The 72,089-nt window shown below is 38.0% G+C and overlaps 2 protein-coding genes across 2 annotated transcripts; both read right to left on the minus strand.

Moving 5' to 3' along the window:
- Positions 1-10,528: 10,528 nt before the first annotated feature.
- LOC143580119 (serine carboxypeptidase-like 13) lies at positions 10,529-49,739 on the minus strand. The gene is made up of 14 exons (XM_077063237.1): positions 49,597-49,739; positions 49,196-49,341; positions 49,016-49,092; positions 47,566-47,688; positions 47,395-47,497; positions 47,282-47,319; positions 47,114-47,212; positions 46,945-47,037; positions 46,740-46,862; positions 46,553-46,624; positions 45,731-45,849; positions 45,372-45,485; positions 45,266-45,295; positions 10,529-10,691 (listed from the first exon to the last, which is right to left on the minus strand). The coding sequence occupies exons 1-14, from the start codon at positions 49,737-49,739 to the stop codon at positions 10,544-10,546; spliced, it is 1,428 nt and encodes a 475-aa protein (XP_076919352.1). The 3' UTR covers positions 10,529-10,543.
- On the minus strand, positions 10,706-16,468 carry LOC143580120 (serine carboxypeptidase-like 11). The gene is made up of 13 exons (XM_077063239.1): positions 16,196-16,468; positions 15,958-16,103; positions 15,799-15,875; positions 13,652-13,774; positions 13,481-13,583; positions 12,911-12,948; positions 12,694-12,792; positions 12,518-12,610; positions 12,309-12,434; positions 12,155-12,229; positions 11,103-11,221; positions 10,890-11,003; positions 10,706-10,812 (listed from the first exon to the last, which is right to left on the minus strand). Exons 1-13 carry the CDS (start codon positions 16,318-16,320, stop codon positions 10,716-10,718), a joined length of 1,335 nt encoding a protein of 444 aa, XP_076919354.1. The 5' UTR covers positions 16,321-16,468; the 3' UTR covers positions 10,706-10,715.
- Positions 49,740-72,089: the final 22,350 nt, after the last annotated feature.

Here is a 72,089-nt window from a genome sequence, read left to right on the forward strand (position 1 = left end):
CAGGCCTTGTGGTTCCATTTCGACCAGTTCGGAACCACCGGATGACTGTTCGGAAGGTTTAGAAGGGTCCGGAGAAGAAGAAGAAGAAGAAGCGGCAGACATGATTAAAGAGAATAAGAAACGAAGGTTAGAAGAATACCTGATTCATCGGAAAGGTGTATATAATCAAAGATATAGGGCGGCATATATAGATGGTTATAATTAACCTTAAAGGGCTAAATGGTAAATTTTCTGGCAAAACCGTCCCATCGTGCAGTTTTCACAATGATTTTGAATTTCAAAATGACAGCTGTGTTCCACTGTCACCCGCCATTTTGGGGGCAATTGTTAGGCCACGATTTTTATACTGAGGATCCTCTATCCATAACTGTCTTATGGATAGTTTATCCTTGAAATACATGTTAGGATATAAAGGATCGACGATCCTCGGTATTGTTTGTTTTCTAATGATTGCATTTAGTATGGTGATGTGTTAGACAGGTGTATCAACTTGGAGACGCATTTGCATCAATTATCCACATGGAACACCCTATAGCTGGAACATGGATATAGGATCCTAATTCAACACAGCTGGTTATGGACGAACTCTCTAGAAGATCGAAGTTTAAATATCACCAACGGCTGTGTGACTCGTTCTTCCGCTTATCTCTCTACCGAACGACTATACGCACATGGTCAAAGTCATGGAGCGGCTAGTGGAGGACTTCCGTGTAATTAGGAGATATTGTTATTATTGTTATATTATTTAAACGGGTAATGATCGACTAGGAAGAACACTTGTATTCTCACACACACTAGAGCAGATTCAATAATTCTCTTCATACACTAGCTTACATTGTAATTTCGATCATATACTCCACAAACATTTGTAACCACTTTTCGTTGATTAATAAACTTGACGGTGATAGTTTTCACCGTCCGGGGGTTTTTTGTGCCGGAGACCGAGATAACCATATACTCGTCGACCAAAGGTTATCTTGTTGATTATTGACTAAGATACTTCGACCAAAGATTATCCTAATAATCCTTGACCGGAGCAATTTTACCAACGATTACCTCGATAAGTTTTGAACAAAGTAAGACTATCTTGGTTAAGGGCTTTTTCACTCGTGATCAAATCACCGTGTTCATCAATATCACGCTCATACATTAGTCATTATTGTGTTAGCACCTTACCTCACATTTATAAATTTGGATAGTTGATCCTTAGCAGATTTTTGTCCAAAATAAGTATCTTTAGGGGTGGGCTAATGTACAAATTTAAAAAATCATACAAACCATTCGGATCAACGGATACGTAATTTTGGGACTGCGGCTTTCATGTATATAACATAACTTTATATAAGGGTAAATACCTCAAATATGTCCTACCAAAAATGCAAATTCCTTTATTATCCTCTTACTAACCCGTCGTCGCCGCTACATTAAGAATTTAAGATAATGTGTTTCTAAACTCGTCACCTCCCTGCTATATTAGCTTTAAATTCGTCGCCTCCCCGCCATGTTAGCTTAAAACTCGTCACCTTCCCGCCATGTTAGTTCAAAAGCCGTCGCCTCCCCGCTATGTTAGCTAAAATAAATTCTACCTTATCTTTGCTATAGATAGGGATCCTAAATTAATTTAAAGAATATTTGAATATTTTTAATTTTATTATTTTTAGATTCTTGTATATAAGAATTTGAATAATAATATGATTAAGAAAAATCATGCATACTGATACCATCATGATCATTTTATGTTTATTTTGTTTAGATATGATATTTTAAATAACAAGATTTGTTAGATTTAATTTTTAAGCTAACATAGCGGGGGTGGGGACGGGTTTTTAGCTAGCATGGCGAGGAGACGACGAGTTTTGAACTAACATGGCAGGAAGTCGACGAATTTTAAGCTAAGATGGTAAGGAGATGACAAGTTTTAAGCAAACATAGTAGAGAGGCGACAAGTTTAGAAATATGTCGTCTCGAACTCTTAACGTAGCGGCGACGGGCTAGTATATGAAAAAATAGGGAATTTGAAAATTGAAAGAAATATCTGGAATCTCTTTCTAAAGAGTAGTCATTTTAAGAATTTCCCCTTTATAAAACTAGAGAAGTTATCGTAATTACTTTAGTAATAAAGTTAATGATAATTAATCTAGTCATAAAAATATTACGCCATATCTAATAATAATTGCTCTAGTTATGTTGTTTTATATGTAGAATAATTATATCGTGTAAATAGAGTAATTAGCGTAATATATAATTACTATATTAGAGTTATTAATTACTATATTAGAGTTATTATCCTGTCTTTTTCAAATCACATTAAATTTCTATCAATTTTGTTGTTTAATTAAGTGTAGTTATCATATATATAAATAGAGTAATTATTTACATCTATATAATTATATACTTTAAATGTTGGAATCAAACAAGGAGGAAAAGTGAAAGCAATCAGTGATCATAAACCTATTAGACCACGTGTAGTGGATTGAGTTTCTTTATGGGTGTTGTGCGACATGTGACGTCACGTCAGCAAATAAGCTTTTTGGATTAAAGAGGTGTAGTGGATAGAGCATCTTCCAATCATTACCTCATCATTATTTTTTTACCTTTTTATTTAATATAATCTAAATAACATTTTATTAAATAAAATAAATAAGTTTACATTAGAATTGAAAAACAACTAGAAATTACTCGTCTTTTTTATTCTTCATTGTCTTTGTCTTCTTCGTTGTCTTCATATTCTTCGCCGTCTTCGTCTCCGTCGAGCTCGTCTTCACGTTCCTCGTCTCCATCGTCATCCCCGATTGATACGTTTTCGCCTTCGCCTTGAATTGGCCGAACTGACCAACATGTTGAACCAAATCACCCGTAAGCGCATTATGTATTTCACGTGAACACATTCGATAAGTATTTTGCACCCCTCTCCCCATAGTTTCTTGAGGTGGTTGTTGTTGGACATTCTCCAATATATAATGTTGACATATTACTCACATGTCGTCTTCTAAAACCACGTTATGCAATATGATACACATATACATAGCATTTCTCATTTTTTACCAATGTCCATGCACGACACGGATTTTTCACGTAATGCCGGTGCTGGCGAAGAACCTCGAACCACCTCTCGATGTCCTTTCGCGATGACTCTCGTACTTTCTAAAAATAGTTTCTCTTTTCATTCCTCAGGCTTCTAACGTTTTGATAATAATAGAATATTTCAGATATATCCCATCTCTCAAATAGCATCCGTGTGGGTAGAAGTTATCGTTAGCCCAAAACGATGCGACTGGTGCGGTAGCGAATATGTAATCTTCTACCGTCTCCAAAACGTTTATGTCGTTGTTGGACCCGGGGCTGCCAAAGTAGGCCGACCAAACCCAAAGGTCGTATGAAGCGACTCACCGTTGGTACTTTCTGGTCACACGTGTATATTGGACTCGTCATGCAATTGGACAGTTACCTCACTTCCAATGCATGCAATCTAAACACCCGATCATGCCGGGTAAACCATGTTCCCTTTCATGCACCGAGTAAATCCGTTGTAGATCATGCCAAGTGGGTCTTCTAAGATAACGTTCACCATATAGTTGTATTATGCCTATATTAGAATTATTAATTAAAAATATAAAAAACGCAATATATTGTTTTTAAAAGTATAATAAACGAAATATAAAGTTTACTAAGACCAAGCGTACTGGCACGTTGTGTGCCGCGTTGTGAGCTATAACGCGGGGGGGGGGGGGGTACACCCCCCGCCCCGCGTTTGTAATTTTTTTTTGCTACGTTATAAGTAAAACGTGATTAATGGCACACAAATAAAACAAAAGAACCGTTGGGGCCATGTTTACGTTAAGAGCCGTTGGGTTTTTTTTTTAAAAATATTATATTAAGTAAATTTATACTATATAAACAAACCAAACTCATTTTTTAACACATTCATTCCACTTCTATACTAATTATATCTTTTACAGAAATATTTATACCATCATGTTTTCGAATAACAACCAAAATATTCTCGGTTTCGGCCAATATGCCCGTCAAGGCAACCAAAATCCACAACCGAACCAATATACCGCCCCGATGCCAACCGTACCCGTCCCGCATATGTATGACCCGCAAATGGCCACGTACTTTGCATTTCTAAAAAACTCTATGCCAAATGCGGTGCCCGGTTTCCAAAACCCAACGACAAACATTTTTGCCGGTTCGGGTTCTCAACCCGTCCTGGAGACCCAACCCGAGGTTGAGTTCGCGCTTGGCGGGGACTCACGTCGAGAAAAAGATTCGTTACTGTCGAAATGGGGCGACATAAACACCAAATGCTTGGCTTTCCATACAGTTTTTTCTCGGATGAATCGAAATAGGAGTAGCAGTGTCTCGGACGCGGAAGTCATGGAAAACACGTTGACAGAGTATCAACATAAGGTTGGGTGGGGGGGGGGGGGGCTTCAACTACTTTGGCATTTGGAAAGACCTATTGAGGTTTCACCCAAAATGGGGCATGGTGTTGGATGTCGAAGCCGAAGGTGGTCCGCGTAAAAAAAAGTCTAAAACATCGTCTTCGGTTGATCCAGACACGCCCCGTTCCAACGCTCGAAACTTCAACCTAAGCGATAATGACGCCGTGAATACTACCGAGATGCCTCGGCCGGGGGGTAGAAGAAGCAAGGCCAAGGGAAGGGGGAAAGGGGTCGCTTCGTTGTCGGCAACGGGTTCGAATCCCGAATTGGAAAGTCAATTCAAAGAAATGAACTCTCGACTCCAAGCTTTACACGACCTTGGAACCCAACGACTTCAAGTAAATTTGGACGCCGTCAACCTACTTAGAAGGAATGAAATAGACAAAGGCATCGAGGTTTTATCAAATGAGCTATCCGAAGACGACCCGATAGTCCAATCTCTAAAAGCCGCTCGACGAGCGAAAATTTTAGAAAAATATAAATAAGTTTTAGTTTTATTAGTATTATTTATGTATTTTTTTTTAATTTAGTTTTTATTTGGAAGTTTAATGTATTTTTTAATTTTATGTTAATTTATTTAAATGATTTAGTATTTAAAAAAACAAATAAAATTAATAATGACTGGGCGCCACATGGCGCATAATGCCTGGGGGGGAGTTATGACTACAGCCTGTTTTTGTAAAAAACCATAACTCTGACTGGGCGCCACGTGACGCATAATGCCTCGTAATGGAGCTTTATGACTACACATGGTCTAAGTGGGTGTTTGGGAGAGCTTTTCATTTTTGCTTTTTGCTTTTCGGATGGGCAAAATGTCCAAAATGCCCCTCCAAAAGCAACTAAAAGCACCAAATTGAAGTTTTTAGGTGCTTTTGGAGGGGCATTTTGGACATTTTGCCCATCCGAAAAGCAAAAAGCAAAAAAGAAAAGCTCACCCAAACATGCCCTAAATACCTTGGACAAAATACTCCAAGGTGTCTCGTGTCGTTTTTTTCGCCATTTTTAAGTACTCGTCGTTGTTGTCGGTCGTACTTCTATAGGCGAGTACGCGTAACGCTAACGTACACTTCTGGATATTGGTGAATCCTAACAGCCCTCATGCGTCGCATTTTTGCTTAAAGTAATCATACTCGCTCTCCAAATCATTGGCAATGCGCAAAAATAAACGTTTAGACATCTGGAAGCGACGTCTAAAAGTCTTCGGGTTCTTGTATGTCGGTGAGTCAATAAAATAGTCGTCTATCAAACGCTTGTTGGCTCAACACATTCTCTTCTCAAAACCGATTGAGGAGCAGAATAAATATATTTAGTATACTTTGCCGCAAGTGTAACTGCACTTGTAACCGCCGCCTTGTCTTCGGCCGTGTGCTCGTTATTTGCAAATATCGATTGATGATGTCGGACTAGAGGTGCACAAAAAAACCGGTTCCTGAACCGGTTTGGCGGTTTAAACCGGAAACCGGTTTTTAAAAAAACCGGTTTTTAAAAAACCGGTTTGACCGGTTTACAAACCGCCGGGTTGTATATCGGTTTTAAGTTTTAGAGCCAAAACCGGTTTTGAAACCGGTTATAAAAAAAACCGGTTTTTTTAATAACCGGTTTTTTTATAACCGGTTAACCGGTTTTTTTTATAAACCGGTTTTTTTATAACCGGTTAACCGGTTTTTTTATAACCGGTTAACCGGTTAAACCGGTTTTGACCGTTGTATAACGGGCATATAGCCGTTTTTTTTTGGTTTTTTGACCGTTTTTTATGGTTATTTAAAAAAAAAAAACCGGTTAACCGGTTTTTAAAAAACCGGTTAATAAAAAAACCGGTTTATTAACCGGTTCTAACCGGTTTCTAAACCGGTCCTAACCGGTTAGACCGGTTAGGGTTTTGAGATGAAAAAACCGGTTATTAACCGGTCCGGTTATTAACCGGTTCGGTTTTTTTCCGGTCCAAAAAAAACCGGTCCGGTTAATAACCGAACCGGTTTTTTTAAAAAAACCGATTTGTGCACCTCTATGTCGGACGAGGAGAGAGAATCCATTTTGTTGGTGTTTTGAATAGAAATTTTGTAGAGGGAGTCTAAAAATGTGAGGAATTTGTAGATATTGTTTTAGAAAGTTTAAATGTTTGGTTATATATATAGAAAAATAATTATTTTTTTTATATATAAATTGAGCCGTTGAACAACGGGTATATTTGACCAAATGTGGAATTCAAGGCAAATATCAAAGGTTCACCGGCGCTATGTGAGGAGCGCCTCACCCCCCCCCCCCTCCCAAGCACCCAAAGCGCCCCGGGGGCGTTGTTTCCAGGCGCTTTGGGGCACTCTGAGAGTGGGAATCACACCACTACGGAGGGTCTTAGAAAGTTATTTTATCTGTTCAATCATTGATTGTAATTAGAATCAATTCGCAAAAATGCACGACGCAAATTCTATAACTCAGGTTGATGACTTGTCGATTCACAAGGGCTCTTTAACCAAGAATTGATTGTTAAATTTTTGCAAGGTTCAATTCATCAATTATATCTGATTGGCAAGCTTCAATTCATCAATTAAATACGGATTTTACCTAACTCTATATACGGATTGCCCACCGAGCAAATTTCTATTTTTTCTGCTTTACACGATTAGCAGGTTAAATTCTATTGTATTTGATCCAAACGTTACATAATTATCCATTGTTTATTGTTCTCGAACTTGTTTAAAGTATATGAATTCGATGATAAATGTTAGCTCCTCGTCTAATCATTATATATGTGGTTACTTTTATTGACGCACATATGACCTTTTTTTCTCGTTATGAATTTAAATGTTAAATGTAGATTTGCATATTTATTTTATAGTAAAAGGTTTACATTACTAGTTACCAATGGAATTACATTACTTCACCAAATCCTATACCAAATCCTATTTAAGAAGTAATAACAAGCTTTTTAATAAAACTTATATAAAATAGAAGTATATTAGTATTAATAATTAATAATATTCAACCAGTTAGTAATTTTTTCTTAATTTTAATAAGTAGAAATGTAAAATTTGATACGTAGACCGGGTGAATAGGACAGCTCATGTGTTTGGAGAAACAATTGGCAAAAAGTAGTGAAAAAACCAAAAAAAAGGTGTAAAAGGGAGAGGCGGTTGACAGTAGAGTAATGATGTTATGTTCGGGATTATGTTTGGTTGAAATATGTTGACACGTGTTATATTATTAGTTGGGTGTTCGCGTGATGCGATGTTCTATGCTTGTAACACGTCTTGACTCTAAGACTGTCCGGTGTGGATCTCGATTTGCCGCCCAACTGCTGACATGGCAAGCGGTGTCGGCGGCAAACACCACCCCGGTGTAGTTGGTGCCGCTCAACGGCAAAGTTATTGTTGATATTTCACCGCACGTTTCTCCTTCGGCAAAGTTATTGTTGTTGTTGAGCTTTTTTCCTTCCTTTTTATTTTATTTTAGTAAACTAGAGCTTGAGTTGAGAGCTTGATGAACGGTGAGCTGCAAGAGTTGTTTTATCTTTTGAAAAGAAGGAAGAAGAAGATGAGAAAGAATGGTTGCAGATAGAGAGAGGATGAGAAGTTAGGGATGAGGAGTTTGGTGGTGTTATGTTATTTATTTTTTTATATTTTTAGTTGAATTTTATCTATTCATATTAATATAATATGTAATCTATTTAATATTTTAAATGTATATATTTTTAATATAATTTATTAAATATGATGTTTTTTAGTTTAACTTATTAAATACAATGTTTTAAATATATCAAAATATTTTGTGTTTTTATTGTATTTATAGTATAACTTTAAAAGTAAAATTAAATTATATTAAATTTGTCTTAGACTTAGTTTTATTATATATATATATATATATATATATATTATTTGAAAAGTTAAGGAAGTGGTAATTTGGTAACCATTTCAATGATATCATGGAAGATAGTGGAATGAAGTGAATTATGATGTGGCGCTGACATGGCACTGTGAAGTGGGAGGCAAAATGGCATGTATACCTTATAGCCTAACCGGTTCTGACCTATTATTCGAATATGTCCGACCTGTTTTCAGTCCTAACAAACTATCATTTAACATGTTATTTTTTCTTTAAATAAAAAAACTATAATAATAAATATTATACAAAATAAAATGCTAGTTTTTTATAGTGTAAGTGTTTTAAAAAATATTAACGGATGAAAATGTTATGACCGTTCAAAAATCATGGGTTAGGAATTGGTTTAAAATTGACATTAAAAATAATATATCGGTAAAGATGGATTTATATGTAACTATTTAATAAGTTAACAAAACTTGATTAAAGTTGGAGAACATGTTTTCGAAACTAAATAGTTAACCGTAGATCATATGATCCAAAAACCAAATTACCCTTATTTTTTCAAATTATTATGCATTGTTGATTATACTTTTAAGTATTAGATACTTTACCTCTTACAATTTAAAAATCATAATTATATATGGGGAAAATTAACGTATAAATCAAATTAATGTGCTAGATTTGAGAATCAAGTATTGTAATTATGTAATTACATCGTAGTGCTATGATGTAATTACATTACACTATAATTAAACTACGTTGTATATATAATACACTACTTTATTTTCACTAGTTAACACGTTAATTTAATTTGTATTTAATTCAAACCATATTATATATAGTATATAGATATGGTGGGGGTGGTTTTAATATAAAATAATAAAAATAATTCCACTATAAGAGAGTACGAAAAACATGTTTGACAACATGTCCTTTAAATTTATATGAGTTGGTTCTTTATATTGTATAGAGTGGTTGTAAGTGAAATTTGAAGAATCATTGTTTACACCATATAATTTTTTAATATTTGTTGAAAATGGTTGTGAGTGAAAGAGATAAAAAAATATAATAATAAATGTATAAAAAAGAGATTATTAAATTAAAAAAATGAGAGATAAAGTAATGATTTCTAATGTAATTATAGAGGTGAAGATAGAGAACTTGCAAACATACTATAATATATTTATTTTGTTGATAAATACACATTGAAAAGAATTGCTTGAAGAAAAAAAATGTATTTGAAATGATAATTCGAAAATGACTTTTAATTCCTCGAGAAGATTTCTCAAATCTAGATCTTCTCATCCGCGCTATTTTATGAAGGAGACAATCCGAGCCAAATATTGCATAGGATTTTAATTTGAATTGTAGTAGTTTTTTTTCTCTAATATTGATTTGTAAGTTTGAATTTTATTTTTAATTTATGTAGTTTAATATAAATTTTTGTGTTGTTTAATTGGAAAAATAGAAATAAAAAAATAATTTAAGGTTAATGCTTGTTATCGTTAGTCAACTTATAACACGCTAGTTAACGATTGAGTTAATTAAAATCTCCTTACCTATGTGCAATTGATATGACTCTTTAGCTAGCAATGACTAGTTAAACTAGAACACATACATAGTCCAACAATAAAACCATTTGTTGTGAAATAACACGTCGTGCCAACTAGGCATGTTAAAGCCTCAAACACCGCTCCAAATAAAAGTTCGCCAAAGAGGATGGCGACACCCCTTTTCCTTTTATGTTAATGTGTCAATGCATATGAATGCCAAATCAAGTGGGGTCCACCCAAATGGATCAATTCGTTTGTTCTCATTGAAACCATTATTATTAAATTACTATTTGACCACGACAAAGATTAACATAAATACTGCATATATTGACTATGGAATCATTTCGACATGTGTAAGAAAACAATAGCCTTCCAACATTGGTTTATTGGATTGGGAGTTCGTTGAAGATTAAACACTCACACAACGACACAAATAGATTTGAGATAGAATTGAATGAACAATGAGAAACTTGATACACACACAAATTAACGGACCAACGTAATTGCAATGATCGATGCGTTATAATGAATGAAACGCCGGGCATTTAAATAAACTAAAGTTAGGATCGAAATAAACAAACTGTTTTAAATAAACAGTTGGAACGATGGCGTTTCATTCCCATGGGCATACAAACCCGACATCGAAATAAACTAAAGTTAGGATCCAAGAGTATGTGGCCTCTGACCCATATTACTTACTGTTTAAACAAACCCAAATAAACGTCAGTAGATACATGTTTTATGACCGAACAGACTATTAAACCAACAAAGATTAGTGATTAATTGGTTACAATGGTTGCTTAGATATCCACCTCTTGAACATGGCAACACTTTCTTCAGGCTTGTACTCCGGGGCTGTGTGCCCACCACCCTGCAACATAAACAACAAACTGTTTCAGTTAACTCTCTTTGCACCTTTTGATATAAGAACATTCAGATATCTTGCCTTTACGGAGGCATATGTCATCATATTCGAATAACTCTCTGTGTACCTATCAATATAAACCAATATAAATTTTATATTTGATATATAGTTCTATACTTGAAACTTCAGAAATTTGGATATTACCCAACAACTTGACCATTAAGCTTCCATGATCGCCATCGGTCGATGACAGAGTAGTTTAAGTCTTTTATCCATGCTTGAGTTGACTGGTGAGGAACATGCATGTCGTGATCACCACTGTGTTAAATTATTAAAGTTTATTAATTAGTGACTTTGATGATATAATATTATTTCACAAACGGACAATCTCAATTCAAGTTGTAAAACGAACATAACCTGTAGATGAGAGAACGATAACCTTTCTTGCTGAGGTTTAGATGGTATGGCCTAACATCATAAACTGTCCGTGTGAAGTTCATATCTAAGCTGCATCTTATCCACGTTGGTCTGCCTCCCTGTGTTCTTGGTGTGATCAATGATATAAATGCAAATTGGGTTTTATGCTTTAAAAATCCAAAATATAACCCCTCGGTGTTTTGGCGTAATTCTGAGTATTGGTCCATAAGTTGGTGACTTAATGTGTTATTTTTAATTGATCCTTGTTGACCAATTCGGGTTCAACTACAACTACATAATAAAATTTAGTTCTGTATGAGAGTTTACTGTAATTGATGTTTTGAGTTATTTTCCTAGATTAGAAAAAAGTGGGAGTTATCCAAATAATGTGTGTTATTAGATACCTGGACTTGAGGACCATTAATGATCCATCCGTGCAACATGATCAATAACAATGTTAACTTTCATTTTAGATGCAAATACAGTCTCACTCTAACGGATGAGTAACTTCGTTTGCCCAAATGTCATCAATTGATTTATCATAATAAAAATGTTATAAGTTGTTTTGTAACCCCAAACGAGCATATAAAGTTACTTTTATGCCGGGGTGAGAATTTTTTATGACAATAGAAGTGAAAGTTAATTTAGTTAAGTAATGACATATATATATATATAAACTTCTATGAGTTGTTCTATAAGTTGTGAGAATTCGAAGGAACTCCATTTAACAATTTTTATTTATTTATTTATTTGTTTTTGCATATCTATTATGTTTAAGTTACATTTACTAAAAGGTTTTTTTTACACAAGTCGACTATTGAAACATGTGTTACCAGCATTTACATTACGCATTTGCAGGAAACTATAACCGCTAGTTACACATGTTTTAATAGTCGAGTCATGAAAATTTTTATTTTCTAGCAAATGTAACTTACGTACATATAAAACATATGAAAAAGATTTGTTAAATGGAGCTCCTTCAAGTTCTCACAACTCGTAGGAGTTCTCAGAAGAACCTAAACCATTACACACACACACACACACAACAATACCTTCCGGATATGCAATGCTTCTCTAACATTGGCTTCATTTAGCCAATAGTAAACCAAGCAAATTCTTATATCACTCTGCATGATTCAGGAACAGTTTGCTATAATTATCTTACAAGTTGATTCAATTTTACTTCATAGAATACGCTAGACTTACAGAACACTTAGATGATGGAGGAGGACGATGCTCGTTAAGCAGCTTTTGAGTGGGTAGTTTAATTAGCGGATTACCAGTAGCACAACAAGGTTGCAAAATATGGAGTTTTTCAATCCCACGTATGCACTAGAAAAAGTTCATTCAAGTCAGTTATTTTAATCTTTTGCATCAAAATGGAGAAAAGAGGCCATGTAAAGTAAGTAAAGCACCTCTTGGTACCACTCTAGATTTTGATGACATTCTGTGTTGCTCGTGCTTATATACTCTGATCGATACTCTCCATGACACTTGTGGAACAATGACTATAGTGTATAGACGTTGAATATGAACAAAATTAATTGTTAAAACATGTAGAAAATATATAAGATCATAGGAGAGAACAAACCTTGTAGAGTTCATCTGATATGAGTCCCATACCATTAGCAAACTGAATTTGGTAATTAGTTTCCTCTGGGAAAGTCATTGGATTGCCAAGAACATATCCCTAATGCCAAAATGAATCCTTTCAGCAAACCCGTTTTGTAATCTCACCGAAAATTTTTATTTTCAAAAAAAAATAAAAAATTAGTGCATAATTTATATCCATGGGATAAAATTAAAACCTTTAGATTAATGTAAGGCTCATTGCCAGCTTCATTTCCTGCACATTTGCAGTAGATAAGTTTGAGATTTAGATGTACTAAAAGTGTTGTGTTAGTAGGATGGTGGATCAAATCCGATACAAACCTGAAAACAACATGTGAATCCAAACACGACACGAGGATCCGCGGGCTAACAAGATCACAACTCGTTTAACCCGATTTTTTTTAAATACGCGTATTAACTATAAATTTACTGAGACACTAAAGATATATATAACGATTATGTAAAATTCTCTTATAAACTTGATGTGAATCTCTCTTTAAAGTTTTAAATTTTGTCATAGAATAGCCACCCATTTAATTCGTGACATAATAAACAATTTTAATGGAATAGAAAATAAATAAACGGGTCAAGGTGAACCCAGTCTGTTTAGCAAAATTAGTTTACGGGTAGGAACAGAAACTGATCCGAACCCTCTTAGATTAAACCCAGCTTGCCATTTCATGTTAGGTTCGTTTTGTGTCGTAAAATTACACACGTGTTACGGATTTATGATGAAGTCAGCAATGATATGTTTATCATGAGGTTACCATCTGATATGTATTGTGTGATTATTGGGACTGTGATTCCAGAGTAGGAATCTCCACCCACATAGAACGGATTAGAAGCGAACTCCCGGTGACTTTCAAACCACTGCACAAACAATTCCAAATCGTAATCAATAAGCATCATAAAATTGTAACACAAATCATTTCATGTACCTTTCTCATAAACTCATTGGCTTGGTCACCAAGTTGGATGTCGGTTGAACGCGAGGCCAGTGTGGTTCTCGCATAGGAAAAGCCAGTACCAACAGGAACATCTAGGAAAATTATGCTCGCCGTCTGCATATCGACAACATTCCCAGACCATTAAGATGTTGGCATCCATTAATGTTTGCAAGTGACACACACACAAGAGCGAGCCAGAAGGGCCGCTCTAGTGTATAATACACAGTGGTTGGCCCTGTTTGGCAAGTTTAGCGTTTTGGTCGGCGCATTCAAAGACTAATTTGAGTGAATAAAGAACACCAGATTAACACATACATTTAGAGGTGTAATGTGAATGGGTTGGGTTGGATTTGGGTGATGGGTTAAAATGGGTTTCGGTTAAGATGGGCATGAGTTAAGATGGGTAAAGTTAACCCATCTTGACCCAAGGGAAGGTTAAAATACAAAGGGTTTCAAAAACCCCTCAAAAAAAATATCAAAAAAAAAATAATAACTCAAAATATAAATAAAAAACGCAAAATGTAAATAACTAAAATGTTTTTCCCGTCGTCCACGTTCATTAAAAAAAAACCCGGGTTTGTGTCAGTTCAGGTTCGATTTTTTCCGGTTTGGTTTTGCTTTTTATTCATTTCGGTACCTTTTCGGGTTCAATGATTTCGGTTTCCATTTCTCGGTTTCTATTCGGTTTCGTGAGTTTTGTTTAAAATAAAATTGAATGGAGCTTGTTTTAGTCCATTCTAACCCATAAACAAACCCAGTCTAACCATAACCAAAAGTCACTAGCATCTCCCCAACCCATCTTGGCATCCTAGGAAAATTCTTTTGATCCATCCCGACACATTCCAAATTTAAAAATTATCCATATTGACACAAAACAACCCATTTGGGTTGGTTTTGCCACCCCTATATACATTAAATTGATTACACTAATTTCATATGCCAAAATTACAAATTGTTTAAATAACGGTGACTTAATGGTAACTACGATAATTACCTACCTAACACAATTAACCGATGTGACATATTACTTATTAAACCCCCAAGTATTTACAATGTAATCTTTGACTCATAAACATAGTTTATACTAACGACACACCAGTACACTCCGGCGTATACAAACCATTACCAACATATAATAAGCTGGTGGTTGTATTAAATGCCAGCATCTGCGCTAGACATCAACTTGTTTAAATGCCGAAAACCTTGTTAGACACGTGAACTAGAACTTAATCTAGATAACCACGGGTTAACATGAACACAACCCATATAATCATATTTTTTAATTTTTGCATACTAATATTTCAAAATTGTAAAATGATGACAAACTAGAAATGAACATAAAACAATTAAATTAGCTTGTGGTTCTTGCAAACATATAAAACGGTTCGGATGCGCTAGAACCGAGGAACCGGAACCGAACCGATGCCTCAGAACCGCTAATGTGTGTACCGGTTCGGTTCTCGGTTCTCAGAATTTGCATTAAACGGTTCCCGGTTCGAATCCGGGTAAAACCGGCGGTTCTAGACTTGGAACCGAAGAACCGGAATATACAAAACATTTTAAATAAATTTACCAATCCCCATTTTTTATAAAGTAACTTGTTAACCGACATCCATTCAATCATTTTTTAATTCAAATCTTCTTTCTTTACGTTCAAGACCTAGCAACCATGATCAATTTTGATCTAAGCTATCAAGGTAATTTAATATAAAATGATACGATCTTTCATTAATTTATCGTTGCCAATGATTTATTTAACTTCAACACTGAGATTTTAATAAAAAATATAATAGATGTTCATGTTGTAATCTAAATTAGTTTTACCGTGAAAGAAGATATACAATTGTATAAACTTGTTTTGCAATTTGCAAAGCTTGCATAACTCATTTGATAAATAAACGATCGAACCGGTTCTAGCTAGAACCGATTAGCGAGAATCGGTTTTAGTGGTTCTGGAACCGAACCGGTTTACTATATTAGGTTCCGGTTCCGGTTCTCTATTTCACTCATTTTCGGTTCCTGTTCGGTTCTCACGGTTCTGAACCGTTGCACAGCCCTACAAACATATATGAAAATTATAGTACAAAAGTGGCACACACATGTATATACATCATTTTTGAGAGACTGAGAGGAGAAACCTTGGTCCACGAATCCGGTCTCAATATCAATGTGGGCAAGCCTCCATTATAGCGATCAGCTGCAAACTGAATCGGACCTGCACGCATTGTTTTTCAAATGAATTCAGATATCCAAGCAACAAACACACGGCCGATTGAAAATATTCTATAACAAAATACCAATCTCATATAGCAGGCCGGATATGGAGGAACAACCCGGGCCGCCAGTAACCCAAAGCATGAGAGGATCATGATCAGGATCCGACTCTGACCGAATAAAATAGTAAAAAAGCTGTACATCTTCATTCTCATCCACACCAACATAACTACATATAACCATCATTCGAATATATGTACACAAACTAAATTATATATACACCAAATCAAAGGACAAATTAATGAAAGATTGAATGTATACCCAGTTTCAAGGTAAAAAGGTAGTGGTCCTTGGAAACCTGGAAGATACTTGATCACTATACCTGCTGAGTTTGAAGCATGAAAACTAATGAAGAAGATGATGATCACAAACCAATGCATCATCATTTCAGAAAGTGATCATCAAAAAGGACGTGTCTGAACTAAATATGGTGAATTTAGTTTGAAATCTTTAGATGTGATACACGTTTCCATTTGCGTGTCAAAAAGAAGCGGTACTGAATCTGAATGTTGTCAGCCAATTAGAAGCTGATTCATGTATGCATGGCCTTTTATTTATATATTATTTTCAAGAGTTCATTTAGGGAAAATTCCCAGAATAATCATATATTTAACCAAGGTTTATTCCTTTTCAACTAGTCATATTTTTCCGTTGGATCTGACCAAAACACTAACTGATCCGACTGAACTTTTAACCAATCACAACGCGCCACGTTGCCAGATGTTCCGTCAGATTCGACGTTTTAAGGTTTTGGCCGACCAATTAGCCGGATGAACCGTCTGAGGAAAAGATAGTCGAATCTGACGGTTCAGTTCATGCTTCCGTCAGATCCGACTGTTTAATTTGTCCGCGAACCCCGAATTTTTCAATTGTTTTTGATCTTGAGTTCTAGAGTGATATTGAACACTACTGTCACACCCCCATCGTAGGCCTGGGCGTGCGACCAACATTTGGTATCACTTTTTGTAAATTAATTAGAGTTGCGGGTTTGTGCGGAAAATATTTGCGTGGATTTAAAATATAATATTTACATATCAAAAGACGGGATTATAAAATACCCGTTTAAAGTTTACAAAAGATTACTTGTTTGTCAAACCACCATTTACATAATTTAAAGTTTAACAAAGTGATCCGAGCCATCAGATCGCCTATTGAGGACTTCGATTCTTCAAGCGCGTCTAACATTCGTTACCTGTAAAACAGTTTGAATATACGTCGCAACACATGCTGGCGAATAAGCTGACGCGTAAAATATTTTATTTACTTAATTACCTCTCGAGACATAACTTAGGTACGGACCATCGTGGCTTAGGAATAATCAAGTTTAAAAACAAAAAACAATTATAAACTTAAGTTCTACACAAGCCACTCAGAAAAGACCGCAACGTTCGAGATTACTTAGCTACCATCAGTATAGACATGATTACCATCACTCGGACGTAACTTAGGTCATGCCCATTGTGGCGGAGACTTATAACCAGGTGTGGCGCGGTGTGCCACCCTCTTCCACATATATAAGGATCCAAACAAACGTACACGACAGCCTGAGGGCCAATGATTATTTTTGCTTATAATGTTTTAGAGATACGTAATCTCATATAATCATTTATTTGACTCGATTAATACAAGTTTATAAAAGTTGGGCGTATTCACCTTTCTTTGAAAAGATCAGCTTCAATACACTGATCGCTTCTTCCTTGTTATCTCGGACCTATAGTACGAGTATAACCTTTTGTTAATACCAGATCTTTAATCCGGCTTAAGACCTTTAGTCTCTTTTGTATAATCTTTACCTCGATTACATTTTCCTTCTTTTTAAACCTTTCGTATAAAATACTTTTCTTTCTTTTACAAGTTTAAACTTTAGTTTAGTTGTTTTACTTTTCTAAACACAACGTTTCTTCTTCTTTAAGAAACGTTTACTTTATTTATCATTTAAAATCTATTTAAACAATAATTCATACTTTATCTCTAACAAATAATTATATTCATATAATTATCTTTTATATACTTTCTTTGTTTTATTTTCTTTTGTTTATTTTTGAGGTGTCGAGTATATCCTCGACTTAGGGTTTTAAGCCTTTCATTTTATTAATATTTTAATCGGTCATTATCCCTACCTTGGTTGGCTTATAAAAACCCTAGACACTCGAGCAACACTTCGACGTCTTTACTTCTCTCGAGCTTCCCTTGATCAACACCTTCTTCGACACGTATATCGATGCTCACCAATCTTCGACTCATGTTGGCACGTACTTTGAGGCGGCGCCAGGTCGTCTCTTGAGGGTCACGTTCTTCAAGATAACATTGTCGGGATCGGCCCAATTTACGAGAAAACGTCGGTTTAGGGCACGGGTTACGAGGAGGGTTGGCACGTACTTCGAGGTAGTAAGAGAGTATATATTCCCCACCTTGGAATGAATCTCGTCCGCGAGGTTCGCTTCTTAGAACAAGTTGGGGTACTTTTTCTTCATTTCGGATCTAAGTTCCCAAGTATACTCGGGGCCTCTTCGTGAGTCCGGCTTTACTGAAACTATTTTCAATGTTCGTGTCTTAAGTTTCTTTGTTTCAGAATCTTTGATTTGTATGGGTCGTTCTACGAATTTTCGATTTTCGTTTATTTTGACATCTTTTAAAGGCATAGACAAAGATTCATCGGCTAAGCATTTACACAGATTAGAGACGTGGAATACATCGTGTATCCCTTTCATTTCTTCGGGTAGTCACAGATGGTAAGCGACAGTACCAATTCACTCGAGTATTTCAAATGGTCCTACGAAACGTGGACTTTGCTTTCCTTTCTTACCGAAGCGAACAACACCCTTCCAAGGCGAAACTTTCAATAAGACTCTATTGCCTACATTGAATTCTAACGGCTTACGACGGACATCGGCGTAAGTCATTTGGCGGTCTCGAGCCATCTTAAGTCGTTCACGGATTTGTAACACCTTGTCAGTGGTTTCTTGGACTATCTCGGGTCCAGACAATTGATTATCTTCGGTTTCAGACCAGCATACCGGCGTTCTACATTTTCGGCCGTATAACGCTTCGAACGGTGCGGCTTGAATACTCGTGTGATAACTATTATTATTTTAAAATTCCATTAGGAATAGATGGTCATCCCAACTTCCACCTAAGTCTATCACACAAGGGTGGAGCATATCTTCGAGCGTTTGAATTGTCCTTTTGATGTGTCCATCGGTTTGAGGATGATAGGTAGTGCTAAGATTGAGTTGAGTTCCTAACGCTTGTTGAAAACTTTTCCAGAAATGAGACGTGAATCGGCTGTCTCGATTAGAAATGATAGACAGAGGCACTCCATGCAAAGCAACGATGTTGTTTACAAAGATCCGTGCTAATCTATCCATCGAATACATGTCATTGATGGGTATAAAGTGAGCAGATTTTGTTAACCTATCGACGATAACCCAAATTTCATTATGTTGACGAGTGGTTTCGGGAGTTTCGTGATGAAGTCCATGGTTATTAATTCCCACTTCCAGACGGGGAGTATGGGATGTTGGAGTAATCGTGAAGGCTTTTGATGTTCACCCTTGACTTTCAAACACGTTAGACATTTTGCAACAATCAAAGCGATGTCCTTTTTCATTCAATTCCACCAGTAGTTCGGCTTAAGATTTTGGTACATCTTGTCACTACCGGGGTGCATCATGAACTTGAACTTGTGAGCTTCGATCATGATCTTTTCACGCAAGTCCCCAACGATTGGTACCCATATCATGTTTCCAAGTCTAAGTATACCATCGTCACCCTTGACTAGCTAGTCAATGGTGTCGCTACGTTTTTCGTCGGAGATATTGTTTTCAATGTTTGCTTGAAGTTGAGTGGATTTGATTTGCTCTTCCAGATCTACTTGGAGTTCTAGTCGTAGATCTCGAACTCTTTTTGGTTTCTCATGTTCCTTACGACTTAAGGCGTCGGCCACAACGTTGGCTTTACCTTCATATTAAAACTATTTCACAGTCGTAGTCATTTAGTGTTTCCATCCAACGTCTTTGACGCATGTTGAGTTTTCTTGTTCAAAGATGTGTTTTAAACTTTTGTGATCGGTATACACGACAAATTTGACTCCATAGAGATAATACCTCCATATCTTTAAGGCAGAGATTATGGCGCCTAAATCTAGATCGTGAGTTGTGTAGTTCTTTTCGTGTACCTTGAGTTGACGCGAAGCATAAGCGATTACATTCTTTCGTTGCATTAGTATGCATCCCAAACCGGAATGAGACACGTCACTAAAGACAACAAAATCCTTAGTACCTTTTGGCAAGGCAAGTATAGGTGCTTGGGTGAGTTTTTGTTTGAGTATATCGAACGCTTCTTGTTGTTTGGTTCCCCATTCATACTTGATATTCTTAGGAGTTAACGAGGTTAGAGGAACAACAATTCGGGAGAAATTCTCAATGAACCTACAATAATAACCAGCCAAACCTAAGAAACTTCGGATCTCGGTTGGCAATTTTGGAATCTCTCACTTAGAGATAGCTTTAATTCTTGCGGGGTCCACTTGAATTCCATTCACGTTTATGATGTGACCAAGAATTTGCACTTTGTGAAGCCAAAATTCGCATTTTGTGAACTTGGCGTACAACTTCTCGTTTCTAAGTAATTCAAGCAAGATTCGGAGATGTGAAACATGATCTTCCTTGGACTTAGAATAAATGAGTATGTCATCGATGAATACGATAACAAATTTATCCAAGTAAGGTTTACAAATACGATTCATCATGTCCATGAATGCGGCCGGGGCATTAGTGAGACCAAACGGCATGACCGTGAACTCATAATGTCCATACTTTGTTCGAAATGGGGTTTTGTCGGAATGTCTTCGGATTGTAATTTGAGTTGGTGATAACCAGAACGCAGATCGATTTTAGAGAAATAGCTTGAGCCTTGCAGTTGGTCGAATAGATCGTCTATTCGAGGTAGTGGGTATCAGTTCTTGATGGTTACTTTGTTTAGAGCTCGGTAGTCGATACACATAAGCATTAACAAAGAGAATCGGCGCTCCCCACGGTGAGCTCGGACGAATGAAGCCCTTCTTGAGTAGCTCGTCTAATTGTTTCTTGAGTTCCTTCATCTCGGTTAGCGCTAGTCGATATGAAGATTTGGCTATTGGCGCGGTTCCGGGCATAAGGTCTATTCTAAATTAGACTTCTCGATCGGGAGGAATACCAGGAAGTTCATCGGGAAAGACATCAGAGAATTCGGAGACAATAGGTACATCCTTTATCTCCTTTGGTTTGGATTCTTAGGTGACGTAGGCCATGAATGCTAAGCATCCTTGATTTAATCATTTTCTAGCCCTAATTATGGAGATAATTCTAACTTGGCCAGCGTCTTTATCCCCTTCAATTCCAATGGTTCGTTTATCAGGGGCTCGAATTTCAACGGTTTTGAAATTGCAAATGATACGGTCATGATTGTTGGATAACAGTCCATACCAAGTACTATATCAAAAACAACAAGAGTAATGGGCAACAATGAAATATGTAGAATATAACCAGCTAATAAGATTTTTCCGTTTTCTAGAGTTTCGAAGGTTTTAACAATTTCGCCACTAGCGGTCTCGACGCTTAGAGTTTTATATAATTTCATTAAAGGTTCGTTTAATAGACTACAATATTTTTAATCTATAAAACTTTAGTTGGCACCCGAATCAAAAAAAACTCTAACATATGTGTTGTTAACTAGGAATGTACCGGTGATGGTCTCCGGCATGTCGGCCGCTTTCTTTGCATCGAGGACGAAAAATCTTGCGTTGCCTTTCTTTGTTTCATTCTTTTTGCCACTTCCACCCGCACCACCAGTAGTGGGTTTGTTTTTGGGGCACTCGAAGCTGAGGTGTCCCATCTCCTTGCAGTTGTAGCAAGTCATCGTCTTCTTCCAACAATCGGCCGTTGTGTGGTCGGGTTTGTGACACGAGTCGCAAAAACTTTTAGTTGTAGATGGAGCAAAGTGGCATTTACCCTTGTGGTATTTCTTGCATGTCTTACATTGGGTGTAGTTGGAATTAAATCCAGTTTTGCGTTGATCTACACCTTTGCCCTTGAATCGGGCACATCCTCCTTTCTGTGGTCGTTTGATGGCACAACCTTCTTATCTTCCTCCTTATTGCGGATTAAACCGTTCATCATATAACCGGCTAACTCCATGGCAGAATCAGCGGTTTGAGGTAAGTGAGACCTCACCTTGTCGCGGATTTCTCTCGGGAGTCCCCATATGTATCGTGTGACTTTGCTGGTCTCATGAGTTACCAGATGGGGCACGAGTCGACAGTACTCGTGAAATTTGGAGTTTTACTCACGTAGATTAGTTCCTACGACTCTATGATTTAGAAATTTCGATTGGATTTGATCGGTTTTGTGCATCAGGCAGAATTTTGCTAACACCATTTCTTTAAATTCTTCCCACATCAGATTGTATAACGTTTGTCTCCCTTTGCTCATGATCAGCATATTCCACCACTCCAGAGCCTTGCCTTTGAAAATTTATGGTGTATACTGTATATTCTCTTGCTTGGAGCTCTTACTAATAATCACGATTGACTCCATCTCCTCCAGCCATCTTAGTGTCGCAATGGCGCCCTTGTCGCCATAGAATTCCTTAGGACCCAAGTGTTTGAAGTCCTTAAACGAACAACTTTCGATTTGCATTTTCTTAAATTTTCTATTAACTCTCCTCCCGCGTTTGATTCGTGAACACTTTCTTCAATGTGAGACGGTTTAGGACGAGATTTAACGGATTTTGAGATTGTTCGGCAGAGTGAGTTTGCATAGATTGAGTCCTAATGTGAGATTCGGCTCTCACGGCTTTCTTTATCATACCTTGTATTTGATTCATGTATTTTTCAGGTATTTGTTCTTGTTCATTTTGTATATGGTCGCCTTCTCTTCGTTGAAAAGCTTCCGTGTTGTGTTGATTTTCTTGTTTCGACATTCTGAATTAACTACATTATTTTCTTGATACACACATTTTTATTCATTTCCTTATATATATATATTATTGCATTATTTTACACATAAACATATATATTAGTACTTGATATATATTTTTCCATATCCTTATTTGAACATTTAAACATACATTCATGATTACACGATTACAACAACTCTCGACTTCACTATCAATTCTTAACTCTTCATATACTTCTTGATCAACTTCGTCATTTTGTTTAACTTATGAAGAAGCTTATCTCCAATCTTCTTCATTTTTGCTTCCATCTTCAGCCACCTTCTTCCTTAACTCATCGGTCTCGTGTAGTGCTCGATCGAGATGTTCTTCTTGGGATTGTGGAATGACATTTGGATATCCGTATCGTGGAGGCGGATCTCGGTATCCCATCATCACGATGTCATAGTGAGTCTTTGGATATGGTGACGGGATAATATCAGACATATAGTTGTAAAAGGCTTCATCTGCTGCCTCTTGCTAACGAATCTCATTTGCTTGTTATTCAATTGAAGGAATTTTGCCTTGATATGGTGGAAATCTTAGCGGAAACTTGTTCTTGATTTCTTGAAGGTATTGCATATAGGGATCTGCAGACCCATATCTTGGATTCTTGTGGAAGAATGGTTGCATACATCCTTGATTCGGTGGACAGTCACATTCTGATGGTTCTTCCCTTGGAGTTTTTATTACTTCAATAATCTCTTCATTTGGATCTTTCTCTGGGTCTTCCACTTCTTCTAGATCTTACTCTTCTTCAGGTTCTTCCTCTTCTTCCATTAACTTTGTAGTTTCAGCCACCACAGGGTGCAGGGGATAGTTCTCGTACGGATGGATGACTCTCATTTTCGGCTTTTGAGAAGTTTCTTTGGGGTGAGAATCAACAGAGTTGTAAGAAGAGTTTCCAGTGTGCCATCTTCTTTAGTCGGAGAGACATTGCATCCAGTCGGAAGAGTCGGACTCGGGTTCCATCTTGATTTGTTTGTTGGCTAGAAACGCATAAGACGGATGAGGATTGAATGGTTGACACATTGAAATGTCAGACGAATGATACTACGGGATGGTTGACGGATGATACTCCGGGATGTCGGTTGGATAGTAACTTGAGGTTCATGGGGGATCATATCCTTGCATTGGTGGATCACTTGGAAGATTGATCAGAAATTGTTCGGTGCCGGGAAAGTAAACTGGTGTGGGTCGATCAATTATGTGATCTTGATTGAAGAAGTCTTCATAGTAGTCGTCGCTCATGTTGTCCTTGGGTAGGGGTTGCATCCGGCTTTCCTTACGTCGTGCATGAATTTTTCAATTATTTTCTTGAAAGACATCTAAGGGTGGTTTAGATTGAGGATGGATAGAAAAGGTTTACCAGCCTATCTTATCCCTATTTAATTAAACAAATAATAATAATTTTTAATCACTTGGATCGAAAATTATTTAATACCTAATTTGCTAAGATCGATGGATCTAATACCAACCTGTCACACCCCCATCTTAGACCTGGGCGTGCGACCAACAGTTGGTATCACGTTTTGTAAATTAATAGGAGTTGCGGGTTTGTGCGGAAAATATTTGCGTGGATTTAAAATATAATATTTACATATCAAAAGACGGGATTATAAAATACCCGTTTAAAGTTTACAAATATTACTTGTTTTTCAAACCACTATTTACTTATTTTAAAGTTTAACAAAGTGATCTGATCCATCAGATCGCCTATTAAGGACTTCGATTCTTCAAGCGCGTCTAACCTTCTTTACTTGTAAAACAGCTTGAAAATACGTTAGCAACACATGCTGGTGAATAAGCTGACACATAAAACATTTTATTTACATAATTATCCCTCGAGACATAACTTAGGTCCTGCCCATCATGGCTTAGGAATAATCAAGTTTAAAAACAAAACATATTTATAAACTTAAGTTCTACACGAACCACTCAACAAACACCGTAGCGTTCGAGATTACTTAGCTACCATCAGTATACACATGATTACCCCCACTCGGACGTAACTTAGGTCCGGCCCATCGTGGCGAAGGCTTATAACCAGGTGTGGCGCGGTGTGCCCACCGTTTTCCACATATGTAAGGATCCAAACAAACGTACACGACAACCTGAGGGCCAGCGATGGCTTTTGCTTATAATGTTTTAGAGATATGTAATCTCATGTAATCATTTATTTGACTCGATTAATACAAGTTTATAAAAGTTGGGAGTATTCACCTTTCAATACACTGATCGGTTCTTCCTGGTTATCTCGGACCTATAGTACGAGTATAACCTTTTTGTTAATATCATATATTTAATCCTGCTTAAGACCTTTAGTCTCTTTTGTATAATCATTACCTCGATTATATTTTCTTTCTTTTTAAACCTTTAGTTTAAAATACTTTCTTTCTTTTACAAGTTTAAACTTTAGTTTAGTTGTTTTACTTTTCTAAACACTACGTTTCTTCTTCTTTAATACACGTATACTTTATTTATCCTTAAAAATCTATTTAAGCAATAATTCATACTTTATCTCTAACAAATAATTATATTCATATAATTATATTTTATATACTTTCTTATTTTACTTTCTTTTGTTTATTTTCGAGGTATCGAGTATATCCTCAACTTAGGGTTTTAAGCCTTATATATTTTATTAATATTTTAATTGGGCATTATCCCTACCTTGGTTGGCTTATAAAAACCCTAGACACTCGAGCAACACTTCGACGTCTTTACTTCTCTCAAGCTTCCCTTGATCAACACCTTCTTCGACACGTATATCGACGCACACCAATATTCGACTCTTGTTGGCACGTACTTTGAGGCGGCGCCGGGTCGTCTCTTGAGGGTCACGTTGTTAAAATAACATTGTCGGGATCGGCACGGTTTACGAGAAAATGTCAGTTTAGGGCACAGGTTACGAGGGGGGTTGGCACTTACTCCGAGGTAGTAAGAGAGTATATATTTTAGACAGAGAAAGTTGTTTTTGAGTCGTGTGATGAAATGAAGGGCTGAATTCCCATATTTTACAGGCCGAATTCGGTAGGCCATCGCGATACGCGATGGTCTGATAAGAACCCCGTCGTGTATCGCGACGTAGGGTTGATGAATCATCAGTAGGCTTGCCACGTGACGCCACGTGGCGGACGCGGTGCCACGTGGAAGACAATGTGCCATGTGGGGACACGTGTCCAGCTGTCAGACCACGTCATCGCGATACGCGATGACGTTGGGTCTTCAGCCGTCCCGTATCGCGATCAGACGCGAAGGCATAATTTTCTTTTTTAGTCCCTGAACTTTAAAACTTGGCATTTTTTATCCAAAATGTTCATGATGTTACAACTATGGTTGTGTTCTCTTTGAAAAGCTAAGCGATTTTCACTATTGATTTGCTTTATTTTGTGAAGAAATAAGAAAGATGGAGATGAAGGTTGGTTATGGAGGTTTAAGGTTTGAGATGTAGAAGACGAAGAATTCAGTCAAACAAACTAAAATTTAGTTGGATCCGACGGAATTTTAAGAAATTCGGCCAGATCCATTCAAACGTTGACGTGTGGCGTGATTTTAAAGGACTAAAAATTCAGTCGGATCAGAAATGATTTTAGTCGGATCCGACGGAATTTTTTGTCTAGTTTGGGTATTTTGTTTGGACTTAGGCTATTTGTGAAAAGCCATGGTCAAGACAGGTTTTGGGAATTTTTCCTTTTTAAAATGGTTATATCTTTTGGAAAGGAAAATTAGGATAGGGTTGATACTTTATAGCATAATTTATGAACAATTTATAGTAAAAAATCTAAAAAGAGGGTTGATTTTTGTTTAAGTTTATAAATCAAATCATAGAAATAAATTTAATTCAAAAATAGACCAAAGAAATTTTGTATCGGGCTTAGGGGTGTGAAAATTTCGGGTTACCTGTACAAAACCTGATATTTGAACCGAAAAAATTGAAACCCGACCCGTATTTATGATTTTCGGGTGCCCATCGGTTCTAGGTTTCAATTTATTTCGGTATCGGGTCGGTTAACGGTCTTTACCCGAGTCAGCCCGAATTTTAAAGGCCCGACCCGAATAGTATCCTGTGAGGCTGATGTGCTCAAAACAGTCAATTAAATATTAACTAAATTAAACAAGTAATAAAAACTAGACCTAAGACTCAACTAAACAAAACACCAACAAGTGAACCGGTCAATTGTACTAAGCTAAGTAAGTCCGGAATATCGAACCCACAGGACTCTATAAATTATGTTAATTAACTAATTAGACTCGACTTACGACACGACTATTTATTATTAATGTTTTAAGGGGGATTTTAAACTAATATTAAACTAAGAATTTAAATAAACAAGTAAACAAGAAACAGACAATTAAACACAAGATCGAAACCAATAAGAGAAGGAATCTATCTAGGTAAGAATCCCATGCATCAACAATCGTCAAGCAATGGACAAATAACATGATTATGGAAACTGATTTCTAAACGTATTCATCTAACAAACCCTAAAGCACCCTTGACCAAATCAAACGACATCCCAAAGATAATTATTAGATTATTAAGAAATCAGTTATATTTTTTTCCGCAAAGTCATCAATTAGGGTTAATTAATAGTATCTAAAGCAAGCAATCTTACGAAACACTAAACCCTAGATAACTTGATAAATTAAACATGACATCATGAACATGGATCAACACAATAAGCAAGAATATTGTCACCATTATCAATAGGCTTGCCATGGTACTATAACTAAACCAAAAAATAATTTTGAAAAATTAACAAATTTAAAACAAAAAAACCGACAAAACACGAACGTTGTAGCGGCGAGTCAACACACATTTGGTCGGTATCGGTTAGGTTCGTTATCGTACCAGAATAAACATAAAATATAATTTCGTTATTGGTTAGCTTCTTTATGCTACGATGCGATACTGAAACAAAAACTAAACTTGATTTCCTCAAATTATTATACGTAAAACCTAATAAAAAACTTTCAAAAAAAGAATATAAACTCAAAACCTTTCAAAGTAGATGTGATACAGGCCACCAAAAACAAAACAATTAATAGAGATATGAATATGAGGAAGAAACAACTCGAACCCGGGCTTAATGATCAACAAAGAAGTTGGTAAACCAAAAATCAGCCAACTTGCTATAACCAACAATACAATTAGGTAATGAAACTGTAAGGCCCCGTTACCGGTAGCCCTACTTGGTGTTGGATTTACTCATAAACACAGTTCTACAAATCAGAGTTAATTAAAACTTTACGCGGAATATAAAACTTCAACCATATTATCTTACATAACCTTCAAATCTTGTCTTATAAAACATTCATAGTCATTTAAAACAAAACATAGTTATTAAAACATCACAACATTTCTTCGAGATGCCAGTATCTTCGATTCCATGCCATGTGTCTTCAATCACGCGAGCTGCCTCAACCTATTTACCTGCGTGCATACTAAAAGTCAGCTACGCTGTGTGAGTTCTAGTTAATCACATAACTTACTTTACATACACATATACGTGCCTAAAGGTACGCATTACATACTTAACCTGGCCATCAATCTTTCATACACATACATAACTAACCTCACGATATAAAGAGCATTCGCCCTACATACCTTGGATATTATGAGGGTCTGGTACCCTCCATCCTTAGATATTATTAGGGTCCGGTCACCCTTCATCCTCAGATATTATTAGGGTCCGGTACCTTCCATCCTCGGATATTATTAGGGTCCGGTACCCTCCATCCTCGGATATTATTAGGGCCCGGTACCCTTTCTTCCATGCCTCCTTAACATACTTTCTATATACATAATCGTAAGTTTCGCACACACATACATCATTCACTCTTCATCTTACAACATACATATAACATCAACCATTTCCTGGCAGTACATGAAATTCCAAAGATCGTTCATGTACCGGCAAGAAACCATTCATACATTTCACATAATACATATATGGCATACACTTATCACTTAGGATAAGTGTATTAACTAATCACATCGAGTATGCACACAGCCCCGAAAACATAGCAAGGAATGGGGCTAGAAACTCACCTGAATGCGGTTATGTACACCGTTTATGGTTATTCCTTTCTTGAGTTGTGCATGACTAACTGTATAACAATTACACGTATCAATTAACTATCACTACTTATATCGTCTTTCTAGTCTTAATTATTACCCTCAACGAACTGGGGTCCGGAGGCAGCGCCCCTGGCAGCGGGGTCTAGGGGCGGCACCCCTAGCAGGGTCCAAGGGGCAAAGCCCCTGGCTGGGGTCGAGCTGCCAGGTCAGCTTCGAAAAATTTTATTTCCATTAACCGTCGTAACACATTTTCCATTAGAATTTTGAATCATTATAAATTTGCTAAGTTAAAAGTTCAAGGGCTTCTTTGTAATTAAATCATTCTTTTCTAAGTCCAAGGACTGTTCTTGTCATTATGTTAAACTTCTGATTCGTTACTGGTTCATAACGAACTGGCTTATCTTAGCGAACTGGTTCCTATAAAGAATTTAGACCCTTTAACGAACTGGACTCCTTAACGAATCAGTTCCATAGCGAACCAGTCCATCTAATTCATTTTCTCTTTTAACTAACTGGTCATAACGAATCAAAGGTAGTTCGTTACCCTTTTCCCCTAACGAATCAGAGACGAAATAGAGTTAGTTCGTCGTGCTCTCTTATGCGAATCAACTAACGAATCACCGTCAAATTCGTTAAGTTCCCATAACGAACTAGGGTTAGGTCAGAGAATGTCATAAACATTCTCTGACATTCCCTTCCTCGTACACGCCGCCTTTACGGCGCCGCCGCCGGAAAACAGCGAACACGCCGGAAAAACGAGTTTTAACTCGTTTTTCACCGTTTTTCGTCCCGTTCGATCCAGATCTGAGCTAGGGTGACCCCTAAGCTCATCATAGGTTCGGCTTATACCCGATTCCACCCAGATCTCGTGACTTAAACGGTTTAAGGGTGTCGGATCGTCGTTTCGTGACTATATCTAACGAGTTAAGCTCATACAATAATAAACTATCATTACCTCGGGTTGATGCTCGATTTTTTTGGTGATTTCGGCTAGAGAGAGAAGAAGAACTAGAGAGAGATCTTAAGTGTGTGTTTTGGTGGTGTATGGAATATGTGTGAAATGAGGGATTTAATGGTGATTATGGTTTATATATTTAGGGATCATGGGCTTAAGCCCATGGTCTTTTTTTCTTTCTTTTATAACCCAAGTCCATAACCCATATCCATTTAACCCAACACTAGCCCAACTCATATTCTATTTATCTAAACCGATAACGACCCACTATAAAATAGACGAAGTTTATTTTATTATTATAACCGAAAGTAGGATGTTACAAGTCTTCCCTCCTTATAGAGGTTTCGTCCCCGAAACCTAACTATTACATAAACATATTTGGGTAAAACTTGCGCATCTCATCCTCAGCTTCCCAAGTAGCATCTGAACCCTTGCGATGCTTCCATATCACTTTCACGAAAGGTATAACCTTGTGATGAAGTTGCTTCTCCTTGCGGTCAACTATCTCTATCGGTTGCTCAATGTAGTTCAACTGTTCATCAACCTCGATGTCCATCAATGGCACGCGAGACGTGTCATCAGCTAGACATTTTCTCAGATGAGAAACATGGAAGGTTGAATGAATTCATTCTAACTCTTCTGGAAAATCCAGCTTATAAGCCACTTCACCACACGATCTGTAATCTTAAACGGTCCAATGTACCTCGGACTCAACTTCCCCCTCTTTCTAAAACGGATTATTCCTTTCCAATGCGAGACCTTGAGCATCACATTATCACCAACATTAAACTCAATCGGTCGTCGCCGCTTATCAGCATACGACTTATGTCTGTCTTGAGCAGCTTTCATTCTTGCCTTGATCTGATCGAACTTCGAAGAGGTTTCTTGCAAAACTTCTAGGCTTCCCATCTCTTTCTGACCAATCTCTCCCCAACACACCGGGGTTCTACATCATCTACCGTAAAGCATCTCAAACGGTGGCATACCAATACTTGAATGGTAGCTGTTGTTATAGGAGAACTCTGCCAGATGCAGATGATCATCCCAACTTCCACCAAAATCTAAAACACAAGCACGTAGCATATCCTCAAGGGTTTGGATCGTCCTTTCAGACTGTCCATCGGTTTGAGGATGATACGCCGTACTGATGTTCAATCTCGTTCCCATAGCTTCATGGAACTTCTTACAAAATCTCGAAGTAAACCGAGTATCTCTATCGGACACGATCGATAATGGTACTCCATGCTTAGACACAACCTCTTTTATGAACAAACTTGCTAACATTTCTGACGAGATGGCCTCTCGTATGGGCAGAAAGTGAGCACTTTTGATCAAACGGTCCACTATCACCCAAATGGTATCATGATGCTTAGCTGTACGTGGTAGCTTAGTTATGAAATCCTTGGTGATGTGTTCCCATTTCCATTCTGGTATCTCTAGAGGCTGCATCTTTCAATAAGGTTTCTGGTGCTCTGCCTTTACTTGCAAGCGAGTTAGGCGCTTACTGACATAATCTACTACATCATTCTTCATGCCTGGCACCAGTAATCTCTTTTTAAATCTTGGTACATCCTAGTAGCTCCTGGATGAATCGAATATCTTGACTTGTGAGCTTAATCAAAGATTCGAACTCTGAGATCTCCATCGCGTGGAATCCACATACGGTCAAACCTAGTCTTAACACCATGAGTGTTTTCCATCAACTCGTCTTTCTGACCGAAGATCCTTTCCTTCTTTACTAGCCCTTCATCTACCAACACTTTAGACTGTACTTTGATGATTTCCTCGAACAGACTTGAGTTCATAATTAACTGGTATGGCTTCACTGTTGCAATTACTTCCTCGTTCTTACGACTTAGCGTGTCGGTGACTACATTAGCTTTACCAGGGTAGTACTTAATGTCGCAGTCGTAATCCTTAATCAACTCTAACCATCTCCTCTGTCTCATGTTCAATTCCTTCTGCTCGAAGAAGTATAAACACTTATGATTTGTGTAAATGGTACACTTAGTACCATACAGATATTGTCTCCATATCTTGAGAGCATGCACTACTGCTGCTAGCTCTAAATCATGCGTCGGATAAGTACTCTCATGGACTTTCAACTGTCTAGACGCGTAAGCTATCACCTTTCCTCGTTGCATCAACACGTAAACTAACCCACGGTACGAAGCATCAGTACAAACAACCAAATCCTCGTCACCATTGGGTAAAGAAAGGATTGGAGCTTGTGTGAGTCTCTTCTTTAACTACTGAAAAGCCTCTTCTTGAAACTTACCCCAACTGAATACTATCGACTTTCGGGTCATACCGGTCAACAGTGCGGCTATCTTGGAGAAACCTTCGATGAATCTCCTATAGTCTTCCATTTCGTTATTGCCTCAATCTTAGCTGGGTCCACGGTAATCCCTTCGGGATTGACCACGTGACCTAGAAATTGCACTTCTCGCAACCAGAACGCGCATTTCAAAAACTTAGCATACAACTTCTCTTCCTTCAGAACTTCCAATACTTCTCTCAGATGCTCAGCATGATCAGACTCGCTCTTTGAATAAATCAATATATCATCGATGAAGACAATAACTGACTTATCCAACATTGGCCGACACACCCTATTCATCATGTCCATAAATGTTGCAGGGGCATTTGTTAGACCGAATGACATCACGAGTAACTCGTAGTGTCCATACCGCGTTCGGAACGCTGTCTTAGGGATGTCTGCCTCCTTCAACCTCAATTGATGATAGCCTGATCTAAGATCTATTCGTGAGAACCAACTTGAACCTTGTAGTTGGTCGAATAGATCATCAATACTTGGCAAAGGATATCTATTCTTTACCGTAAGCTTATTCAACTCGCGATAGTCTATGCACATTCTCATGCTCTCATCCTTCTTCTTCACAAATAACACCGGTGCGCCCCACGGGGAAACACTTGGTCTTATAAAAACTTTGTCGAGGAGTTCTTGCAGTTGGGACATCAATTCTTTCATCTCGGATGGTGCTAGACGGTAAGGCGCTTTCGCGACGGGCTGGGCTCCTGGTACTAAATCTATCTGGAATTCTATCTCTCGCTCCGGTGGCAACCCCGGAAGATCCTCTGGGAATACTTCTGGGTAGTCGCGCACGATAGGAACATCTTTCATTTCTTTTGTATCGGCCGTAGCGTTGACAGCGTACGCCAAGTAGGCACCACACCCTCGCCTTAACAAACCCTCGGCTTTTATCATCGAAATGACATTAAGCCCAGAACTTTCCTTATCACCATAAATCGTCACCGCACTACCATCCAAGGACTTTAACCTTATTATCATACTCTTACACACTATCTGAGCTCCGTACTCAGACAACAATCCATTCCCAAAACCACATCGAACCCTCCTAAGGTCATCACATACAAAGTAACAGGGAACTCATATCCCTCTAACTCTTTCTTAAAGTTCTTAACCATTCTCATTATTTTAACCGAGGTGTCACTAGCGGTTTCTACTATTAAAGTTTCAGGCACTCGGCAACATTTCATTTTAGCTAATTTACTAAATGGCGTGGCTACGAAACTTTTGTTTACACCTGAATCGAATAATACTGAAGCGGAAATACCGTTTACTAAAAACGTACATGTCACAACATCCGGAATCTGTTTAGCCTGCTCCTGGGTCAGCATGTAGGCTCTAGTCCTTGGCCTAGTTTGGTCGGCATCTTTCTTCCCACTATCTCCAGCTCCACCATCAGTACACTCCCTGGCCATATGACCCGTCTTACCACACTTGTAGCATGCGGGTTTTACATCACACTCGTTAACATAGTGCCCCACCTTCCAACACTTATAATGGGCATTTGTTCCAAGTCTACACTCCCCACCATGAGCCTTTCCACATTTGTGACACATATCCGAACCAGTGCCCCACTTGCACTCTCCACCGTGCACCTTCCCACACGTCTTGCACGTCTTTCTCTCCCACACCTTCTGCTTCTCGTCCTTAGGGTTCCATAGCTGAGTACCCGGTCGTTTAACATTGACCCACTTCTTATCTTTCTTCTCTTCTTCCACCACAATATCATCAGCAGCCAGGTCTGCATAAACCATCTCTGCGAGCTCGACAGCAGAGTCAAAGGTAGCAGGTTTACTGGTCCTGACTAGCGTGCAGACTTTCTGTGGCAATCCCCTCACATAACACTTGATCCTCTTAGCCTCAGTGTTAATCATATCGGGTACCAACCTAGACATTCGGTTGAACTTGGTGGTATACTCACGATGTGTCATCGTTTCGTCTTTCAGGTTCAGAAACTTCATCTCCGCCCTCTCAACCTCACTAACTCCTTCAGTTCCTCCCACTTCATGGCCTTAATCTCATCCCGAGTCTTCCTCTGCTCCACACTTTCCCACCAATACATCTCCTCCTCTTCAAACGACTGGGTGGCATAACCGACAGCTTGATCGGGACGACACTCACTAATAGGGATAATTTTATCCATGGCGGTTATCCATTGAAGGGTAGCGATTGCGTCTCCCAAACCAGTCAGCTTCGGCGGGTCACAACCCTTAAAGGACTTATAGTTGCAACCACCTCGACCCCTTTTCCTATCATCAGCCTTCACAGACCTCACCACGCTCGAAGCCTTCCTTTCTCCTTCATCATCTTTCCTACCATCTCCTTCCGCCCTTTCAGCAGTTCTTTCACGGTCTCCAGCAGACCTCTCCGGATTCATGTTCTTTACAGCAGTGGTTACTACTTGGACAATAGCTGCTTGGATTAAGGGATCTAGCTGAACCCCTTCATTGTGCTTGGGTTTCGCCCAGCTGCGCTTCCTTCACCTCCCGGGTTGGAAGATGTTTCTACCGAAGGTCGTTGGACACGACGAGGCCTGCCACGACGTCCAGTGCGGCCTCCTGCTCCAACAACTGCCCTAGATCCAGCCATCGTATTCTGGAAAGGAAAACACAAACGTCATCACTCAAGGAACTATTTAGTACAAGGATAGTAAGGCTAACAGGTAATAACAGTGGCCAGCTGTGATTAGCTGATCACGTTACTTTCCGTGTCCTATACACTTCCTCTTATGAGTCTATTTGTATTGGTTCTACTCTAAACAGTTAACCAATCGAACAATCAATTTAATCCTATCCCTAGCATTCACATATTCTTTCTTTAGCAATTAAGCTAACATTTACATACATATTTAATCATACACTTTACCGTTACTGAGCTTGCTTGAGTGACACATGGTTATCTCAAACTGGCATCTTCTTTTCTTTTCTTTCTTAAATCCCATTCTCTGTTCGAGTCTAAGCATGTAGGATGCTTAAATCTCTCGAACTTTGCTCTGATACCAACTTGTAAGGCCCCGTTACCGGTAGCCCTACTTGGTGTTGGATTTACTCATAAACACAGTTCTACAAATCAGAGTTAATTAAAACTTTACGCGGAATATAAAACTTCAACCATATTATCTTACATAACCTCCAAATCTTGTCTTATAAAACATTCATAGTCATTTAAAACAAAACATAGTCATTAAAACATCACAACATTTCTCCGAGATGCCAGTATCTTCGATTCCATGCCGTGTGTCTTCAATCACGCGAGCTGCCTCAACCTATTTGCTTGCGTGCATACTAAAAGTCAGCTACGCTGAGTGAGTTCTAGTTAATCACATAACTTACTTTACATACACATATACGTGCCCGAAGGTACGCATTACATACTTAACCTGCCCATCAATCTTTCATACACATACATAACTAACCTCACGTTATAAAGAGCATTCGCCCTACATACCTCGGATATTATTAGGGTCCGGTACCCTCCATCCTCAAATATTTTTAGGGTCCGGTCACCCTCCATCCTCGGATATTATTAGGGTCCGGTACCTTCCATCCTCGGATATTATTAGGGCCCGGTACCCTTTCTTCCATGCCTCCTTAACATACTTTCTATATACATAATCGTAAGTTTCGCACATACATACATCATTCACTCTTCATCTTACAACATACATATAACATCAACCATTTCCTGGCAGTACATGCAATTCCGAAGATCGTTCATGTACCGGAAAGAAACCATTCATACATTTCACACAATAAATATATGGCATACACTTATCACTTAGGATAAGTGTATTAACTAATCACATCGAGTATGCACACAACCCCGAAAACATAACAAGGAATGGGGCTAGAAACTCACCTGAATGCGGTTACATTCACCGTTTTATGGTTATTCCTTTCTTGAGCTGTGCACGACTAACTGTATAACAATTACACGTATCAATTAACTATCACTACTTATATCGTCTTTCTAGTCTTAATTATTACCCTCAACGAACGGGGGTCCGGGGGCAGCGCCCCTGGCAGCGGGGTCTAGGGGCGGCAACCCCTAGTAGGGTCCAAGGGGCAGAGCCCCTGGCTGGGGTCGAGCTGCCAGGTTAGAAGTTCAAAGGCTTCATTGTAATTAAATCATTCTTTTCTAAGTCCCAGGACTGTTCTTGTCATTATGTTAAACTTCTGATTCATTACTGGTTCATAACGAACTGGCTTATCTTAACGAACTGGACTCCTTAACGAATCAGTTCCATAGAGAACCAGTCCATTTAATTCGTTTTTTCTTTTAACGAACTGGTCATAACGAATCAAAGGTAGTTCGTTACCCTTTTCCCCTAACGAATCAGAGACGAACTAGAGTTAGTTCGTCGTGCTCTGTTATGCGAATCAACTAACGAATCACCTTCCAATTCGTTAAGTTCCCATAACGAACTAGGGTTAGGTCAGAGAATGTAAGAAACATTCTCTAACATTCCCTTCCTCGTACACTCCGCCTTTCCGGCGCCGCCGCCGGAAAACCGCGAACACGCCGGAAAAAACGGGTTTTAACTCGTTTTCACCGTTTTTCATCCCGTTTGATCCAGATCTGAGCTAGGGTGACCCCTTAGCTCATCATAGGTTCGGTTTATACCCGATTCCACCCGGATCTCGTGACTTAAACGGTTTAACGGTGTCGGATCGTCATTTCGTGACTATATCTAACGGGTTAAGCTCATACAATAATAAACTATCATTACCTCGGGTTGATGCTCGGGTTTCTTGGTGATTTCGGCTAGAGAGAGAAGAAGAACTAGAGAGAGATCTTAAGTGTGTGTTTTGGTGGTGTATGGAATATGTGTGAAATGAGGGATTTAATGGTGATTATGGTTTATATATTTAGGGATCATGGGCTTAAGCCCATGGTCTTTTTTTCTTTCTTTTATAACCCAAGTCCATAACCCATATCCATTTAACCCAACACTAGCCCAACTCATATTCTATTTATCTAAACCGATAACGACCCACTATAAAATAGACGAAGTTTATTTTATTATTATAACCGAAAGTAGGATGTTACAAGTCTTCCCTCCTTATAGAGGTTTCGTCCCCGAAACCTAACTATTACATAAACATATTTGGGTAAAACTTGCGCATCTCATCCTCAGCTTCCCAAGTAGCATCTGAACCCTTGCGATGCTTCCATATCACTTTCACTAAAGGTATAACCTTGTGATGAAGTTGCTTCTCCTTGCGGTCAACTATCTCTATCGGTTGCTCAATGTAGTTCAACTGTTCATCAACCTCGATGTCCATCAATGGCACGCGAGACGTGTCATCAGCTAGACATTTTCTCAGATGAGAAACATGGAAGGTTGAATGAATTCATTCTAAATCTTCTGGAAAATCCAGCTTATAAGCCACTTCACCACACGATCTGTAATCTTAAACGGTCCAATGTACCTCGGACTCAACTTCCCCCTCTTTCTAAAACGGATTATTCCTTTCCAATGCGAGACCTTGAGCATCACATTATCACCAACATTAAACTCAATCGGTCGTCGCCGCTTATCAGCATACGACTTATGTCTGTCTTGAGCAGCTTTCATTCTTGCCTTGATCTGATCGAACTTCGAAGAGGTTTCTTGCAAAACTTCTAGGCTTCCCATCTCTTTCTGACCAATCTCTCCCCAACACACCGGGGTTCTACATCGTCTACCGTAAAGCATCTCAAACGGTGGCATACCAATACTCGATTTTTTTGGTGATTTCGGCTAGAGAGAGATCTTAAGTGTGTGTTTTGGTGGTGTATGGAATATGTGTGAAATGAGGGATTTAATGGTGATTATGGTTTATATATTTAGGGATCATGGGCTTAAGCCCATGGTCTTTCCTTCTTTCTTTTATAACCCAAGTCCATAACCCATATCCATTTAACCCAACACTAGCCCAACTCATATTCTATTTATCTAAACCGATAACGACCCACTATAAAATAGACGAAGTTTATTTTATTATTATAACCAAAAGTAGGATGTTACACAAAAACTTAAACAATAAAACAATAGATTTTTAAAAAGAAGTTGTGGCACCAACCATTGATCTTTAGACCATGTGTAGTCATAATTCTCCACCTCCAGGCATTATGCGCCACGTGGCGCCCAGTCAGAGTTATGGTTTTTTACAAAAACAGGCTGTAGTCATAACCCTCCACCCCCAGGCATTATGCTCCACGTGGCGCCCAGTCATTATTAATATTATTTGCTTTTTAAATACTATCAACGTCTTTTTAACCCGAGGTTCACCGGCGGGCTTCTTTCCGTGTTTTCTCGGACGTCCGCGTTGGCTCGAACCGCCTACGGTCTCCAGGACGGGTTGTGTTTCCAGCACGAATTCGACCTCGGGTTGGGTCTCCAGGACGTGATGGGAACCCCAACTGACAAAAATGTTTGTCGTTGGGTTTTGGAAACCGGACACCGCATTTGGCATAGAGTTTTGTAGAAATGCAAATTACGCGGCCATTTACGGGTCATACATATGCGGGACAGGTACGATTGGCGTCGGGGTAGTAGATTGGTTTGGTTGTGGATTTTGGTTGCCTTGAAGGGCATATTGACCGAAACAGAGAATATTTTGGTTGTTATTCGGAAACATGATGGTATAAATATTTGTGTAAAAGATATAATTGGTATAGAAGTGGAAGAAATGTGTTAAAAAAATGAGTTTGGTTTGTTTTTATAGTATAAATTTAATTAATATAATTTTTTTAAAACCCAACAGCTCCTAACGTAAACATGGCCCCAACGGTTCTTTTTTTTTATTTGTGTGCCATTAATCCGAGTTTTACTTATAACGTAGCAAAAAAAAATCACAAAACGCGCGGGGGGGGGGTGTATGTTAAATTAGCAACACTTGTGGGCTAAAGGGTGGTTCGGTTTGATCTCAAAGAGGTGGTTTGGAGGAGATCATAACTAAAGGGACTTAAAAGTAAACTAAGTCATACTTGGTGGCTAAGTTTCCTTAATGGATAAGTCTTTTTAGTATCCATAATGGATAAGACTTTTTAGTGTGGATAATTCTTGCTAATATCCATAATGGATAAGTCTTTTATTTATGGATAAGTCTAGTTAATAGATAAGTATTCTTATTTCAATAGGAAAAGAATAAGGATTGGCTAGATAAGTTTCCTTACTCCTTAAGTTTTTCTTTGCCTATATAAGGCTTGTATGGTTTAGTTGTAAAATATATATCAAGTGTGTCTTGTATTGAGTATAATTTTGTTTTATATCTCTTTTCTTGTTTTCAAATAATAAGAAAACGCTCGTGTGTTTGAGCATATATTGTTCGATCGTGTATTGGGTCTTGGATTTGTTTACTATTTCACTTGTTTAAAACGTAACAAGTGGTATCAGAGCCAACCCATTAAACATGACCGATTTTCAAGTTGTTGGAGACGTGAAGAAATTGAACATTCAAAACTACAACACGTGGTCAACCTGTATGAGTTCGTATCTACAGGGTCAGGATCTGTGGGAAGTTGTTCAAGGGCAAGACACCACCCAACCGAGAATCGACACCAATGGGGCGATCAACAAATGAAAAGTAAAGGTCGGAAAATCTATGTTCGCATTGAAAACAACGATCGAGGAAGAGCTTTTGGATCATGGGATGCTTTGGCGGCACTTTTCTCCAGGATCCGAGACCTAGCAACGCCAAAAGAAGCATGGGATGCTTTGGCGGCACTTTTCTCCAAGAAAAACGACGCTAAGCTTCAGCTTCTTGAAAACTAGCTTCTGACAATCACTCAAAAAGATCTCACGATTCCGCAATATTTTCACAAGGTTAAGACCTTGTGTCGTGAGATTGGGGAGCTTGATCCGGAAGCAAGAGTTGGAGATGCTAGAATGAAACGAATCTTAATACACGGTTTAAGAACCGAGTATAGAAGTTTCGTAGCCGCGGTTCAAGGATGGTCGAAACAACCATCTTTGGTCGAATTCGAGAATCTTCTTGCGAGCCAAGAAGACATGGCTAAACAAATCGGTGACATCTCGATTTCAAGCCCGAAGATCGAGACTGAAGCTTTGTATGCAAATCGAGGGAAGGGGAAATTTTGACCAAGCGGGAATCAAGGACGAAAGTGGAACGACCGATACAAGAAGTCGGATAACTACAAATCCGGACAAAGCTCAAATCAGCGAGATCCGATGAACAACAAAAAGTCGGGAAAATCCGGTAAGCGATTTCCATATAAGTGTTATAATTGTGGCAAACGTGGACACATGTCCAAAGATTGCCCGGGGAAGTTGGCTGATGAAGGGAATGCCGCCACAGTTCGAGAAGAAGTGGCTTGGGATGCCGAAGCCTACTTTATAGCCGAAGAACATGTGATGGCCTTAACTGCGAACATCGAAACCGAAGACAATTCTTTGGATAATTGGATTGTTGATTCTGGGTGTTCGAACCACATGACCGGAGAAAAGGCGAAGCTAAGAAACCCGGTCAAATATGAAGGTAATCGGGTGATTGTAATAGCCGACAACTCGAAGCACAAAATCGCACACGTTGGTGACATACGATTCAAACCGCACAAACAAGGTGAGTTTGTATTAAATGATGTATACCATGTTCCGGGTGTGAAAAAGAAGCTACTATCGGTCCCTCAGATTACGTCTACGGGTCGGTACGTTTTATTTGGTCCAAATGATGTCAAGGTGTTCGATAAGTTCGAAACCTCCTCCAAAGCCATAATGCAAGGAAAGAAAAACGAGACGGTATATGTTCTTTCAGCAGGAACGACTTATGTGGAGAAAACCAACACGGTCCAACGCATCGATCTTTGGCACCAACGTCTTGATCACGTTGGGTATGATAGGCTTGTCTTAATGATCGAAAAGTCTCTTGTATCCGGAATACCGAAGATGGATGTCCGAACAGGCGTGGTGTGCGCCGGTTTCCAATTCGGTAAGGCTCACACACAACCGTTTGAAAGCTCAAGTTATCGAGCCATGAAGAAAATGAGCTAATTCATACCGATGTGTTCGGTCCGGTGAAACAAGCTTCAATAACGGGTATGAAGTATATGATTACGTTCATTTATGATTTTTCTAGATACCTTTGGGTATATTTTATGAAAGAAAAATCGGAAGCTTTTATGAAATTCAAAGAATTTAAAAGCGTGGCGGAAAGGGAGACTAAGATCAATATCGAGTGCCTCCGATCCGATAACGGAGGCGAGTATACATCGAAGGAGTTCGATGAATATCTCAAAGAGTGCAAGATTAAACGCCAATTAACTTGCTCAAATACTCCGCAACAAAACGGAGTCTCCGAAAGAAAGAACCGAACCCTAACCGAGCTCTCAGGTAGCATGATTCACGACAAAAATGTACCAGGTCGGTTTTGGGCTGAAGCAATGCGAACCGCAGCCTATATATCTAACCGCTTACCACAACAAAATATGAAGAATATATCACCGTTTGAAAAAGTTGTTCAAACTTAAACCTGAGGTTAGTCATATGAAGGTGTTCGGGTATGTGTGCTATGTATTCATACCGAGCCATCTTAGACATAAGATGGAAAAGAAAGCAACAAGGTGCATCTTTGTTGGGTATGATCCGGAATGAAAACGGAGCGATGTTGCAACCCAGATACGGGGAGAGTATATGTTTCTCGACACGTTGTTTTTGACGAGATGTCGTCATGGTGGTCCCGAAATCGAGAAGTGTTACCAGATTCTGAAAAATTGAAAGAAAAGCTTGAACTGAAGTAACTTTTAATCTTGGAGAAGTAGAATCAGACAATGAGAAATATGGGTCGGACCATGTCGAGAACATCGGGCCAGTCGAAACTGAAGATTTGACGGACTCTGCACCAAGCCGAAGTTCAAACCAAGGCCCATGGCAAACTGGCCGAAGTCCCTCGGCCCAACAACTCGAACTGTCGAGTTCCGAAGCGCATAGATTAAGGCGATCAAGTCGTCAAAGAAAACCAAATCCCTGGTATGCTAATGTGGCAACTGTGGAGAATGAAGAAATCGAACCCGAATCTTTCGACGAGGCAAAAGAAAACCGAAAGTGGATAGTGGCGATGGAAGAAGAAATAAACGCCCTAGTGAAGAACCAAACTTGGGAATTAGTTCCCCGAGTAGATAACGTAAACATTGTATCGTGCAAATTGGTGTTCAAAATAAAAAGAAAAGCGGACGGATCAGTCGAGCGATACAAGTCACGTCTTATAGCTCGCGGGTTTTCACACAACACGGGCTCGATTATGATGAGACGTTTAGCCCAGTTGCCAAATTAACCACGGTTCGGGTATTACTTGCAATCGCAACAAGTAAGGAATGGAGCATGTGACAAATGGATGTGAGTAACGCTTTTCTGTACAGAAACCTTGATCATGTAATTTACATGGATCAACTGAAAGGTTTTAAGAACAAAGAGCGCCCGGGTTATGTTTGCAAATTGAAGAAGGCGTTATACGACCTAAAACAGTCACCAAGGGCATGGTTTGGGAAAATAGGAGAGTTCCTAGAACACAATGGTTTCGTGTCTATTGTAGCCGATACTAGCCTATTTGTTCGGGTCGAAGAAGACAATGTGGCGATTGTCCTAGTGTATGTTGACAACTTGATTATCACGGGAAACTTAATTACCGTGATTGATCAGTTAAAAGAAATTTTGTGTACCCGGTTTCACATGAAAGACTTGGGAAGGTTAAGTCATTTTCTCGGATTGGAGTTAAAGTATGAACCGAATGGGGTTGTGTTACACCAACATAAGTATTCAGTTGAACTTTTAAGTAGGTTTGGCATGGCGAGTTGCAAACCGGCAATAACTCCAATGGAAACCAATTTACAACTTCGAGCAGATGAAGGAAAGGAGTTGACGGATACAACTATGTATCGAAAATTGGTGGGAAGTCTTATTTACTTAACACTTACTAGACCGGATATAGCATATGTTGTAGGAGTGTTAAGTCGGTTCATGCATAATTCGAAGAAACCGCATCTTGATGCTGTTAGAAGGGTGTTACAGTACGTTAAAGGAACACCTAGCTTTGGAGTCATATTTAAGAGGGAGTCAAGAATCGAATTGGTCGGGTATTGCGATGCTGATTATGCCCGAGACTTAACTACTAGGAGGTCGACAACTGGGTATGTGTTTTTGATTGGGTCAGGAGCTGTAACATGGAGCAGCAAAAGGCAACCAACAGTTTCGTTATCCACAACCGAAGCCGAGTATAGAGCAGCAGCAATGGCTGCTCAAGAGTGTGTGTGGTTGGTACAATTGTTGAAAGACCTAAATCAAAGTGTCAGCCCGAGTGTGAAAATGTATTGTGATAATATATCATCAATAATGCTAGCCGAGAATCCCACGTTTCATGCAAGAACGAAACACATAGAAGTTCACTATCACTTCATTAGAGAAAAGGTACTCAAGGGTGAAATCGAGTTGGAGTACGTTGATACAAATGATCAAGAAGCCGATATGTTCACTAAACCGTTAACTAATGTGAAGATGGTGAAGTTTTGCAATGATCTCGGGATGATGAACGCAAGTGTTGAGAGGGAGTGTTAAATGAGCAACACTTGTGGGCTAAAGGGTGGTTCGGTTTGATCTCAAAGGGGTGGTTTGGAGGAGATCATAACTAAAGGGACTTAAAAGAAAACTAAGTCATACTTGGTGGCAAAGTTTCCTTAATGGATAAGTCTTTTTAGTATCCATAATGGATAAGACTTTTTAATGTGAATAAGTCTTGCTAATATCCATAATGGATAAGTCTTTTGTTTATGGATAAGTCTAGCTAATAGATAAGTTTTCTTATTTCAATAGGATAAGAATAAGGATTGGCTAGAGAAGTTTCCTTACTCCTTAAGTTTTTGTTTGCCTATATAAGGCTTGTATGGTTTAGTTGTAAAATATATATCAAGTGTGTCTTGTATTGAGTATAAGTTTGTCTTATATCTCTTTTCTTGTTTTCAAATACTAAGAAAACGCTCGTGTGTTTGAGCAAATATTGTTCAATCGTGTATTGGGTCTTGGATTTATTTACTATTTCACTTGTTTAAAACGTAACAGTGTACCCCCGCGTTATAGCTCACAACGCGGCACACAACTTGCCAGTACGCTTGGTCTTATCTATATATATATAATTACGGTTGTCAAGACAATTGTGTTTGAAAAACTTAATGGAGAACTTTTGGACAACGTACTGACTAGAAGTAGGGCTGCATTTTCCAACAAAGTTTCTAACCATTTATCTTTTATTTTCTTTTTGTAAATTTTCTAATTAACCATTTTTTTTTACCACATTATACACTTAGAGTGCAGAACAACTCCATATCCGTAGACTTGTCATCATGGCATCAATGGTGTCGGCGTATTATTTTAGTATCATCAAGCTATTGAGCAATCGAGATTAGTGAAAAATCAAAACAAATATTAATGTGATGGAACAACAATTAAAGATCAGAACTCGTTAGTAACTTTCTTCGAATCCACAACAATAAATAAAGATCAGTAACAACGTAGTCTAGCAGAGCTAGTTATTGGTGGCCACAAAGTAACCACCGAACGTTAACTATAACAAACAGCTAACGCTATTTGTTGCACTCTTTCACCAGGCGTTGCAATGTTTTGCCCAGTCATTTTAATGGTTTGATATATAAAGGGATCATCAAGTCTAAGTTAGATTATTGATTTCGTGTACCCATTAAATACTTTAATCTGGAAGTGATATATACATGATTTAGAAAGTTATCCAAGTCGTATTAAAAACAGGAAACCTAAAAACCACGTCATAGAACAGCAGAAGAACTACGTAACTATCGACTATGATGCTTATAATGGGTGGTTAGATATCCACCTCTTAAACATGACAAAACTTTCTTCAGGCTTGTACTCCGGGGCCGTGTGCCCACCTCCCTGTAACACAAAGAAATTATATTAGTTAACCAGCCTTATATATACTCATATAAAGAGCATTCATATTCCTTGCCTTCACAGTGACGTACGTCATCATATTCGAATAACTCTCTGTGTACCTGTCAATATAAACAAAAACCGAATATAAATACATTTGATTGTGCTATACTAGAACAACATTAATTTGTATATTACCCGGAAATTTGACCATTAAGCTTCCATGATCGCCATTTATCAATGACAGAGTAATTTAGGTCTCTTATCCATGCTTGAGTTGACTGGTGAGGAATGATCATATCATGATCACCACTGTGTTGAATTACAAAACTTTATTAGTGGCATTAATAGTGGCCGGGGCCAAAAAATATACTTTATATAGTAGCAAAGATTCGTACGTACTGCTAAGATTATGACAATATTTTAAGTGTATATAGATAACCAAACCATAATAATAAACAACATAAGTGCTAACATGCTTCAGGTGTCAATGGGTCGAATAAAACCAAGATTGCCACATTGATGATTCCTAATGCAATTTGTGAAATGAAGAGGACCTGTAGATGAGAGATCGGTAGCCCATGCTGCTGAGGTTTAGATGGTATGGTCTAACATCAAAAACTGTTCTTGTGAAATTCAAGTCTGATCTGCATCTTATCCACTCTATTATGGTCCCCTGTGTTATTGTAGTATGCATGAGAAATGTAAGAATTCTATCATTTAGAAATATTAGACACACACACACACACATAAAGAGAGGGGTATTAATTTCAGAACCAATAATATGTTGAGAATTCATATGTCGGATATTCATATACTTACATACAATTTTATACATATCTAGACTTTTTGCGGCTATTCCACGATTATGAAACAAATGTGTTGTGTGCTAATTCAAATCACACTGCCATTATCATCTAGATGTTTAAAGGTGTTACAGTCCTTATAATAAAAGTGGTCAAGTAAATCTAGTCCGTATGTCCAAGTCTTTGGTTAAAAGAGTCTTGAGTAGTGCACCGTTTTGTGGAGTTTGTTATTGTTATGGTTTATTTCCTTTGTGATGTGTCGACTATTAATCAAAGCCTTTAATAACATATTAATATTTTTTTAATTAAAAAAATATAACAATACCATACTCAAATTAGAGAGAATAAAATTTTTTTATGATGTAAACTAAACAGAAATATAAAATACTAACATATGACAAAGTTATGACCGTTCAAAAATCGTGATAGGAAGTTAGTTTAAAAGTCAACAATGTGTTTTGAATGTTCGTAAATATGCTTTAAAAGTTGTAATTGCTTAAGCACCTAAAATTATATAAAACTATATTTTTGTCTTCCTAGTATGTGTTATCATACAAATTACATATATATTACCTTCCGGATATGCAATGCTTCTCTAACACTGGCTTCATCAAGCCAGTAATAAACCAGCTTATATCCATCAGTCTGCACATTTCCAAAATATCAATAAAATCAGCTACAATTGTCTTTCAAGATGGTCCATACATGTTTCATAGAATCAAGAGGCCGGTTAGAAAAGAAACCAATACATTAGACTTACACGACAGTATGACGAAGAAACTGGGCCGTGCTCGTTAAGTAGCTTCTGAGTGGGTAGTCTAATTAGCCAAATAGAACCACAATGAGGTTCCAAAACATGAGAAGTTTCAATACCATCTATGCACTACAAAAGTTCATTCCTTTTAATTTTTCTTGTTTTTAAAATTAAGGTGGAGTTGAAAATCAGTGTAAATCAAGAAAAAAACCTCTTGGTATAACTCAATATTCTGAAGGCATCCTATGTTGTCCACGCTTATATACTCTGATCGGTACTCTCCACGACACGTGTGGAACAATGACTATAGACATTAAAGATGAAGAAGTTTAGTTGTTAAAACATGTAGGAAATGTTTAAGATCGTAGGACAGAACAAACCTTGTAGAGTTCATCTGATATAAGTCCCATACCATTAGCAAAACGAATTTGGTAATTTTCTTCTTCTGGAAAAGTCAAAGGGTTGCCAAGAATATATCCCTGATGCCAAAAATTAATTTATAGCAAACTCCTAATTTCAAAGGTACTGATAAAATTAATTCATAAGACCTTTAGATTAATATAAGGCTCATTTCGAGCTTCATTTCCTGCACATTTACAGCAACTAAGTTATGGATTCATGATGAAGTCAGCCATGATATGTTTATGTAGAAAGATGTTACCATCTGATATTAGTTGTGTGATTACTGGGATTGGATTTCCAGAATATGAATCTCCTGCTACATAGAATGGATTAGAGACAAACTCCGGGTGACTTCCAAACCACTGCAGAAACAATAATCAATAAACATGTGAACATCAAACAAATGTTACTCAAATTTAATTTCATGTACCTTTCTCATAAATTCATAGGCTTGGTCACAAAGTTGGATGTCGGTGGAATGCGAGGCGCTTGTGGTTCGTGCATAGGAAAAACCAGTACCAACAGGAAGATCTACGAAAATTATGCTTGACATCTGCATACATATTAATAAGATTTCCATGCCATCAATTAATCATATAAATGTTGAGTCATCCACCTCCAATAATACAATTAGTTCAATGACCATAATCACATAACATTAATCTTCAGGTGCAGTAAACTAAATAACTAATTGAAATAAATAAAACTAAGCTAATACGTGAACCGGTTACATGGGCATGTTTTGGTGTTAATAGTTACAATATTATGGTATTTATAGTTATATAAGCATGTTAGTGCTAATTTATGGAAATAGTTCAGTAAATGGATTTAGGAACGACGCATCTGGATATAGATTTGTTCTAACAGTTTGTCTATATTTGTAACACTTGTGTGTCAAGCTGACTGATGAGTAAATTTGTAGTAAGAATGTAGAACAGTAAATAAGAGATTGTTTTGTAAAACCAAAAGTTGATCTAAATCATCTGATGTTTCTATTGTTTCGGGAACGACGAATCTACTTTTCGATCTGAATTTTGTTTCGAAGGTATTTTTTGTATGCGAATTGGTCCATGATGAAATGATATTGTGTGGTTTTGTGACATTCTGCTTCCCGTAAAAGAAAAATATTTAAATCTTCAAATATTTTATAAATGGAATTTGTTAGTAGTACGGTATATTGATTTATCAGGGTCTACAATTGTGATTACGTGACACAATTGTAGTAGTAGTACTAAAAAGGTGTACTCAACGCGAAAAGGGTGAGACTTGGGGCTGGGGCAGGTCAATTAAAAGTGATAGCTTTTTTAAGCGAAGCGCTCAGTATAGTCAGACATCTTTCAAACATTGGCTAGTCTACTAGCATCTTCGACTACTATGTATATACTTGATGTGTTTGTCATGCACATGATTACAATTTTCACACCTATTGGTGAAAAAATTCTAGTGATTTAAGATAATAAAAAATTCACCGAAAACTTGGAACATCATAAACAAAATTCTTGGATCCGTCATGGTAAGGTAGTACACGAAACCGAAGTAATTGAACCCAATTAAAAACTTTCGTTGCATTGTGTTTTTTAATTGACGTTTTGGTTCAGTTATGCATTTGCATCAACTGAAAACCAAATAAAAAATAATTATAAGAATTTGATAAATTGTGAAACAAAAATGTAAAGGTCCACATGTGTAATAATCAAATAACTAACAACAAAGTATAGGCTGAAACTTTCACGTTGAAACTCATTACTTTCAACTATTTTTCAGCCAAAACTTGCAAGCCTAAGTAAAGCAGAAAAGAACCCACTATAAAACCCGAAAAAACCAAAATCGACCCAAATCTATCTATGCACACCATGCATATTTTAAACAAAGAGAGAGACCTTGGTCCACGAATTAGGATTCAAAATCAAGGTAGGAAAGCTTCCATCATAGTGCACAGCCTCAAACTGTATTGGACCTGTATTGTTCAATGGTTTTAGAAATTCAAGCAACAAATACTGGCAAGTGTATACGCTGATAAGTTCTAGCTTTAATAAACAAAATAAAAAAAGGAAAAATACCAATCTCATATAGCAGGCCAGAGATGGAAGAACAACCCGGGCCGCCAGTAATCCAAAGCATGAGAGGATCACGGTCAGGATCGGACTCCGACTGAATGAAATAGTAAAAAAGTTGTACATCCTCATTCGCATCCACACCAACATAGCTACGTATCATGTAATCAGTAATTTTTGGTATCAACATAGTGTTTATATGATCAAAGAAAGTGGTAAATTCTAAATAAGAATGGTTTGAATTCTTTTTTTTTCTTTTTTAATCAAAAAGTAATGTCTACATCGATACAGAAGGCAAGCTGGTAACAAGTTGCGCTGCTAACATTTTTTGAATAGCAAAACTAAGTCGTTTAAAAAAATAACATTCGTAGACCGTGGTGTTGTGGGGTGGGAGGTAAAACGAATACCCGGTTTCAAGATAAAAAGGTAGTGGTCCTTGGAAGCCTGGAAGATATTTCACTATCTCTGGAGAGTTTGAATTTGAGTTTAAGTTTGAGGTTGAAGCATGAACACTGATTATGAAGATGATGATCACAAACCAACGCGTCATTTCATAAGTGATAACTGAAAATAAAAAAGGAAAAAGAGTAAGCGATAAGTGAGAATAGTAAGAAATGATTTGGGTGGATGAAAAATGATTATCTTGGTTTTGAGGACATGAAGATTGTTTTACAATAATATTATCTGCTACCACAACGGACATTTTGTACCTACCAATAGATTTCTCACGTTTTTTAAGCTACACCTTTCTTTTTCTTTTCTTATTATATAATATTTTATTACTTTGTTATTACAAAATTAGTTTTGAGCATGTTTTATTTTTATTTTATAACTTTTAATCTAAAATTTTTTATAACGCTTCAGATACACTGTTATGATGTGCTTATTTACGTGTACATTTTGAATTAAATTTTATAAAGGGAAAATTACGAAAATAAGCGTTTATGAAAACAAATTTTAAGTTTTAGGTGCTATTTGCAAGAAATTCCAAAAATAGGTATTATAAACTAGTCGTGATGAGTATGTTATGATAACACATGAGTAGTTTGTAGAACCAATTAAAACTTGCCACATGCCCTTAAACTAACCGTAACAAGCAGATTCACTAATCATTTTACTCGTCACGATTAAATAAGTTTTATGTCTCGTAATCAATGCCTACGAGTAATTCATAAGTCCTTTAGTCGCAACGACTAGTTTACCCGGTTTACATTCCCTACACGAGTAATTTATTAGTAGTTAACACGACTAGTTTAACCTTACAATCTGCTCAATGCGACTAAAGGACTTATGAATTACTCGTGGGCGTTGATTACGAGGCATGAAACTTATTTAGTCGTGACGAGTAAATGATTAATTAGCATGCTAGTTACGGTTAGTTTAAGGACACGTGACAAGTTTTAATTGGTTCCACAAACTACTCATCACGACTAGTTTATAAAACTTCCTTCTGGAATTACTTGCTAATGACACCTAAAACTTAAAATTTGTTTTCATAAACACTTATTTTTGAAATTATCCCTTTTATTAAAAACATAATTCTTTGTTATGAAGCACAAACATACATGTCATAAAAGTTGACACGCGATTTAGTTTTTCTTTATTGATTGCATGTATTGTATCCAGTGTTGCAAAAATCGCTAGTCGGTGGTCGGGTGGTGGGGTGGGGACTAGCGATTAATCGGGATTAGTCGAGATCAATCGGGATTAATCGGATCAGACTTTAATGTATATTTTCTAGTTTTATACATACACACACACATTTTTATATGTAATTTTCAGTTTTATACATACACAAACATATTTTGGCAGGAAATTGGCTGGAATCTCACTGGAAACCATTAGTTTTTGCTGCAATCTCGCCGAAAATAGTTGATTTGGGTCGGAATCTCACCGAAAACCACTGATTTTTGGTCGGAATCTCGCTGAAAATCGTCGATTTTGGCCGGATTTAACCGTTAACCGATTAGTTGACCGACTAGCCCAAAATTAATCAGTGAAGTGGGGACTAGCGATTAATCGGGGATTAATCAGTGACTAGTCGGGATTTTTGCAACACTGATTGTATCAATAACAAGAAGAAAAACGATTTCGGCTGAACAAAGTCGGAACAACATCGATATAACTAGAGGTGCACAAAAAATCCGAACCCGAAACTGTTATAAAGCTCTGAATACACTGTTGTGATGTGCTTATTTACATGTGCATTTTGAATTAAATTTTATTAAAAGAGAATTCTTAGTTATTGAAGCACAAACATACATGTCACAAAAGCTTACATACGATTTAGTTTTTCTTTATTGATTACATGTAATGTATCAATAATGAGAAGAACCGCGATTTCAGCTTAACAAAGTCGGTACAACATCGATATAACTAGAGGTGCACAAAAAACCCGAACCCGGAACTAAACTCGAAAAAAACGAACCGGGTTGTTTTTATACCAGGGTTTTACTACGCAAAACCGTACCTGACCTTACCCACCCTTACCCGGAACCTGACTCGATTTGTACCCGCTAGTAATACCCGAAAATCGGAACCAGTTCCATACCCGGAACTGGGTTTTTCCAATACCCGAATGTGGGTGTTTCAAATACTCGATCTATACCCGAAATTACTCGAAAAATATCTGAAAAATACTCCAAAAAATGCAGCCCCTTAAAAAACCCAATCTATACAAAATAATTACCCAGAAGAAAGCTCGAAAGAACATGAAAATAGAGTTTTATAATACCTGAATACCCAATTTTATACCATACCCGAACCCGGTTCATAGGGTATGGATTTTAGAATCAATACTCGGACCCGAATCTGTCCCGAGTATCACCAATATCCGAAAATACCTTAACCGGTTCCATACTCGGGCCAAGTATTAGAAAAACTCGATTTGTGCATCTCTAGATATTACTGAAACCGGTGTTGGCACACGTTTTTATGGTTTTGATAGATGTAACATATTTTGTTTGTTTTCAAATATATTTTTTATAAAATTTTGAGGCATTGTTGCGATGCATTAACTTTTGTTTGCTTTCGATATTTTTTTTAAAACAAAACGATTACAACACGTGAAAATCTCAACTATATATATTTATCGCAAATCTTTTAAAAGAAAATTAGTCGAAATTGGCACTCATTTTATTTCTCCGGCGATGGAACTCGTAATCATAAACTATGACGAATTTCAACTAAGCATGTATTATTTTGTAAATGAATTCTACATAAATGAAAATACATGTAGGAAAAAGAAAAGATGATACAGGTGGTACACCACCCTCAGTTGTTTTGATTTAACTATTTACAACCAATTTAGAGTTAAGTGTCATTTTAGTATCCGTGGTTTGTCTAATTACGCAACTTTAATACTGATTTTGAATTTATTGCAAATGGCTACCTCACTTTTCAAAAACTTGCTATTTTAGTACTTTTTCTTAACCCCGTCTGACTTTGTCCGTTAAGTCAAGGGTAGTTTAGTAACTTTGTTATTTTATTTATTTTTATATTTTCTTTTAAATATCTCCCCCTTTTAATTCTTTCAAAACCCCAAGTCCCTTTTTTTATCCAGATTGAGCTTAAACCACCATTGAAGCATATCTATGATGCCACCATCAACTACTACTAACCACCGTAGCTAAACACCATTGCCGGTAGCCACCATCTCCGGCCGCTGCATCTCCGGTAGCCACCATTTCCGACTTCCATCATCACCGGTAGCCACCATTTCCGGCCTCTGCCATCTCTGGCCGCCACTGCGATATCTCTCTCTCTCTCTCTCTCCTTTGTCCACCAGATCTGGCGGACAACCAACGTGATACTTATTAAAAACTCCAATCTAGTTACGGAAACTAGATAAGGTGTTGGAATCGACAACCGTTGTGGTCGTTTTCTCGTCAGAAAACCTACAACTGTGGTGGTGGTGGCGGCAAGCAAAGAGAAAGATGATTGTAAACTTGTAATCCTCCACTCTCGCCGAAGACTGATGTGAATGTGGCTGGCGAGATTGGATGTCGCCGGAGACTATGGTGAAGGTGGTCGGCAGTTCATGGTGGTAACAAAAGAGGGTTGAAGACTTGAAGATAGCATATTTTTTCTATTCCTTTTATATTTTGAAAGGGGAAGACAATTAAAAGAAAAGGTAAATAAATAAAATAAGAAAGTTACTAAACTACCCCTGACTTAACGGACAAAGTTAGATGAGGTTAAGAAAAAGTACTAAAATAGCAAGTTTTTGAAAAGTGAGGTAGCCATTTGCAATAAATTCAAAATCAGTACTAAATTTGCGTAATTAGACAAACCACGGGTACTAAAATGGCACTTAACTCACCAATTTATAATCCACATGTTCATTTATCGTTTTCTTTTTACATGAGTACTCTTAAATTCATATATGAATTTGAGAATTTCAACTCTTAAATTCATAAATCCATTTATGAATTACGAGAAAGGGATTGTGATGAGTTCGGTAAATGCAGATGAGATTGAGGAGGGAGAGTTTGTGGACTATGCCTTGTCTCGAGTCAAATTTTATTGTTATTGGGCTTGAACGATGAAAAATTGGATGTGTTAGAAGCCGAGGAGGATGTTGAGGTACTCATGTATGAATTTAAGATTGTGTTGGCTTTGATCGACTCGATTGGAGTTACATTGGTAGTACCTTGAAACACTACCAATTGTTGATCATTGCATTCAGTCTCAGCAGCACCAAATGACGTACCCGCAGCTTGTTTCTGATCATTTCCTTCAAACCCCGCTGCATATGGATCTTTGTCATCCTCGTTATTCTTCAACTTTTTCAACGCATCATCTTTGCAAGTTAGTTGAAGAATAACTTTCTCATGATCCTTGATTTTCTCCCCTTGAGCAGTAACAAGCTCACGGATTTCTCGATTCTCCTTTTGGCAATACGAGATATGGCTATACATACGTCTTTGGTCCATCCTCATCTAGTCTTGTAGGTGACGATTCACAGCCATTTGATTCTCTTGCAGATGGATTAAAGTTAACAACATGTCCCACTGCTGTGCAACAAGCAAGGTATGTAACGTAGAAGCCACGGGCTGCACGGGACCTTGAGAATGATTGAACCTCATAAACGATTAAGCCACCATGGGCATTTGCATCACTGTCAAAGTAGGAGAGGTAACCATCGTTGTCATAGGAAGGGTCGGAATTGGAAACAACATCGATTGTGGAATACACGCGAATCTCGGATCTGTGGATGTTGTCATCGTAAGAGTAATAGACGGGGTGCTTACAATATGCGATACTACTAGTACTTTTTGAGCAGACGACCTTGGTATTTGAGGACCAATCTCCACACCATCTCCCCTTCTAACTCTATTCTTTGGCGGGTGTTCTTTCATCGGTGCTTTCCCTTTCCCCTTACGTTGAGTAGCTTCAGAAGCAGCTGCCTTAACCACATTACAATCACCAGCACCCTTATTTCCACCCTTACCATCATCACTGCCATCACCACCATCGTTGTTCCCACCTGGTCCCTCTTCACGTTCAAAATCCAAATCATCATGGATCCAACGATCATTAGAAGGACATACATTATTAGGATTCGCCAAATGGCCAATCAAACGTTTGCTTGCGATATGTCTTCATACGCTTCCTAGTATCTCTTGTCGTACGCTCCATAACTAAAATATCATCCATCAAAGTCTGATCAATCACAAGATCAAGTATTAAATCCTGAATGATGAGTTGTAGAAAGCACGGATAATCCAAAAACTTGTTCTTCCGATGCTTGACCGGAAAATTCTCCTTTAGATGAAAAAATATAAGCTCAGAGAAATTGAACGGTTTGTTCAATATCAATGCGGCGAATGCAGATTGTAGCATGATCCTGCATTCTTCGAATCCACCTTTACGTCCCCCAAGGTAATGTATAAGAACATGCAACAGATACTTGTATTAATCACAAGTATGCCTTGTTGTATTGGGAACGGTCAAGGTCGCCCTTGTAGAATAATCTCTGAAACAAACCTCGTATCAACGTCCTGTCAAATTCACACGGGTGGTCTATCATGTCAGCAAAACGGAGAACCCGACGTATCACGTCAGCATCGATCTTGATAGTTGTATTCTTCACAACAGCAACGATATGTTTCTCTCAATCAACAAAACGACCAGTATCCCAAAATAGCTGTATCACGCTGAAATGTAATAGGATATCAGCAGATATGGCATAGTGAAAGCGTGAGTGACATAAAAATACAATCACGTCCCCAAAAATGTCACGGCCCATAAAATCATCCTTCAAGAATGCACAGATGCTGTGGTTGTGGTGCTTGTTGTTGTTGTGGTTGTGGTGCTTGATCCTGTTGTGCTTGTGGTGCAACAGCTTGTGGTTCTTCTTGAATCACAGGATCCTCTTGTACAATAGGGTTCTCTTGAGTCGGAGCATCAGCCATAAGTGTAACAAAATCCGAACATTAGAAAACCCGCACAATATCTACATTAAATCAATTTCACTATAACACTTAGTGAAAATTGTAATTGTTTGATATTTCAATCCTCATTCGTTATCCCAATTGTTATGATGAATGGAATCATTCGTTATAAAGAATGAATTAGTTCGTTATCATCACAATAATGAATGATTGAATAAAGAATGGCTTAGGAATGAATGAGTCCATTACTTAAGTATATAGGGCGAATGATGTTTCATTCGTTATACAATCAAACGAATGTGTCTATTTGTTATCTAGGTACAACGGATGGTTTTATTCGTCTACTGTAGACGCTAATAACCTTCCATTCGTTGTCCATAATGAATATACATGATTAAGATTAACATTTGACCCTCGATAGTCAAAATTAAATAAACACCAAGCAGTCAAGCATGTAGTCCAATAATTTACAATTTAATTGAAGCCACAATGAATACATGTAAAACACCTATCACTAGATTCATAATGATATCGCAAATCGATCCAAAACAACTATAATATCAAACAAACGTGCTAAGCTGGTTCATTAGATTAGCATATAAGTTGGTTATTAATAACTTAAAATTAACCAATCTACTATTCATAATTTTTGACGAAAATCATTTCGTTGAACTCGTCAATACCTTGTGAATCTTAATCAATCAACAAAACCAGGCTTAGTGTTGGTCTAAATTTCTGGAAAAGTTTAGCAAGAGTCCATTTAAGGAAGTGATAAGTGAGAAAGACGAATGAGTTGATTCGTCTTCCACTATACAACATATAATATCATATCTGCACACTTCCCTAGGCTGAAGAATGAGTTCATTCGTTAATTTATAATTAACGAATGGCCACTCAATCGGCAAGCCATTCGTTAACACCCATTAACGAATCTACTTAAATTAACAATCATAACGAATAGCTCAATATTCGCTCTTCATTCTTTATTATAAACAATAGAGAATATGGTCATTTGTTATCAGGCCTGCGGAAGCGACTAGGTGTAACGAATGGTTTCATTCGTTATCTATTCACATTGCGAATGACCTGCATTTGTTATCTTTTATGATAGAGAATGTGTTCCATTCGTTACAATCAAAGTAACGAATAAGTAATTAAATATCAAAGTAAAAATGAAAATTTTCATTTTCAACTTTTCAATGATTAAAATGCATCGAAACACGTGTTTCGATGATCTTTACTTTAAGTACGTTTACCACTCGGGGTAAAAGTCAATACCTTAATGTGTTTTATTGTGAAAAACACATAATTTAAAAGAATTAACTTAAAAACGTAGGAAAATCTTTTTGGTAGTTTCCTTTTCCAATTGTACCCTTTAGCTCGGAAATCGGAAATAAAGTAGAAACCAAAATAAAAACAAAATATTTTTTGAGTTTAGAATATTTTCAAATTAAAAACAGAAATAAACTAAGGCAAATATGAAATCTATTCTACGAAAACAGTACATATTTTTGTGAGTCGAGTAGAGAATCATATTGACCAAATCGCCCTTCCATATCAGTTTTATATTTCAGCGTTATTAAGACTGGGGTTAAGTCGGTCATTGATATTGTTGTCAACATAAATCTTATAAAAAACTTTCAAGTATTTTTGTGATATGATTTAGTTTCAATTAAGGTACAAAATATCAAAAACTATCAGCCTCTAATCTCGATTCAGGCCTAATTTGACATTTACCATGTCACCCCAACTTGACTTAAACCATTATGCCTGAAGATCAAAATATATGATTTATATTGATTAATCAATCTTAGTTCATGATCCCACTACAAGATATGCCCCTGTTATCAAGCAATACACCAAGCTTCCTTTATTATGAATGAGTATGCACAAGTTCATCTGTATGGCTTACAGACATTGTATCCCCTGAGGTCTGTTTCTTATTGGTATTAAGATGCACGCTGATGGTCGGGTATTTTGTACATATATTAGTGTATTAATTATGTAGTTTTATTGAGTATACTGTTTGAACTTTGGTACTTCATACGTGCTTTTGTATTTCAGGTCACTGATCGTTAAAGATGCTAAATGAGAGACCTGTACGGCATGGAATGATATCTCGGGAAGACCGAAGTATGATTTGATGTCTTGGGAAGTGTTACAATGATTCGGGAAGAGTATGGATGAGAAATCATAAGCCGATGCTAAAACTGAACAAGATGGGTTGCCAAAATGCGACCCTGAAGTAAAACGAGCATATCTTGGGCTAGAAAATGAGTTATGGGCGCCATAATATATGAATTTTGGGTTTCTCGACGAGAAGAATCTGAATATGAGGTTTTCTTAGGTCGAGGTACGCGATGAGATGGTGATATAGCCATCGCGTACCGCGACGGGTGTGCACACGGGAAAAATAGGTTATATCTCATTTTTCATCAAACAATAACCCTAACTCCGTTTTTAGAACCAAGAGGCGATTTCCAGCAATCCTATGATCTATATCATCCGTATTGAAGATTCGATGATGTCGCGGCTCGGCTAATCTCCTAGAATCGCACCCGGGATGTATAGTTTGTAACCTTTTACAGTTTTTCTCATGTGATTAAGAACACTTGTGTATTGTTATTGATGATTGATATATGATTATTGATGTTTAGTATTTCTGTGTGTTTGGTCGGTTTAGGTTTACGTTGGTCTGAACGATCTGTTATCAGTTGCTAGATAATTAGTCATATAACTGTTTGGTTAGATTGAATACGATAAAACGTACAATTACCCTTAACTGAGTCACACTGGCAAGGACTGTTTGATAACCAGTGCCGTGTGTAAAGTAATTGTTGACGTCCAAGGTTTTGTCTGGTTGATCAGTTTTTAGTTAATCGTTATTAATAAATCTGTTAGGTTGCATGAGATACTGTTTGGTTGCTTACTTGAATTCCCGGGTGTGGTTTGCTTTTGTTAACTGCTTAATACTCGTTTACTTGTTCGTTGCTTAGTTCTTTTAATTCAAACTATTGCTTGTGTGATCAGCACTAAAACTTGTTACTTCATAATATTAAATCTGTTACACGAATTGCATTGACCACATACTCCTTGTGATACGATACCCTACTTGCTTTAACTATTTAGAATAATTAGGTTTTTGATTGTTTTTCATGTTATTTGATTTTCGTGTTTAATTTAATTTTCAGTTGTTAGTTAAATTTTATTTTATTTGTATTTTTTTCATTTTACGCGGGTTGTGTAGTTGTGCAGATTACAGGTTTATGCGCACCCGCCATTCGGGCCGACAGTCTCCGTTAGTTTACGAGCCCGAAATCGAGAGGTTAGCTTGGTAGAACCGAGTACAAACAGAAATTCTTAGATGGAAGACCAAAACCAACACCAGAACCAAAACCAGAACCAGAACCAAAACCAAGACCCAATCCCACAGAATAACCAGTTACCCAACATGCCTCCACCACCAATTTTCAATAACCAGAACGAGCAAAACAACCAAAACGCCCAAAATAACTCAGCTCGTACATCCAGAACCCAAAATCAAAATCAAAACCGAAACCTTAACCAAAACTTAAACCTCAACTTTGACCAAGCCGGACCATCCGCTCCAAACAATAACCCCAACCGCCGAGTTCAGATAAATTTTGATGATGTTCGATCGAGTGTTCCGACTGAAGATGAGGATGAGGGTGAAGATAATAATAGAGATGAAGGCTTTCGGGCAGCTGATGATGAGGTAGATCGATGGGTTAGGAGAAATCAGGCGGTTCAGCCCGAAAACGAGGTTGGTGAACCAGAGATTGAGGGTGATAATAATTATGAAGATGAGGTGGAGGAGCCGGTAAATCAAAGACGTGCTGAACCCGTTAACAGAAATAGAAGGGATCGAGAAAGGGTAAATCGGGCAGAACGGCCCGAAAGAGTTCGTGGTATTCCGGTTAACCGGGGCGGTATGGGAAACCCCGGGGGGCAGAGGAGAAATTACATAGCCCCAGCTCATGGGGTTAACAGTCGGTTCAGACCGACTATCTCAGACGGAGCATCCTCGTTGGTTCCACAAGTACGAGTGCAGGGACAGCCAACTTTCAAGTCCCGACCATCCTACATCAACATCGTTCCTCACTTCAACGGGATGGCTTCGGAAGACCCGTATTCACACTTAACTGATTTTTCGGCAATCTGCGGGTCTATTGGTGACGGTACGTTTGATCAAGATGAAGTCAGGTTGCGGTTATTTCAGCTCTCGTTAAAAGACAAAGCCAAACTGTGGTTTAACTCGTTACCAACACACAGTATCAGAAACTGGGCCGAGATGTAACAAGTCTTCTTAAACGAGTTTTATTCACAATCGAAGACTACCGAGGCCCGTTCAGACATTCGTCACTTTTCACAGTTACCGGGTGAGTTATTCCATGAAGCTTTTACCAGATATAAAGATATTATAAGGAAATGCCCACATCACCAAATCGAACTGTGGGAACTGGTAAAGTGCTTCGTTGATGGGTTGACATACGAGGACCGAAAACATCTTAAGGTCTCGTGTAATGGTCAGTTCCTGAATCAGCTCGAGGAAGATGATTGGGATTTTCTAGAATTTATGTGTGAACATTCGAAATCAGAGGCAGTGGCTGAAAGACGAAGACGTGGTAATTCATCCAGATCAGTTAAGTCAGTCACGAGTGAGTCTGAAAGAATTGCTGAGTTAGAACGTAAACTGGCTGGTTACAGAAAGGGTAAGAAGAAAGAAGTCGGGAAAGTTGGAGTGAAATTCCCGGTTTATGAAGATTGTGGTGAACTCGGGCATAAGGCAGAAAATTGCCCCGAGTATTATGATGATGAGGAGGAGGATGACACCAAGGAAGTTAATTATGCTTACGGGTATTCCAAAGGCCAAGGGTTCAATTCAAACACATATCACCCGGGCCTGAGGAATCACCCGAACTTTCGTTACGGGAACGCGTCTTCTCAGTTGAACCCGAACTTTCAGGGATCGAGCCAGAACGGGTCGCAGGGTAATTACCGCCAGGGCTGTTATCAGCAGCAGGAAGGTTCTTATGATCAGAATCGGGGGTATAACAGAGATGGTAACCGGGGAGTAAATTCATCGGGTAATCAGGACCAGCAGAGGGGGTCCTCGGGAAATGCTGATGAGTCGGTGCATTCAAAGTTGGATGCATTGATGAAGTTTATGACAGATCATAAGGCTGAAACGAAGAAACAGTTTGAGTTACATGATAAGTCAGCAGGGTCAATGTCAAAGCAAATTGATCAGCTCGCAGATGATATGGCAAAGTTGCAAAAGAGTGCAGGTCAACTCCCGAGTGATACTACAGTCAACCCGAACCATTACTGCTCAAGCTCCAAGGAGGGAAACAATGTGCACATCAATGCTGTAAGTCTTTTACCTCATTTTGAAATTTCTAGTGTTGAAGTGGATTCACCACCACAGTTTGTTGAGGAGGTGGTGGAAGATATTAGTGGTGAGAGTGATTGTGTCGGTCAAAATGAATCAATTTTCCAAAATGAATAGGAACCAAAAACATATGAAAAGCCTTTTTGTGAAAATTGCACATATGAAAAATGTTTAAATGGTAAATTGAGCAACATGAGAGATGAGGAGGTGGAGAATAATACCACCTCAAGTAAACTCAAAGACCCAAGAGTGCCGCTTTTATCAATTCAAATTGGGAAATTTAAAACTAATCGGGCACTTCTAGATCTCGGAGCATGTGTTAGTATCATGCCCGGTAGTTTGTATGATCAGTATGAAGTTGACCCATTAAAAAGGGTAAACATCACCGTGGTGTTGGCGGACCAAACTCATACACTTCCCCGGGGCATGGTGACTAATGTAATGGTTCAAGTGGAGGAATTTTTCTACCCAGTTGACTTTCTTGTACTTGACTATGCTAAACGTGTGAATAATACACATCCACAAGTCATATTGGGTAGGCCATTCCTTGCCACAGCACATGCGGTGATTAATTATGCTAATGGGATATTGGAAATTAAGTGTGGAGATCGTGATAAACGGTTACCATTGTTTGAAAATGCTACTAACTATGTTGTTGACAAGTGTGAATCCTTGAGCAAGGATCACACAAAAGAGAAATGTTTTGTGACTGACCGGAATGAGCTAAGGAGTAGCATGAATGTGAAAGGATGGAATGAGATGTTGCATGGAGTTAGAGATGGTGAGGAAGCAACTACAAGAAAAGGAAAGAAGACGAAAAAGAAAGAGGTAAAGAAACCGCCAAAAGTAAATGAAAAATGGCAGGATCATGGTGTGCCAAAAGGTTGGGAGGAATCTCTTGAGGAGCGTGCGTGTAACAAGAAGGCTGCACGGGGGCAGGCCAGACGCCCACCTTGAATGTCATAAAATTGTCAAAAGGGTGGTATTTGTACATTTTGTGTCTATATATATATATATATTTAGTTTGCATTTTTTATATTACTAATTGTATTTCAAGCGTACCTGTGGGGATACCGCACCACAAGACCCAGTGTGCTTTCATGTTCATTTTGTTGTGGTTAATCCAGGTACGTGTATATTATGTTGTAACCGAACTTTATGGGTGTAGTTCACTATAAACCCTCACGAGACCCCACTCGTCCTCCCGGGCTACCGGGGGGTTTACAGGGCTTGTTGCATACGCTAAATGCAATCGTGATTCCTACGAAAGTGAGTTAGGTCTTTTAACGTTTTTAACTAATTTAACATAATTTATTATGAAACGAATTAATTTGGCTCGGTAATTGTTTTAATAAAATAAACAAATATTCATTTTCATAACTCTTAAAAGACTATGTCTTACACTTGTGAGAAGCATGCTTCTACACATCTCGAGATTTTGCAGGTTCGATTGTCAGTTTGGTAATTGGATGAGACGAGAGTATACGAGTGTTTCCGAGAGTTCACGAGCCGACTGGTCCTTCTCCGGTCCCGTTGATATCAGGTGATTTCAATTTCATAATTTATTTTGTTTTTATTACTTTAAACGTTAAATGTGTAATTGTATAATTGTTAGTAGAACCGCCACATTTGAGCCCCGAAGTTTTAAAATAGCTTAATAGTCAAAAAGTCAATTTCAACCCTGTCCCTCAAATGTTTATTGATCGTTCTATCATTTTTAACTTTGAGGACAATGTTAAGTGTTTTGACATTGAGGACAATGTAAACCTCATGTGTGGGGATGGGGGAAATTTGAAAAATTTTAGCCCGATAGTACCTCGAAAAGTGTTCAGAAACCAAAGTTGTTAACTGTTAATTATTGCCATATGCCAAGTTATAGGTTTCTGTTCATGGTTGGTTTGTCAGCGTCTCATTAGTCTTACTCGCAAATGTTTTATAACGAGAAGTTGAAAATGGGGTCGTTTAGGCCAGGATAACGAGTCATGGGGACAGGTACACATGTTTATATCGTCAACCCTATTTCTCTGGTACGTGTGTGAGTTGACCCAAAAATATATAATACACATATAATATATAGTACACACATGTCATTTGAGTGCTTTCACTGATGTTCATGGATTACGGGATCACGGTTGGCAAAATGCAAAAGTGATAGAGGCAACTAGGTTAAGCCTCGTCTGGATGAGCGCGAGTGTTGGTACTGGGGGGTTGGGGCCTCATTATTATACATATGAGGTGAGGTTAATGTGAGGGGCAGGGGGTTGGGTCCCTTAGAAAACATTTCTTGGACTTATTTTTCGTTTGTTTAACCCCGACATTATGTTACGATACGATCCGGCTTACTAGGTTTATTTGTATCTGTAATTGTATCTGCTTTTGTTTTGTATTTGTATTTATCTCATTGTTAAGCATCACGTTATTATGCTTAGTAAAAAAAATTGAGAAAAAGACAAAAAGATGTCTGTTTATATTTAGTTATGTATTCTGTAGTTCGTTCGTTGAAGTTCATTTATGTAAAAAAAAAAGATGTGAAATCAGTATGTTGATAGTTTGCTTATTTAGATGTATATAATCAGTCAGTTAGTTGTATAGTAATTTCGTTTATTTAGATGTTTTGTAATAATCCAGGTCAGATCGTTTGAGCTACTTAAATATTTCTCTTTCATACCCTTACACCTGGCCCTGTTACAACTCTTTTAAAGACCTCTTGATTTGCATTTGTGCCAAAGCAGCTTGATGGATGAATATGTACTTATGAGTGATACTGAGAGCTGAGTGATACTGGCACATCTTTTGCTAGCCCATGTATTGAACCAAGAGGAGAGATGTTATATTACGAGTGGTATGAGCATGTGTGCCGTAACCGGAAACAATGTACACCTGTCTGGGCGGCTCTATTGTTTTTATGATAGCATTTAACCGTATTTGTGACATGTCATTCTAAAAACAGTGTCAGTCTGGGAACTAGGTATGACCTTAATCTTTATTAGTATTAATGTCGATAATCTACATACCTATTATGGAGGTTATTGTTTACTTTAGGGTTTGCTTGAGGGCAAGCAAAAGATAAGTGTGGGGATGTGATGGTCGGGTATTTTGTACATATATTAGTGTATTGGTTATGTAGTTTTATTGAGTATACTGTTAGAACTTTTGTACTTCATACGTGCTTTTGTATTTCAGGTCACTAATCGTTAAAGATGCTAAATGAGAGACTTGTACGGGCGTGGAATGATATCTCGGGAAGACCGAAGTATGATTTGATGTCTTGGGAAGTGTTACAATGATTCGAGAAGTGTATGGATGAGAAATCATAAGCCGATGCTAAAACTGAACAAGATGGGTTGCCAAAATGCGACCTTGAAGTAAAACGAGCATATCCTGGGCTAGAAAATGAGTTACGGAAGCCATAATATATAAATTTTGGGTATCTCAAAGAGAGGAATCTGAATATGATGTTTTCTTAGGTCGCGGTACGCGATGAGATGGTAATATAGCCATCGCGTACCGCGACGGGTGTGCAGACAGGAAAAATAGGTTATATCTCATTCTTCATCAAACAATAACCCTAACTCCGTTTAACCAAGAGGCGATTTCCAGCAGTCCTATGATCTATATCATCCGTATTGAAGATTCGATGATGTCGCGGCTCGGCTAATCTCCTAGAATCGCACCCGGGATGTATAGTTTGTAACCTTTTACAGTTTTTCTCATGTGATTAAGAACACTTGTGTATTGTTATTGATGATTGATATATGATTATTGATGTTTAGTATTTCTGTGTGTTCGGTCGGTTTAGGTTTTTGTTGGTCTGAACGATCTGTTACCAGTTGCTAGATAATTAGTCATATAACTATTTGGTTAGATTGAATACGATAAAACGTACAATTACCCTTAACTGAGTCACACTGGCAAGGACTGTTTGATAACCAGTGCCGTGTGTAAAGTAATTATTGACGTCCAAGGTTTTGTCTGGTTGATCAGTTTTTAGTTAATCGTTATTAATAAATCTGTTAGGTTGCATGAGATACTGTTTGGTTGCTTACTTGAATTCCCGGGTGTGGTTTGCTTTGTTAACTGCTTAATACTCGTTTACTTGTTCGTTGCTTAGTTCTTTTAATTCAAACTATTGCTTGTGTGATCAGCACTAAAACTTGTTACTTCATAATATTAAATCTGTTACACGAATTGCATTGGCCACATACTCCCTGCGATACGATACCCTACTTGCTCTAACTATTTACAATAATTAGGTTTTCGATTGACTCAAACGACGGACATCAAAATGGCGCCGTTACCGGGGAGTTAGTGCGCTTTTTGTTTTTCGTGTTATTTGATTTTCGTGTTTAATTTAATTTTCAGTTGTTAGTTAAATTTTATTTTATTTGTATTTTTTTCATTTTACGCGGGTTGTGTTAGTTGTGCAGATTACAGGTTTATGCCCTCCCGCCATTCGGGCCGACAGTCTCCGTTAGTTTACGAGCCCGAAATCGAGAGGTTAGCTTGGCAGAACCAAGTACAAAACAAAATTCTGAGATGGAAGACCAAAACCAACACCAGAACCAAAACCAAAACCAGAACCAGAACCAGAACCAAAACCAAGACCCAATCCCACAGAATAACCAGTTACCCAACATGCCTCCACCACCAATTTTCAATAACCAGAACGAGCAAAACAACCAAAACGCCCAAAATAACTCAGCTCGTGCATCCAGAACCTGAAATCAAAACTGAAACCGAAACCTTAACCGAAACTTAAACCTCAACTTTGACCAAGCCGGACCATCCGCTCCAAACTATAACCCCAACCGCCGAGTTCGGATAAACGCAGGAAACAAGCTGTTGAAGTGGAGACCATTGTTTGTTTCTTACACTGCTAGGAAACAAGTCGGCTTCCTAGAATTGACAACCCATCGTAGTTTACTAGAAGTTGATCTTGCAACCTTGTCTGAATCGGAAAACGCAGTGAGATCAAAACTATCATCCTTGGGATACCGTAACCCGATATCTAGATTACCCCTCATATAGTAAAATATACGTTTAACCGCCGCCAGGTGAGTCACTCGGGGACTCGATTGGTTCCTGGCACATAAGCAAACAACATACATGATATCAGGACGAGAAGTTGTAAGATACATTAAAGAACCAATAATAGCTCGGTAAAGGGTCGGATCAACAGTATCCTCCAATTCGTCTGGTGACAAATTGTGACTCACGGGAAGAGGAGTAGAAGGGATTTTACTGGCAGTTATCTTGAATCGGCTCAAGACATCGTTCACATACTTCGTCTGATGAATGAAGATTTCGGTATCAAACTGATGAACCTGCAACCCCAAGAAGAAATTCATCTCCCCCATCGAGCTCATCTCGAATTCTGTCTGCATTGAATTCTCAAAATCCTTACACAACTTGTCGTTTGTAGAGCCAAATATGATGTCGTCGACATATATCTAGACGAGGAGCAAATCTTCTCCGACAGTCTTGTAGAAAAGGGTTCAACCACAATCCCTCGTTTGAATCCATTATCCATAAGATGGTCAGCAAGCGTGTCGTAGCAAGCTCTTGGGGCTTGGTGTAGACCATAAAGAGCCTTGTTTAAATAGTAAACACGGTTAGGATAGTATGGATCTTCAAAACCAAGAGGCTATTTCACAAACACCTCTTCATGAAGTTCCCCATTAATAAACGCACTCTTAACGTCCATTTGATAAACCTTAATGTTCTTGAAAACTACATAGGCCAAAAATATACGTATAGCTTCCAGTCTTGAAATAGGAGCGTACACGTCAGTGCCTTCTACGCCTTCTTGCTAATGAAATCCCTGCACGACCACATGCACTTTATTCCTTACGATAACCCCCACGATCATCCTTCTTACATTTAAAGACCCATTTTGTTGGAATAGGCTTCTTAACTCGATCAGGTTTATCAATGAGATCCCATACACCCAGTTGACTGAACTGTTGCAATTTCTTTTGCATTGCTTTTATCCAAGACGAATCTTCAAGCGACATACGAACACTCGTTGGTTCCATTTGATAAAGAAAACAAGTGTATTATGAAAGATTCATGATTCTAGATGAATGAATATCCGCAAAATGACCATCATCTGATGATATAGAAATGATATCAGACATATCAGGATGATCATCTTGTGGTACATCACTATAATTAGAAGCTCTCGTTGTGTAAAACATTTGATCTTCCTAGTAAGCACGCACTAAGTCTTTATCAGGGAGATCAATTATGGGAGTAAAAGAATTAAATAAATTCTCATAATTGAACATCCAATCAGGACCCTTGCCGGCAGGAGGTGTTGCGTAGCCCTGGAAGTCAACATGGTACCTTTCTTCAACATAACCCGAAGAGAAGTTGAAAACACGTTTCTTAGGCGATGCATAGCCCAAGAAGTAACCCTCAATAGCCTTATCCTCGAATTTTCCTGCATCTCGTTTTAACATTGTGACAACTTGTAACACCCCGTAACCGCAGCGGAAACGTACACGGGATGCAACAGACACATCTGATATCAACAGCATTGTTTATAAAGAAAACACCACTACATTAACTTAAATGTCTTACATTGTTCTGAATTTCATAACCATCTAAGCGTTATCACATAAGTGTTACCGATAGTACATTAACATATTTAATGCAAAATATAGATCTCTAGACTTCCACAAAATAGCACACAGCATCGAACACATATCACTCATTCCAATTTGAGTGTACCTAGAAAGCATGTAAAGAAAACGGGTCAACTACGAATAGTTGGTGAGTTTCACTAATTTAAATAAACCATAACAAATCATTATAATAATCATAAATAAGCGATGTAATTATGCTGAGCCCACAAGTGAGAACTCTGTTAATCCCAAAACATATCGATTAACCTCTGGGAACTCTGTTACCCCAGAATACTTCCAATAACCTCTGGGAACTCTGTTACCCCAGAAACACATTTAATAACCTCTGGGAACTCTGTTACCCCAGAAACACATTTAATAACCTCTGGGAACTCGGTTACCCCAGAACACATTTAATAACCTCTGGGAACTCGGTTACCCCAGAACACTGTTTCGGGCCTTACACTGTTAGCAACTCAGACAATTACCATCTTAATTCATTACCATACGATTCCCGTACAATAAACAATATATAAGTACGTTCATTTCCATGCGATCAGCATGTACTTAAACACTTTGATAAAAACATGCTTTCCGCCCCGGGAAAATATTTAAAACAGTTCAGTAAAAGGGGCTCGTGAAAACTCACCTTCTTGTGAGCAAAGATGTACTACAGTGCACGGCTACTGGTACAGATCTGTAATACGATCCCCAAATCGTTACTACACAATTTCTATCAATATAACTTAAATTCGTGTTAACCGGTACGTCTGGGAACACTGCTAACCCAGTACCGTACACGATCCGGGGACAATGTTAACCCCGAAATACTTTTCAGGACTTAGATTGTGATATCACTTAGAGTTCTTTAGTCAAAACTACCGTTATTTTGTTTTCTCGTTTTACGTGCCTAACACGGTTATCCGTCTTTATGTTTTCAAAAAAAATGAGTTTGACCACATACGACCCGAAAATAGTTATTATTGATATTTTCATTAAAGTGGTGAAATTAGAGCTCGGTTAGACACCCCGTTTGGCCGCGGGGCCCGTTTCCGCCTTTAATACACCGGTAACGGTTAAGTCGGGTAAAATTACCCAAATCATCCGAATTATTTTCGGATGATTTATTTTTACTTGATTAACTTAGTTTCATAAAAATCATCCATTTTTAAGGTTTTCAAACACCAGTCAGCTCGCTTAGGCGAACTTCGCCGGTTTACTCGTTTTAAACTTTAAAAGTTTGTTTTTAAGTTCCATTTAGCACAAATAAATATCCGTTTAGTCTCGAACCTTGAAATTTTGTACAAACCATATTTTGACAGTAAGGAATTTCATATAATTTTTCCAGAATTAATTTTTATATCTAAAATTTATTTAACCATTTTTAAACGTCATTTAAACACCAAATATGTCGAAAATACCAAACGACCTTCGAAAAATCCCAAATTTTCCTGGGATGACCCCTGTCACCCACATAGTTCCCTGTAATTTTTTTCCAGAACCAAAAACTCATTTTTCATGTCATATTTACCAAAACCGAGCTAGAAATCCCTAGAACTTGTTTTACCGAAAAGCCTACTTAGACTTCTCCAATGAACCTGAAATTTTGTGTGTGACTTTTATATGTTATAAAAAGCTTATCTTAAATTTTCCAGAATTTTTCATGATGTTTAGCTATTTTTCACCATTTTTGGCCAAAACCGAGCATTAAATTCACCAAATATTCATCCTTTATCCAAAAATTACCAAAAATTCACAGATCTCATATTTTCATGTGTAGATCAACTCTGTGAAATTTCGTGACCCAACTCTAGGTCTATCACAATCTGTCCAAATTATCTAAATCATACGAAAACCGAACTACCTTGTGTTTTCTAGCGTTAGATCGCAAAGATCTTGGTTTCCAGCCTTTGCTAGCCACTAGATACAACACCTACAAGCACAACAACACCACACCAAGCGAGTTATACCCACAATCAAGCCATTACTTTCATGGTTTCGATTAAAACATCAAAACAAAGATTTTGACCGTAAAAATTCGTTTTTGACTCTTTTAACTCCTTTCTTGGATCAAGATCCTTTGTATAAGTTGTATACATCACTTGCTCATGCAAGAATCGGTTTCATCTCGGGTTTTCACCCATTTTTCATTTGAAACCTCATTTTCTTGAAAGAAAACCTAAGAAAGGAAGATAAACACGATTACAACTCGGTTTTTACCTTGTGTTCTTGCTTGAAAACTTGGGTTTTTGATCAAAGGTTTGAGAGAGTTGAAGGTTTGTTGAGTTGGGTGTGTGAAAAAAAGAAAATGAAAATGGTTTGTGTGTGGGAAGTCCGATCGGACTAAGGGATGGGTGGGGTGGGACCCACTTGTTCAATCTAGTCCACTCATTTGGATTTACGTAATCTGGATAATGTTTTAGATAATCTGGTTCAGTTCGTTTTTCAGTTAAACGTCTAATTCGGCTTAAAACGGTCGTTTTTCGGCTTTAAAAAAAGAAATTTATATAAAACCGATTTAAAAACTTTAAAAACTTAAACCATGATGTTTATTAACTTAAAACATCATATCATTAATTATCGTGCATCTTTTTCGGCTTGATCGATCGTCTCTTGCTTGGTTTGATGTTAAAGGTTTCGTTTAACGTACCGACGTACTAATAAATCGAAATCCTTTTTCTGTGCTATAATTCACTTATCCCGAAGCCTTAATACTTCGTAAACCTTACTAAACATCATATATTTCATCTATGACGTAATCCCCGATTCATTCGGGTTTCAATAACCGTTCATCGGTTAATCGTAATTCTAATACGACTAACTGTTCATTCGAGTATAATTCGTACTGTGAATCTTGTATACTCGTATAAACACATTATAATTCATATATTCAGTATTGAATAACACGTAAATAGTATATTCCGGCTAGGGTATACCTGAATTTGCCGGAATCGTTACATTCTCCCCCCGTTATAAAAATTTCGTCCTCGAAATTTTACGCGTCAACTACTTCTTTTTGAGGAAATAGGTGGGGGTATTTCTTCCGAAATTCGTCATTTCGTTCCCAAGTATATTCTGGGCCTCGTTGCGAGTTCCATCTAACTTTGACCAACGAGATCTTATTGTGTCTAAGTTGCTTGATTTTCCCGTCTACTATTTCTATGGGCTCATCTACAATGTTGAGCTTATCATTTATTTGGAAACCCTCTAAAGGTAACACCGATGTCTCATCCGACAGACACCTTTTCAAGTTTGACACGTGAAACACGTTGTGAACTGCACTTAATTCGTCTGGCAGTTCTAATCGGTACGCTACAGGACCGATTTTTGCGGTAATGTCGAACGGTCCAATGTATCTAGGGGATAACTTCCCCGCCTTTCCAAATCTGACTACTCCTTTCCAAGGTGATACTTTCAAATACACTTTATCACCTTTCTCAAATGATAACGGTTTTCTACGGGTATCGGCATCACTCTTCTGCCGATCCCGTGCGGCCTTCAGATTGTTCTTAATTTCAAGGATTTTGCTGGTCGTTTCCTGGACCAGATCTGATCTAATAACCTATGTGTCGCCCACTTCAGTCCAGCAGAGTGGTGATCGGCACTTTCGTCCATACGATGCTTCATACGGTGCTGCTTTTATACTGCTATGGTAACTGTTATTATAGGAAAATTCAACGAGCGGGAGATGTTGATCCCAATTTCCCTTAAAATCCAGTACGCATGCACGAAGCAAATCCTCCAGGGTTTGAATGGTCCTCTCAGACTGACCGTCGGTCTGAGGGTGGTAAGCTGTGCTTAGATTAATACGCGTTCCCAGCGCTTCTGGCACAGCTTGCCAAAGCTTGGAGGTGAAATGGCTATCCCGATCGGAGATGATTGAGATGGGTATCCCATGACGAGACACAATTTCATTTATATAAATCTGCGCAAGTCTCTCGGTGTTATAATTATTTCTAATCGGAATAAAATGTGCCGATTTGGTTAATCGATCCACGACTATCCAAATTGCATCATGTCCACGGGACGTCTTAGGGAGATGTGTCACAAAATCCATCGTGATCTGTTCCCACTTCCATTCAGGAATTTCCGGTTGTTGTAACATTCCCGAGGGTTTCTGGTGCTCCGCCTTAACCCTCGCACACGTCGTACACTTGCCGACGTATGTGGCTATATCCTTTTTCATACCCGGCCACCAGTAGAACTCCTTCACATCCTGGTACATCTTATCCGATCCCGGATCTATGGAATATTTCAATTTATGCGCTTCGTCCATGATTAATTCACGAAGGTCATGGAGGGTCGGGATCCAAATCCGATTTTTGAAATAGAGAATTTCGTCCACGCGCTGTTCGAAATTCTTCTCGTTACCGTAAAGTCCCTCTTTTTCCAATTGTTCCTCTTTCAACGCCTCGCGTTGAGCGACTCGAATCAAATCCGAAAGGTTCGACTGGACTATCATTCCC

This window comes from Bidens hawaiensis, unplaced genomic scaffold, assembly GCF_021521415.1.
Source record: "Bidens hawaiensis isolate Kalapana, Puna unplaced genomic scaffold, B.hawaiensis_p1.1 tig00030246_1, whole genome shotgun sequence".
Lineage (NCBI taxonomy): Eukaryota > Viridiplantae > Streptophyta > Magnoliopsida > Asterales > Asteraceae > Bidens > Bidens hawaiensis.

Bases quoted from the DNA above. Each gene is read 5' to 3' on its own strand.
- LOC143580120 (XM_077063239.1), bottom strand. From the start codon at position 16,320: ATGATGATGCATTGGTTTGTGATCATCATCTTCTTCATTAGTTTTCAT. The intron at 12,949-13,480 runs GTAACCTCATGA...GCAAATGTGCAG, and splicing joins CACACAATACATATCAGATG to GAAATGAAGCTGGCAATGAG. The intron at 12,435-12,517 runs GTGCTTTACTTA...AACTTTTTCTAG, and splicing joins ATCTAGAGTGGTACCAAGAG to TGCATACGTGGGATTGAAAA.
- LOC143580119 (XM_077063237.1), bottom strand. From the start codon at position 49,739: ATGACGCGTTGGTTTGTGATCATCATCTTCATAATCAGTGTTCATGCT. The intron at 45,850-46,552 runs GTAATATATATG...ACAATAACACAG, and splicing joins AAGCATTGCATATCCGGAAG to GGGACCATAATAGAGTGGAT. The intron at 45,486-45,730 runs GTCCTCTTCATT...AATTCAACACAG, and splicing joins TACCGATCTCTCATCTACAG to TGGTGATCATGATATGATCA.